The sequence below is a fragment of the Triturus cristatus genome, chromosome 8 (assembly GCF_964204655.1).
Source record: "Triturus cristatus chromosome 8, aTriCri1.1, whole genome shotgun sequence".
NCBI classification, from domain to species: domain Eukaryota; kingdom Metazoa; phylum Chordata; class Amphibia; order Caudata; family Salamandridae; genus Triturus; species Triturus cristatus.
Window position 1 is genome coordinate 146,890,048 of NC_140591.1, and position 72,089 is coordinate 146,962,136.

At 43.8% G+C, this 72,089-nt stretch overlaps 1 protein-coding gene across 1 annotated transcript; it reads right to left on the bottom strand.

Moving 5' to 3' along the window:
* Positions 1-532: 532 nt before the first annotated feature.
* On the bottom strand, positions 533-47,329 carry LOC146801705 (uncharacterized). Its single transcript, XM_085621166.1, has 4 exons — positions 47,047-47,329; positions 15,141-15,166; positions 11,639-11,676; positions 533-3,140 (listed from the first exon to the last, which is right to left on the bottom strand). Exons 1-4 carry the CDS (start codon positions 47,076-47,078, stop codon positions 2,907-2,909), a joined length of 330 nt encoding a protein of 109 aa, XP_085477292.1. The 5' UTR covers positions 47,079-47,329; the 3' UTR covers positions 533-2,906.
* Positions 47,330-72,089: the final 24,760 nt, after the last annotated feature.

A 72,089-nucleotide genomic window follows, 5' to 3' on the forward strand; every position in this document is an offset into this window, starting at 1 on the left:
GTATGCAATCTAGTATTTAAATTCTGCCTAGCAAAGATGTACTGTATTCATTCTTTTTTATTATTCTAAAATTGTAACATCTTGAACAAAGATGATAGCAAATAATTTGACCTTGACACTACAGAAGGATATGGGTCAAATGTATTTTTTTTCTACCTGTGTCGGCAGCTTACCAAGCTTAGTGGAAATTGGTTGATTTTACAAAGTAAGGAATGATTCTTCATGTATCTCTGATCTCTAATGCAAATTTAAAGCAAACTTCTACTTCATCACGATTAGATGAGTTAACGAACAATGCACTGCCTGTTTTTCATTACTATTACTTGATACCTTTTCATTACATTCCGCATTCCTTCTTTCTTCACTTCATTGCTACTCCACATGATAAAATCTTTCTCAACTAATTATTCACATTCGATTTCCATTTTTCTTTATGTCATGCTTTCATTCAAACTGAGTGTCGAATATTTTAAACCCAATAAATTCAGGGAGTTTTATAAACTCTCAATCAATTATCATGTGAGACACTATGTAGGTTCACAATATTTATGCATCATAACTGTGGTTCCCAAAAAAATGATAAAATGTGTAACATTGCTCAATGTGAAACACTTGCAGCAGTCTTGAATTATAAAGGGTATTGATGTTTAACCATAGAGACATATGTAAAGCAACCATACAACTAAACATTTAATTATATAGTTACAAATGTAACAGACTAACAGAAAGAGAGATATACACATAGGTGAAGAAAAAGTAAAACGTGAAGAAACTGGGAAAAAGGTGGCAAAACAGAAGACAATTAGCAGGATGAGAAAAGAATCACATGACTACCCTTATATGCTTTGCCTTTTTAGCCATCCCAACTGGGATCAGTTGGAACCAAGCTAGACTGCTTCTTTTAATTCATACAACATTTTTATTAAGTCAGTTTTTTTTTAAATCTCATCATTTTGATCAAGAATACATTTAAAATTCCAAAACATTCAATTCAAAGAGTACAGAATATGTACACAATTATGCATGTGTGTACATGCAGTCAAAAATATGATTAAACCATTGTCATATATAATCCATGGATTTGGGGAACTATGGTGTTGTCATGAAAATAAAAGGAGGTTTTAAGCGGATATGGTCTGAAAACTGTGTGCCTTCGGGGTAAAAGACAGGTTTGTGTGATGACAGTGAACATCATGGAGCTAAAAGCACAAATATGTGTATATATAACTGTGTTCACTTATAGAACACTAGGAAAATGAAAAAAGAAGCCCAAGAAATTGTTCAGTTCTACTAGCTACAAAAAAATCAAAGTCAAGTGCCATATTTGCCATTTTTTAATAAGGTTGGGCTTCTTGAATCACAATTTAGGAAACTTGAATTGGTTTTCAAAATGTTGAAAAAATCTACAATAGGAGTGCACGATATATAAATTTGCTGCATACATATTCAAGCTGATTTCCTGTCCTGCACACCTTTGTGGATTTCACTATTTGTTTTGGTAATGAACCATGCCCTAACTTAAATGCATAGGAGCTGAGCATACCTCGCAGGTCCGTATCGAGCCACTGCTCATGATTGTCTTCCGCTCGAAGACGCTGCCGCAAGGAAACTGAGGCAAGAGGTCCAATTTCCTTGTAGCAGCATCTTCCAATACAAGTCAGCCGTGAGCAGTGGTTCCTCCAGGCCTGTGATGCTATGCTCAGCTCCTATGCAATTTATCAAGTGGATCATTTAGGATCTGAGAAATTGAATCATATTTTATCCCGTGTGTGGGTTTCTTTCATAGAAATTAATTGTCCTAATTTTTTAGAGTGTTGCTACCAATCATTGCCCTAATGAAGACCCTGCTGGGGTCGATATGTTGACATATCTGTTGACTGACAACTTGACTGTGTCTCTTCATTGTACTTTGATTTTGAGTCTTGCTGGAAAACCGTGATTTATTGAGTCAACAGTGCAACAGTTTATTGCCTTTGTCAATAAGCAATAGCGCATCGTTCACATTCACAATCACAGCGCCGTTACTTGGAGCACCTTTTCTAAATGGTTTTCTGATTTTTTGTGTGCATATGAACAAGCAAATTATGCAAGTAAGCAGTTTTTGGTTTAATGATTTCTGAGCCAGAAAGCATAGGCCTGAAATCTTCCCCTGCGGGAACCATTGTTCTTCGATTACATTTATACCCAGGTTCCAGAAATACCATTTGATCCCATGTTTGTTTTTGTTACTCGCTTAAAACAAGACAAGGGGCTCTGCAGGCAGCCAAACATATATTTGTTACCACATCAAGTAAAGTTTTCACAATAAAGACATTCCTGCATGGTACCGGGACAACCAAGTGAGCTTCAGGGAGGTGCATCAAGAAACATTTGATGAAGGAAAATATTAGACATGAAAGTTATAGTAGGTTATTCCATAAGTAAATCACACTACCAATCTCCTTGAGAAGTAGAGTGCAACACAAACTCTTACTTAAATCACCCATATCCATTATTTTACTGATTTTTCACTTTTTACTCCTATGTCCCACCTGTCCCACAACCTCTCTACATTGCTGTTGCCCATTATGCTGCATAGGTAACATGCCAGATCTAAAATAGAAAAAATTGGTTGCAAGTGACTCCAACTCTGAGATCCTAGATCGAGCTTTGTAGTCAAAAGGTCAATGCTTCTCATAGTTGTACTTTATAAATGTGATTATATAGGCCCAAATCAAAACTTTCTTTTGCCCAAATGCCTTCTATAGTGCAGAGAACCAGGATCTGCTGGTAAAGATGTCATAAAGCAAATCACTACCATTGAATCTGAACAGTCATATGATAATATGATAATAATAGCATTTATTACGGCCATCTGGGCTTCCACAAACAGTAGAAGTTGGTTGTCCCTGGTGGCGGCCTGGTGTTCAAGAGACAATGGATGTTAACTCAGCATCTTGATCGGCTTGACATTCACAATGAGGCAGGGCATATTCATAATCACTGTTGCCCTCAATGGTGTCTGTTGGCACTTTGGTGCAGATTGTGGCATATTCAGTGTCACTGGAAGATTTGTTTATGGTGGGAGTGTCCTTAGATGTGAAGATGATGTCAGCGTAGTATATTTCATTAGATTTAGACTCTTCATCTCCTACGTACTCCTGAGGAAAGAAAGAAAACACACCATGGGAAAAGTAGTTAGATCATTTTTATAGGCCTCCAAGAAAGAGTCCAATAAGACTGCCCTAACCAATCTTTTGTGCCGAAGAGAGTTCTATTATAGTTCTAAATGCCACACAACAAATACTTTTCCGCTTATGACTAGTGAAACTGCATAATAGATTTGGAACTGGATACTTTAACAGAATTTGTAATTTAGTATTTCAAAATATTTTGTCATAAAGGTATGATATATAACTGTGGGTGATTCCAATTTGTACTTGACAGAGCGGGGAAAGAGCCATGGAAAGCAAACCAGCCACAAGGCTGTTGCCCAAGGGCTGGGCCTTATGCTGCCATCTGCATGTAACTTGTGACCTTTAAGAACTGGGATCAGCATGACAGTAGTAGTAAGCCAACTCTGGTCAGTCATCTGCTGCAGGTAGTGAACAGAGCTGTGCGGTCTGTTCCAAAGTGAAGTAGTCAGTACTAAGGAGCTGGCAGGATCTGTATGACTGGGCAGGTGGCAGGCTAATGAGCAATGCTTTGTGTCCATAGCCACTCCAGGCCTCAAAAGATACCTATAAACTGCTGAGTACACCAGGGTTTGGTACTGTTCTCTGTCATCTTCAACTTCTACAAAGAGCCCCCTGGAGATCAACTCACAGATAACAGCATCAAATGCAACCAATATGCTGATGACACACAACTCTGCTTCAAAATCTCCTTCACTCCAGATATTCAATGCCCAAACACTGCCAGCACCTTATCCAGATCCTGATGTCCAACGCCTACCTGAAGTTCAAGTCCACCAAGACAGAATTCCTGTTATTTGCCAAGAACAACAAGCAAGAAATAGTAAAAACCTGGCTCAATGCTAATAACATTGAAGGCTTTGAACCCCAACGTTCATCGAATGTCAAGGCATTTGGATTCACCCTGAACATCAACCTTACCCTCAAGGAACACACTGCCAAAAAACAAAGACCCGCTGATACCAGCTTTCAGAAAGTGACTTCAGAAATGCTATTCAGGCACTCATACTCTTGCATCTGAATGGTGGTAATGCCCTGCTCCATGGCCTCCCAGACTCCGCATTGGCGCCTTTAAGTGTAAGCCTCAACCAGGGCCTGAAAAAATATGATCACATCAACCCCATCCTAATGGAACACAATTAGCTCTCCTTGCCGGCCTGCACCATCTTCAAAACCATCTGCACCTTTTACAAAGCCATGTTGTCCAGCACTCCTGCTTATCTGTAGACAAGCTCACCATCTCTGGTGGCTCTCGGCACACCTGAAGCCAGGACATCATCAAACTAGAGATAAAGAAGTTTAACAAATTTAAAAATATGATTCTATCTATGCACCCAGAATTTGGAACAAAATTCCTGTATCCATCAGGACCACCTCAACACTGCTCCAGTTTAGGAAATAGTTGAAGGATCACCTCTTTGAAGAACAGTACATCACAATGTAGTGCCACGACATGTCTACTCCAAGAACCCAGATGCCTTTCCATTCACTCGTTTACTGTAAGCTTACCTTTGGCCCTGTTAACACTCTGACCCCTTTTGGCTACGTTTGCCCTTTACAAATATGAAATATATACATATATACGTAGAACAGCAGTCATTCAGATAATTCAGCCAGAAGAAAAGGCCCACCATTACAAGGGCACTGTGAAGGTCATTTCAGGTATTCTATAGTCAGCATTCCTCCAAGTCACAGACTCGCAAAATAGCGTTTGCGACTCGCTATTAGGAAGGGGCGTGCCAAGGGCGTCCCTTCCTTATAGCGAGCCCATATGGTATGTACCATTGTTTTGAGCCACATTTGCAGTCGCAAAACACTCGCAGTTTATCACCTACTTCAAGTGGTAAACCTTCCCTTTTGCGAATGGTTGCGAAAATATTTTTTAAGAGCAGGCAGTGGTCCCAGAGACCAATGCCTGCCCTTAAAAAATGAAACTGAAAAGTTTCATTTTTCTTTTTTAAATGCATTCCGTTTTCCTTTAAGAAAAACGGGCTGCATTTAAAACAAAACTGCTTTATTGAAAAAGCAGTCACAGACATGGTGGTCTGCTGACCCCAGCAGGACACCATCCCTGTGAGTGCTCCCCATTCTCAATGGGGTCGCAAATTGCGCTTGCCTAATGAATATTGATGAGGAATTCAATTTGCGACCCCATTTGGAATCGCAAACAGTGTCCGAGACACTGTTGTACATTGCATTTTTCGCAAAAGGTAAGCTTCGTACGTCTGGCCCCAAAGCAAGTGTCAGGTTTGGCACTGATGGGGTGGTATCTGATGTTTTTATTGGTCACCAGGGTGCGCTTCTAGGGTGTGTGTTTGCCCCTTTGTTATTCATTTTATACATAAATAACCTCAGTCCAGATTTTATAAATAGCACCACCGATGTTTCCATAGTAAACGGCGCACTCATTCTTGTATTTTTCTATATGGATGACACTGTATTAATGGCCTAGACCCCTAAAGTATTATGCATTTTAATCAATTCTTTTGTGGAATTTACGGAGAAATTGGTTCTAAGGACTAATTTTTCAAAATCGTTTACTATGTCATGCGGCTCGAAGTGTATATGATCTTCACCCACATGGTAGGGCCAAATATGTTATTGCACACCCGCACTTTTACATTTCTAGAGATTTCATTTAGTGCCTCTAGTTCATGGGGGTGCCAAATAGCGCAAAATAGAAATAAACTGTCGAAGGCAGTAGGCTTCCTCAGTAGCCTACTTAGGAGGGGGGGCTCTTGTCCCACCTCCATAAATATATTCAGTTCAATGTGTACCTACTGCTACCTATGGGGCAGGAATATGGGGTCTTAGTGACCCGCAGCCACTGCAAATGCAAGAAAATTGTTTCTGCGGGCATTTAATATTGTGTCTGCATCGACCTCACCTTTTATTTGCCATAAGGAGTGAGCATTAAATTATGTATGTGACCGAATACGTATTTCTCCCACGCTGCTGTGGCTGTCGGTTATAAGCAAGGAGGAAGCCGCACTCACTAGAAAGATACTTTTTGACTGCGTGACCTATGACATAGGGTTCTCTATTTCTTGGCTGTCCTACGTAAAAAAGTCACTGGAAGGGATTAGTGTAAGGTTTGCTGTTTCTGAGCCAGCTAGAGGTGCGTTACCCGGCCGAAAGCAAGCACAGGCCCTGTTGTAGTATTAGGTTGTATTTCGAATAAGAGAAACCTAGCACTGGGGATTACTTACTTGCTAATCCTGGTGCTGTGCCAACTGATTACCTGACGACTACACCCAGGAGGTGGGTGCTCGCGCTTCTATAGAGCAGGGACCTTGAAATACTCCCTCTGCTTCCTGGGAGGTGCTTAGCACAACTGGAGCTCACGAGTTTGCCTGAGCAACAATGTATCGAATCAAGCTATGATTCACGTTACCTTCTTCTATGGGTATTACCAATTATTTACGAGAACGTATTTAGCACCTTTTTTAAGGCTCAGAAATTATCATAAATGCCAACAATCAAGCCTTTAGGGGTTTGCAAGAATTAACTGACAATGAAACTTGTTTTTTTTGTACATTTGTACCTCAAGGAAGCCGTACGTTCAAGAAGCACTATGCAGTTTAACTAACTTCTTGTACTTTCTTTTTTAGACTGTTCATCTACGCATGCCATGATTTAACTCATGTTTTATATGGTACATGCAGGTCGCTGTTGATGTTAATTTTTTACCTTTTTTGTATTTAAAAAGCAAATGATAACAAGCATTGGCACACCTTTTGCAAAACTTTATTGTCTTGGAAGCTTCTGGGCAAATTATAACAAACATTGGCCAATACATCTGGCAAAGTCCGCCAACCGTTTGGCAATTGTTGTTTTGTTTTGTCAAGGTTTTTATAAAACGTTCTTGTTTGGGAAGCTGCTAGGCGTTTGACAATCTAAAAAAAAATTGACTAAAGGCATACATGTTTTTTGGTCTAAAAAATGTACACATTACCGAAAATAGTCTTGGGCACTAAAAAGAACTACTTTGTGTGTGGATTTGTTCCTTGTGAAAGGGAAGCAAGCCATTACTCATAGTGATGTCAGCCAATGGCTGAAGTGGGGTGAAGAGTTGTCCCATGATGCATGCTCAAGTGGGTTGGAGAAAAATGAGAATGCCACAGCCACAGACAAATGGATGCAGCTAAAAACCCATATAAGTATGTCATACAAATACTTTAATTAAAATCAAATGGTCTTGGCTTACACAAACCTAAAATAGCCAATAATTGTTCCCATGGCTGGCAGCCTCTTGTCTTTGAGAAAGAAAGAAGAAAAGAAGGAAGAAAATAGGAAGAGAAAGAAGAAGAGAAAGAAAGACAGGAAAGAAAGGGAGGAAGGAAGGAAAGAAAGAAAGAAGGAAAGGAAAAAGGTAAGGAATAAGGAAGGAAAGAAAGAAGAAAGGAAAGAAAGAAAGAAAGAAGGCAAGAAAAATGGAAAGAAAGAAACAACAAAAGATAGAAAATGTAGGAAATTGGGTCACTGGTTGAGAGGGTGAAACCCTACTCAAGAAACAACCACAGCTCTTATCAGGGTGAAACACAAGGAAATCCTAAATCAACCTGTGCTTTACCCTTTGGTGCTTGGCACACATGGAGTCAGGCCTAACTTAGAGACAATGTGTAAAGTATTTAATAAATGATTTGAGACCAAAATGACAAAAATCCAGTCAGTAGAATTGGACATATGCAATTTTTACGATTTAGGTAAAAATAGGTAGGTAAAAACGAAGTTTATTAGAACAATGGTCCATAAAACATACTAAAACAATAAAACAACTGTACATTGTAATGTCAACTGAAAACCCCCATATTTCCAAATAAATTTGACAAAACAAACAGCTTGCAGAAATGTCTTCTTCGCGATGCTCCCCATATGTGTATCCTATTTTAGATTCCTAATGAAGGTCAGCCCTAGATGTTTATAAAAATTCACCACCTCCACCTCTTGAGCTTGCAATTACCATTTAAAGTTATTCACTTTTTTCCCAAAGATCAGCACCTAAGTCTTCTCTAGATTCATATTTAGAAACGTGCACTTGCTGTATGCTACAAGGGAGTCCAATTGTTTTTGCAGACCAATGGGAGTGCAATCCAGCAGAACCAAATCGTCTGAATATAGCAGACAAGGGATATGCTGTTTCCAAACTATGGGGAAAAATGAATTCACTAGATCTTTGACTGCTGGAAGGTCTGCCAAAAATAAACTAAAAAGCAGAGGGGCTAAAGTGCATCAGTGTCGGAGACCAATGTGATTTTTTGCAATAATCTACCAGATTTGTCAAGCTCAACCTGTGCCCAATTGCCCATATGCAATGTTTGTAATTCACTAAGGAGGTAAATCGGGAGCTTCTAGGAGTGGAATTTCCCCCATGGGGGTCCCCTGTCTACTGTGTCAAAGGCTGTCCAGACATCAATAAAACAGCAACATAGCCTTTGGTTCACTTCCAGGGCTTTCTGAGTAATGGCCCAGAGTGGTCTATGGTTGAGGGACCCTCCCAAAATCCTCTTTGCACGATCAGTAAGATCTTATGCTCATGTGCCTAATCATCCAAACTTGACAGTAAGATTTTTTAAAACAACTTCTCCAAGATGCCCAGAAGGCTGATCAGTCTGTAATGCGAGGGGTCTAAACGGTTCACCTTTTTTAATATGGTTTTCAATACTGAACACCCCCATGACGGGGGATAGTAGCCTTTTGAGGCTATCCAATAGACCACAAGGAAATAGTCCTTTGCCCACCAGCCAGCATTTGACTTACCTAAAACTGCTGGAATATTATTGGTGCTATGACTCTTGATGGCTTGATCCAGTCAATTACCGGCTTTACTTCTTTTAGAGAAAACCAGGTGGGGGACAAATTCTTGGCCACAGTACATTTAAGACTAGATGAGATAGGCGGGCTAATATATGGCCATGAAAGTACGCTGCCCAGATATCCTCGGCAATCATACATGTTAGGTCCCCCCCTTCCATGAGGACTGCAGTATTCATTTACTTTAATCAGAACTCTTGTTGGTCCCCTGATCGTATTACCTTCAGCATATCATCCCACTTATTATGGTAGAAAGAGGCCTTTTTCTCTTTAATCAATTGCCTAAATTGACACTTTAGCCTATCCAACTCCTGATTGGGATAACCTTCTGGTTGCAACCTAACGTTTCATTTGCTGACAGGCGGAATAAAACTAACCCTTCTCATTAACATGGCATGTTGCCTGTGACCCACATGTTTACACATATACAGTCCACCACGTTATCCCTAATCTAATTAAACCACAAGATTCTATTCCCTTGCCCATTGAAAGAACACGTTTTACGTTAGTTGATATGCAGCTAAAGACTGAATGTGGGTTGGGTCGAGGTGAGTAGTGAGCCTCCGAGGGAAAGATACCCCCAGGGACAGTGCCTTCTCTGCTGCCATGAGCTCATGAAAATATAGGACAGCTGGCATTGCCCTTAGGGAACAGAGTCAGATCGAACCAGCCTTGAAAGATCTCCATTGGCACTGGGTGCATCATGCAGAAAATCCTTAGGAGTAACGGGCAAAACCTCTCAACATCCTCATACATTGATTGCAAGCTGAATATAAATGCTTTTGATTTGGGGCACTCATGAACAATTAACATTTCCACATGCCATTTGACTATACATGTCAATGCTACAAAATTCACACATATTTACATTATACCATTGTGACTAAGGGAAGTAAATGAAGAATTTCAGATATAGAATGTTCTCTTACTCCTGGTTGATCTCTAACTTGACAGAAAACTGTTTTGTTCTGCACCCTCAAGTAGCCAAGGTGACAAGCAAGCAATTTATAAGACTACATAGAAATAAATAAATAAACAACGAGTAAAGGACAGGCAGACGGCGTTGTCTGCCTTCGATCATTGTATTTACTCTATGCAAGGACCAGAGGAAGTAAAATCAAAGCGGTGGCAATACTACCTGATCCAAAGTTTATGCTGTACTTTTCTCTGACATCCATAAACAAAGTGTGTGTATTGCTACCAGACAGTAAAACAAAGGGGGCTTAGGTGTGGACAGAATGGGCCACCCTGGCAGGGTGACAGAGGGCTGTACCCAACCCCACTTACATTTCAAAGGGCTTGCTTCCTGCCCACTCAAAGGAATCTGACAGCAGGTCTGCCCCAACAGCTTGGAGATTTGGCAGAAAGGGAAGAACTTTCCAGAGCCAGATTTAGGTGTAGGACTTGGAGCACCCCCCCCCCCCCACACACACACACACATAGCAAAGCAGGCACCTGGGATAAATATTGGACTTCGGGAGCCACTCTTCAGAACACTCCTGGACCTGTGGACATTATAGAAGGAGGACTGCCTCACTGACTGAGAAGGTAGACTGGACGTGCTTATCTTCATCCCAGGTTAACCTGAGTGACCCCATGGATCAGTTGGCTGACCTTATGTGTGAGCTACTGGGACATAAAAAGCTCCTGAGGCATCTCTGCAACTACCCATTTGACCTGCTCTGCTTCAGTGTGTTCCTGATCCCCAAGAGATGCCTCCAAAGGCCCTGGACGCTTGGCTGGCATCAGGTTGAGCTCCTCCAAAGAAAAAAAGGTGAAATCCTGAATGTTCAGCTCTGTACTACTGTGAACGTGCCCCTTTGCGCTGAGACTGCCGTCTGCGATGACCATAACGCGAAGCTCCAGAAAGATCTGCTCTTGGCGCTACAGTGACCGCTAGCGAGTACTGGCAAAACAAGATGTGCACTCCAAGCTACAGCAACAATAGCCCACTGTGACCACAAACGAGAAGCTCCGTCAACGACCATTCCCAAAATCTGACCAGCTCTTCATGCCACAGGAGCAATTGCCTACAACGCCCAGCCTGCTTTTCGCGCTTCAACAACAGCCGTAAAGCTCTCCCTGCTCCTTGTGGCCTCCTCTATTGCGAATGGAAATCTTTGTGCCGGACTTTGAGAGAATAACTTCGTCAGCGGGACAAACCTGGTCCTTCTATCTGACCTGCGTTCTATGACGGTCAGCCTGAGCTTGTGACTTAACCCCAGTTTCGTATGACCAGATGAACGTGAGTCACGCTTTATGCTTTTAGGCACAGTTTTAACTAAATCCTTTAAAACTGCATATCTCCGGTTCTACTGATTGAATTTTTGTCATTTTGATATCATATTATTTATTAAAATTGGTTTGGGGGTTCTCTTATGTTGTGTGTTCACTTTATTACTGTTTGTGTTGCTTCGTAAGTACTTTACATATTGCCTCTAAAATAAGCCTACCTGCTTTCATGCCAAGCTACCAGAGGGTTAAGACCAGGTTAGTTTAGTGACTTTTTTGGTTCACCCTGACAAGTATTGTGGTTGTTGCCTGAGTGGGGCAAAGTATAAGACAGGCAGACAGTGTTGTATGCCTTCTAGCATTGGGTTTACTGTACGTAGGGACTACAGGAAGCAAAATAAAAGAGGTGGTAATACTACCTGACTCAGCACTTCTTCTATAGGTTTCTCTGACATCCCTAAACAATGAAAAAACACATTATTGACATATTCCTTAAAAACATGCAAGAGCTTAAACAACACTGCTGTTTTGAACCAGCAAATGATATTGAATTTATGTTGGCAAAGTATTATAATAAAGCTGTGCACATCAAAACCATAGAAAACATAGTTACTGGAAAGAATGTACACCTAGATGAGTGTGTGTGTGTATATATTTACACACACACACACACACACACACACACTCTCACTCACTCACTCACTCTTTAAATTTGGTGCCAAGAGTTCAAATACCAGCAAACTGTTTGGGCGTGAAGCAAAATGCAACTGGTCATCGTTAAACAAAACATGTTGTGCTATTACGACTGATAATAGTCAGTAACAATTATTGCTGTAAACAAGAGAAATAATATTGTACACAATCACCCATCAGAGATATGGACAACACATAATGACAATGGAGCATTTTGTTGGTACACTAATCCATGGCAGAAATTATTCTTTAAAGATAAAGAACTAGAGGAGAAGGGAAATCTAGAGTGAGAATAAGTAAAAGGGTTAACCCCCTGATTTATAATTTTAACTATTTAAAATAATTTTAAATAATTTAACATAAGCTCCTTTGTGGTCTACCACCATTATTTTTTTATGGTACGATTAGGGAGAACTAGTGACTTGCCATGTGTAGTGCAGGATTTACTACAAAATTTAAAGTTACTACAAGATGTAAGTCACTACAAAAGTGCAGTTTGGAACACTGAAAAGTTGTAAACTTACTCAAAATTGTAAATGTACTTAAAAGTGTAAGTTACATTTGTGAATAAGGCCCTCTGACTCCTGACTTTGGATTCTCTAAGGCTCACATAAAATTCTGACACATCTGATGGATACAGACACTCCACAATACCAATACACACTCTCCATGTGACACACGCGAATACCACACAAGGTTCACGAAATTCAGATGTCCCACTACTGACTCCCTAATTATGACTCCACCTACTCTTGAAAGATACACTCTTGACGCTTGATACACAGTCATAAAGCACGTACAATCCATACTCTAGGTGCACTGTGAGTGATATACACAGGCAATACACAAACTGCATGTGACACAAAGGTTTAATAAATGCATTCACTCATAGTAATATATACACCCACCCTACACACTGATTGTCCCATATTCCTAACTCTACACACGCTTGAAAGCACACAGTCCTGAGCCTTGACACACATAGACATAAATGACACACTTCTTTCTCTAGATGCACTGTAATTGATATACACAGCCAATACACACATTGTACGTGATACAACATTTGAATACAGACACACTCAATGCAATACATAAACCCACACTTTACACTTATGAAATATGAATGTAATTAAAGTGGTGGATAGGTTAGTCAGCTATTTGGATTCGGAAGGATAGCAGAAGGATAGAAGAAGAAGAAAGGTTTGTATTTATATAGCGCTTGTTATTCCTGATGAGGTGTTGAAGCGCCTTATTTTTCTTTTGTGTTTTTTTTGGTCAGTAGCACGCTACTCTGGAAACCCATTAAGGATTAGTGGTGAACTAGTATGGTGAAATATGAAAGTAATTTGAGTGGTGGATATTAGTCAGTTATTTGGAGTGAGAAGGACAGCGGTGGGATAGAAGGGGAGGAAGGTTTGCATTCATATAGAGCTTGTTACCCCTGAAGGGGTGTTGAATCGCTTTTCTGGCGAGTAGCACGCTACTCCGGAACCCATAAATGATTAGTGTTGAAAATTAGTATTATGAAATATGATGTATCAACACTAATCCTTTATGGGCCCCGAAGTAGTGTGCTACTCGCCGAAAAAGCGATTTGACGCCTCGTCAGGGGTACTAAGCGCTATATAAATGCAAATACAATACAATACATATTACTCTATTCTATTGACTGAATTATTGAACAACACACTATCCTGACACGGACACTTAAAAAAACGAATCCATCACTGTTTTAACACTTTGATGACACATAACTCTACTCACAGATCACACACATACTTCTAACTCCGTATACGTTTGAACACACACTCCTGTCTCCATTTACATGTTTTACAGGCACACACTACTGCATTACCTTTTATTTTTAAAAAAAAGGTTTTGAATATCATATACAAGATTGTAGTGCATTATTTATTGACAGGAGTTTGTGAACACATTTTTATACTTCTGAAATGTATTAAAAAATTAACACAATTAACAAGAAAGATTCTTATGAAAAGGATAGCACATGCTCTATGGTGCTCACTGCATACACTCTACAGAACAAACAACACCCACACAATCCACATGATGCAGATTCCCTACTTCTGTCTCCATACTTCTGACTCTAAGCATTCTTAAAAATACATACATTCCTGACTACTTACACTTAGACTGACACAGATACCCAAAATACATGACACTTACACACACTCCATGATATTTACACAACCAACACGCGCAGTCAATGGGATACAGATGCTCACCCATTACACTGGCAACACCCACTTGATTCCATACTCCTCACACACACACTTGTACAATACAGACATTTATGACCTGTATACACTTGGAATGATGGCACATACTTCCAACTTCATTTGTAAAACACATATAAATACTTTTAACTCCTTCCTCATTTGAACTCACACTGTCTCCAAAGACATTCTTGACAGATGGATACAGGAAAAAAAGTTTGCAAAAAGTACATGTGCATTCATAGTCCATTATTCATTATGAGAAGTTTGTGAAGTTTATATTAAGAGTACCTCACATTCCATGATGCCCAATACACACACTCCACAAACAAATGATACAGCCAATGTTATACATATGACTCACTCTTGACTCCATAGTCATTACTCTACATATGTTCAGACTGAGTTATGCACACCAAAATATATAACAGTTAACCACACTTCATGAGATATATACAAAACCAGTTCACATGACACAAACACCCACTCAGTACACTGGCAATACAGACTCCTGGCTCTATCCTCCTTATTCTAAACACATTTTGCAGAAATATTATATTTCTTTTAACGTTATAATTAAACATTTATTTAAAAAAAATATAAATAAAAACTTAGGCTGACATGGACTTAATGTTGGGTAATAAGTTAACATTGGATTTGCCATATAAACCATAAAACGGGTAGAAACTCAAATGTACCTTTTGAGATTTTAATTTGGAATGTGAAATTTTCCAAATATAGTTTGATATAACTTATTGAACATAAGGGCCAATTTAGAGATGAGTAGTTATTAAAACTCACATATGTTTGAAAGGACAATTTGCTTTTGGAATTTTATCACATGGATACTGGGATGGAGGAAATTCAGCTAGTGGAAACTACTCCGAATTCAGCTTTTCCTCCAGAAACTTGAGGACATTCCATTATCACTCAACTCTAAATCTGGGTAGTATTCTTTAATTGAGTGAACAGAAAAGGACATAATTACCTGCCTTTGTCTTGAATGATTTCTTCCTGTAAAGGAGTAGAGAATAAAAATGTGAGTCACATAATCCAAAGATGTTTACAAATAGAGAATTGAATAGAGGTTGACAAAACTAAAGTAATTTCCAGTTCACTTAAGGCTTCTGATGCAATGAGTACCATACCTCTACCATTGTATTTTATGTTTGTTAAAGTACAGGGTTATAAAGGTGAAGGGCTGAGAGCAAATTAAAGTCAAGGGTTTTATGGTCCTTAGAAGAGGTAGTTGCTGGCAGGCTTGACCTTAGAGCACAGTCAATGCACTTTAATGCTGCCTTGGGGATATGGGTTTCATACCTAAGAGAGTGAGAACACAGGCACCAATTAGCACTTACTATGTATGTGGTTTCAGACATAGTGGTCAATTCTCACCCACTACACATTTTACCAACAAACCTTCTGCAAATGGATAACACTTTTAATCTTGAAAATAAAACCTATTGGCCAGATAAACAAACCACTTTACCAGCTTCAAACCCTCCATTTCACTGAATCAGAGGATTTGCAACTGGTAAAAAGAATTTCTCAATGTAATAAACCCATTTAGTGATTTGGAAAAGAACGTCCACATCCCTAAATGGATTTAGAAATGGTTACTGATTTGCTATTTGAAAGGTCGTGTTTTGGGCAGTCCCTTCCAAATACTGAATCAGAACTCTATGTATCATTGACCTGCTGCCATAATTCCTGACATAAACTTTTGATAAGTTACAAACTCCCAGGTAGGAGTGGTAACTGATTAACAAAGGGCAAGGGGTCTGCTCTAGTCCTATGTTCGGAGATACTGTGTAACTGTTACGATGCTCGTCTTATAACAAGGAGATCTGGGTTTGAATCATGGCTTTAAACTTGAATAAAAGTATCATGCAATCGTGTGCTAATCACATTATCCCTGTCACTCAAAATATAAATATGTAATGTAAAACCTAACTACACAATGTCCTATCCCAAATAACTGGTTGAAGTCACTACTCCATTAAATCCTGTAATCCAGGCTCAATGTGCATAATGTTCTATTCACAGCACATCAATTTCACAGTATTTCGGCTACAATTACATGTACTTATTAAAATGCTCCACTCCTTCTTGGAACTATGTCTTTTTATAGGATATCTAATGCATGGGTTTTTCTACCTAAAAGTTCTTCTATCTTATCTTTGAGAACACTGAGGCTTTTAGGAGTATTAATTAACTAAAAATGGCATATGGTATTGAGCAGAAAGGTCAGCATCAGAACCTGTGTCTACTGGCTTGAATATAATGTCTTCACCAATAATTGACACAACAGTCTGGAACTGGATTTACAAGTAGCCAGGAGAATAAAAGTTTTTTTGTAAGCAACAAGGTAACCTGGATGATGAACTCCTCTGAAGAGTTCCTACTTTGACCCTTTCCCTCGCCAATGGCAGGTCTCCCCTTTCCCGCACTGTCCCTCCCAGTATGCTGTATCCCTAATCTTACACTCTGTCGTTTTTCATAGCGTCTCATTATGTAAGACACAAATCTACTTCCAAGCATACACTTAATAAAGATATTACCAAAACGTAAAATGGTTTCTTTTTTGAGGTTACATTTTTTGTGTGAAAAAAACAGCATAAACCTCTCCTAAGCTTAGGTGTTAAACTACTGGGTTCAGACTTACAAGTGAGCTTTTTCACCATAACAGACTACAAGGCAGATAAAAAGTGAAAGGCTATGAAAAAGGTAAATTAAGAACCACTAAGAGAACACACAAAAGATTGTATGCAACCCCACTAGTAGCAAAATAAAGTATATCAATATAATTTGCAGGTGATCCAATAAAACACTCAAATACTGATATCAAGTTCAGTTTTTGGTAGTATCTTACTGAATGTTATTGTTATTTGATACCCTAGTATGAGATGCATTACATCATAACCACATAAACCATAACAGAGGTGTCATATTTAAATTGAGATTACATGTTAGGTGGCACCTATGGGAACTGCAGAATGACCAGTATGAACAGGAAAAGGGTAACAAAGTCACACTGGTCTGAATATCATCTCCATTACTAGTTATTAGTATTAACAATAGGATTATCAGACAATGCCAACACCTTCCAACTTTCTACTGTTTTTCCAAAATCCCACAGGCACCTCTGCACTATACACTTCATGTCAAATCTTAAGCGGCTGACAAATAGATGTCTTTCACCTAACTGACTTTTCTAACTTAGATTTGCCCACAATAACTGCAACCAGTTAATTACATGAGCTCATGCATACAAATTGACACATTGATAGAGGTGGAAAGTGAATTAGGTTGCTAAAGCTGCATCAAGACACTATCTATGATCATTTCCATCCAGTTTCATGACACAAACGTATACTCTTTTGGATATGTATCTACAACTACAAAGACTTAATTATTGACCTTGATAAATAACTGTAGCATGATGAGTCAATCGCTGACGGTTGACCATATTTTCCTCCTCCTACAATGATCAGAGTCAGTATGACACTCGTTTTTCAAAAAAATGTAAATGGTAATTATATCAATGAGATGACCCAATTAAGATGGATGGTGCTGGCACAAAAAGGAAAACGCTTAACTGAGACAAATTCAGCTTTAATTCACTTTACGTTTTAATGAAAATGGATTTTGAGTCGACAGTCCATCATTAGGAGATTCCAGACCTTCTCAAATTCTACTACACTCCTAAAATCATTTGATAGATTACAAAACAACCTGCAGATAATGGCTCGCTGCTAATGTGACAAAATAAAAACAAACACTTATTAAGCATAAGGGTGTCCAACTGAGCTTTAGCAAGTTATCATACATGCCAGATTTTCATGATAGCACATTAAGTTGTTAAATTAGCATACAACAGATCTAAAGTGAAGCATTTTGCATAGTCAATGGTTATTATGAAAGTCTGCCTTATAATAATGTCCATGGTGTCATGATCATAATGTATGTCACACTCAAAAACTAGGAGTGTGTATAATAATATGTCCAAAACTTTGAAATTCATTGCCCTGTGGCCTGGTGTAGAAATCTTTTTTTTTTTTGTCAAAAGGGAATAAACATCATGTACAGAGAAATGACAATATAATCACAAAAAAAAGGTAAGCAATTACATCATTAAAATTAGTACAACATTTACATTAGATCTAACCCCTAACAAAAGAAAGAGATACTTGAAGACCCACAAGGCCAAAGTTAAATCCTATTAACAACCACTTTCCATAGCCCCCCATATGAGTGAAACGTTTTTAGAGAACAAATTCCTCTAGTCTTAGCTAGGGCCATCTCCCTTTCATATATTTATCTCAGTATTACCCACCACTCTGATGCCCTTGGAGGAATTAATGATATCCATGCCCGAGCAATCCACAATCGGGCAGCATCTATAATAGTGGAAAGAAAGGATCTTAGACCCTGATCTGATACTAACTTGTACCCGAGCATGATCTTCCCTTCTGTTAGTTGAAGATTCAAGTCTAGGTGGGTCTCAGATATCTGACCCACCTCTTTCCAAAACAAGCTCAGTCCTGGGCAGGTGGCAAACATATGTAAGCTTTCTGCAGTGACCAACCAACATTTAGGGCATTTGCCCTTGTCCCCTATGTCTCTTCCCTTATTCCGAGTCCAGTTGGATATTCTGTAAGGGGTGTAGTATAGCATACATATAGTTCAGAATTGTTGCAATTTTAAACTTATGGAGTATACTTCCTCATCCAAAGTTCTTAATGCATTGTTGATGGCTGAGGAGAACATTTTCTTTATCGTAGCTTACTCCATTTAGATGCCAAATTTGAGATGTCATGAATTCTATATTGACATAGTATCTGATAGACACTGCTAATTGAATGGCCTCTGGGAGTGTAAACATTCCATATGGTCAGAGCTCTCAATACCCTGCCACCCTGCCACCCCAGAAAAATAATCTCTGACCTGTAGATATTTGAAAAACATCCGCTGGGGAAGGCAGAATAAAGTTTGAAAATCTTTAAATGCTCTAAATCCATTAGAATCATACAATGTCCTACCTGGTTAACCCCGTTATCTGCCCATATCCTACCTACACCATCATGGAAGATTTCCGGGAGTGATGGGTTTCCTCACAGAGGGAAACTAGCATGAGTAAGAGGGAGGGAGCACTTAGATTACATTTCCAGCTACATATAGACAATATCCCTGGCTGTCTTAAAACGTACTCTTTTGAAGTAATTAGGGTCATTACTTCTATACAAAAACATTTGGCTATCAGGTCCTAATGCAAAATAAGAACAATAATCTTGACTGTCCATAGTAAACAGACTACTCAGGCGTCCCACGAAGGAGGCTCAGTAATATAATTAAAAATCAGAGAGCTAAATCCCCCCCCCTGTTTTTAAGGGAGTTTGATATATTTTATTGCCAGGTGTGGGTGCTTATAACCCCAGATAAAGCTGCTAATTGCCCCTTTTAGTTTAAAAAAAATAATTTGGGACCCATATGGTATTGCTTGAAATAAATAAAGGAATTTGGGTAGTATATTCATTTTAATGATTTTGCATCTCCCTATAATACCAATAGGTAATTTATGCCAATTCTTCATGCTTTTAATAACAGTCTGCAACAAAGGGTCAAAGTTTAATCCTACTACAAGTTCTGTCTTCGAGGAGATCTGAACACTAAGGTGCCAATTCCGATCCGGTAAAAAAATTCCCCGTCCGACTCGTATCCGGATTTTTTTCCGTCCGAATCGTCAAAGTAGCGTACAAACTGCCAAGTACGATTCGAACGGAAAAAAGTCCATACGAATCGCATTGGGAAGATTTCCCCACACGTCCTCGGGTCGGGAAAAGTCACCGACACGTCCCCGGGCGAGAAACCCACCGTGCGGAAAAATAAAGTCCGACTGCGCAAGTACGATCCCTCCCGTCCTCCCCATTTCACAACCGTACGCAAAAAACACCGTCCGAACCGAACTCCCATAGCAACCATGGAGACATGTGCCCGCATACGCGCCGAACACCCCACCACCCCCCGCCCGCGTATGTACGCCCCGAACCCCCACCCGTGTATGTACGCACCGAACCACCAGCCGTGTATGTACGCACCAAACCCCCCCCCCAGCCCTGTATGTACGCACCGAACCACCAGCCGTGTATGTACGCCCCCGAACCCCCCCCAGCCGTGTATGTACGGACCGAACCACCAGCCGTGTATGTACGCACCAAACACCCACCCCAGCCGTGTATGTACGCACCGAACCACCAGCCGTGTATGTACGCACCAAACACCCACCCGTGTATGTACGCCCCCGAACCCCCCCCCAGCCGTGTATGTACGCACCGAACCACCAGCCGTGTATGTACGCACCAAACACCCACCCGTGTATGTACGCCCCCGAACCCCCCCCCAGCCGTGTATGTACGCACCAGGTGCGTACATACACGGCTGGGGTGGGGGTTTGGTGCGTACATACACGGCTGGTGGTTCGGTGCGTACATACACGGCTGGGGTGGGGGTTTGGTGCGTACATACACGGCTGGTGGTTCGGTGCGTACATACACGGCTGGGGGGGGGTTCGGGGGCGTACATACACGGGTGGTGGTTTGGTGCGTACATACACGGCTGGGGTGGGGGTTCGGTCCGTACATACACGGGTGGGGGTTCGGGGCGTACATACTCTGCTGGGGTGGGGGTTCGGGGGCGTACATACACGGGTGGTGGTTCGGTGCGTACATACACGGGTGGTGGTTCGGTGCGTACATACACGGCTGGGGTGGGGGTTTGGTGCGTACATACACGGCTGGTGTGGTGGTTTGGTGCGTACATACACGGGTGGGGGTTTGGTGCGTACATACACGGCTGGGGGTTCGGGGCGTACATACCAGGGTGGGGTGGGGGTTCGGGGCGTACATGCACGGGTGGCGCTTGGGTGCGTACATACACGGGTGGGGGTTCGGGGCGTACATACCAGGGTGGGGTGGGGGTTCGGGGCGTACATGCACGGGTGGCGCTTGGGTGCGTACATACACGGGTGGGGGTTCGGGGCGTACATACCAGGGTGGGGTGGGGGTTCGGGGCGTACATGCACGGGTGGGGGTACGGGGCGTACATACACGAGTGGGGGTTCGGGGCGTACATGCACGGGTGGGGGTACGGGCCGTACTTCCACGGGTGGGGGTACGGTCCGTACATACCCCTGCCCACGCTCTGCGTGCCTGGGTACGGGCCGTACCCATGCCTTTGGTGTGTGGGTACGGTGCGTCCCACCATTGTTGCGGGCCGTGGGGTCCGCACCGTACACAGGCCTTGGGGGCGTGGCTACGGGTCGTACCACGCGTACCCCTACATGACCCCAGCAATGCTGGTACGAGCTGTACCAAGGCCTTTCTGACGTGGGTACGGGCCGTACCGCTATTGTTGGAGTGACGTAGGGGGACGCGTGGTACGTTCCGTACCCACGCTCTTGCGGCCTGGGTAGGGTACGTACCGGTTCGCGTGACCATCCACTTCCGTTGTGGCGGACGCTTGCGTTGCTGGCCTTGCCCCCACCCCCTGGAAGTGACCAGGCCCTGATGGTCAGGTATGTCCAGGCCATGTGTGATTTGGTACCATGTGTTGGTGTTGTGTGTCCTGCCCCTGCCCCCCCCTTTGCCCCTGGTTGTTGTGCTGACCTTCTGCGGCGTCTGCGTCGGTTCCTGTACGCCAGGTGGACTGCTAGGAGGGCAGGGATGGCACGTAGGTTCGGGTCCATGTCTGTTCGTCGCGTCCAGCTGCTCCTTGCGTGTGTCGTCCTGATTTCCCGGCAGTTTTTGGCAGCCGGTAAATATTTTCCGTGCGGGATGACGTCGGTTCGAATCGTACTTCCTGGTTCGTGAAACGTAGGCTGGATGCGTACCGACGTCACGTCGGCTCCTTTCAGGATCGGAATTGTGTTTAGTTTCTGTTCGGTCGGTGTTTTGTTCGAATCGTACGGAAATGGTGTTTCCGTATGAATCGTACTTGCATTTTCGGATGGATTTCGCACCGGGTACGAGTCGGACGGAGAAAAGGCTCCGTCCGACGGTTCGTACCCGGTTTTTACCGGATCGGAATTGGCACCTAAGTAGGTAGCTACCGAGCCAATCCCAGGAATTTGCCTTATTAGATTGATAATTAAGGAGGACTTATGTCTTACCTATATTCAACTTATAACCCGAAGAGGTGCCGAACTTATTAGCCTCAGTTTTAATAATGTTTAAAGCAGTTGCTGGGTCTACAGAAAAACAGCTATGTCATCAGCATAGGCAGTTACTTTTAGCTCACCAAACCTTATTGAACCAGGAGTATATGGGTATTTAAAAGTAATGATCGTATGAATGGTTCAATATATAATGCAAAGTGTAGTGGAGAGAGGGGACATCCCTGACGGGTGCCCCGATGTATCCGGAAAGAAGTAGACTGCGATTGTGAATAGACCAGTTTTGCCCTTGGTTTATTATATAGGGCATGTACCCATTTACACTACCGACCACTCAGGCCAAACTCCGCAAGTGTAGCCCAGAGACAATTCCAGGCTACTCGGTCCAATGCTTTTTCGGCGTCCAACAGCACCATTCCCATTTCTAACCCTAACTACTTCACTACATAAAAGGCTACTATGGCTGTGTTCACATGAGCTGTAGTATTCCTGCCTAATATGAACCCATGCTGCTGGCTTGACACAAGTTCTGGCATCAGAGGTGCTAATCAAGTTGCCAAGAGTTTAGCAAAGATTTTGGCATCTGCGTTTATAAGAGATATGGGGCGATAGGATCTACACTCTACTGGGGGTTTATTCTTTAAACAATATTTGTCATGTCCCATGAGTCAGGAAGTTCCCCACTATCGACTATGTATTGCATGACTTTACGCATTGGGGAAACAAGGCAGTCTTTAAAGACTTTATAAAATGTGACTGTTATTGTGTTGTCACCTGCTGCCTTACCAGAAGGCAAGGCTGTTAGTGCCTCCTGAATCTCCCCATGAGAGACCTCCTGACGAAGAACATTCATCTGCTCATCATTAAGCCTTGGAATTGCACCTATTTATATACTCAGCATATTTTTCAACTTCAAAAATATCGGAATGATCATATAGTTTTTGATAGAATTGAGCAAACTGTTCAACTATTAACTGAGGTTGTGTGTATAGTGATCCATTCTCCCCTTTAATATACTTTATCTGAATTTTAGATTTTTTATCGGTAAGTTGATGTTCTAAAATTCCCCCCACCTATTCTCCATACTCGTATTGAAGAGAATGTCTGTTGTGTCAAGCCGCATTATTTTCTTTTAGTACTCTACCCAGGGTGGAACGTTTCTCAATCAGAGTGAGGTAAGTTTGTGTTTGTGTTTACTCGTGGCCCCTCTGCCTAGCTTCTTCAGCGTGAAGAATTTCTAACTGTAACTAACAAGCTGTTCTAAAAACACTCTCTTTACTTCTATTTTGTTGAAAAATGTATTGTTGAGTAATGCCTCTTATACAAGCCTTCATTGTGTCCCAGACTATAAGAGGGGAAGCAGAACCAACATTCTCCTGAAAAAAGGGTGTAGTATTTTTCTTAATTAATGAGATGTATTCCTCATCCGCAAGCAGATATCATGGGAACGAGAATAACCGTCTTTGCTTACTAGCCACCTTTAGCTGAAATGAAAATAAGATAGGGTTGTGATCTTAAGTTGTCTTTGGGCATACCTCCATATCTGCTGATTTCAATATCTTATTATTTGCAAAGACCTTATCAATCCTGGAGTAGTGCTTATGTTGGGCGTTATAGTATGTATAGCCAGGCTCACTTGCGAATAGTGCCCGCCATGTATCCCTGAGACAATGCAGGCGAGCCACTTTAGTACCAAAGCCCTCCCTTTAACCATCCTTAGTGAAGCATGCTAATTAGTGGAATCTATGGCATAGTCCATAATACAATTAAAATTGCCGATAACTAATAGCTCCTCTTGCCACTCTAGTAGTTCTAATGTTAATGTGTCAAAAAGTTCAGACTCATCTGAATTAGGCCCATATAAGAGACATATTTTGTGTCATTAATTAAGACCTGTAGAATCACCCACTTCCCCGCTGATCATGAGAGGCCTTAAGAAAAGTATACTAAAGTGCCTTATCAATCAAGATTGCAACCCCTCTGATAGACATGGTCTGGGATGTACAAACGATTACTTTATAGCCAGGCTTTATATGCCAAATGAGTCTCGTGAGAGTGATTATTTGAGGTTTGTACATTCTCTACTCTTTCTGGACCAGCTGACGCTTTATAGCTGTGTTTAGGACAGAAACATTCCAGCACATACATTTAATTATTCCCATTGTAAAGTCGGTGGTATACCTCTATTAATAATCTGCCTATGTCCTTTTAAATATAGAAGGTCAAATAAGATTAATCTTCCAAACACGCTTGACTTCATGATTCCAATTCCCTAACTCATTGCGTTTCTCATCCCATTTATTCCCTTTGACATTTCCTCCCTCTTCCCCTTGACACCTCTTCCTCCATAAACGAAACACTGTACAAATAAATGAAATAAATTGGAAGACTTGCTTCCTGTGTAACAAAAAGCACTCCCAACACCCAGCCCTCCCCCCTGTGTCCTGAGAAAAGAATCATCCCCCCTAAGCTGTCGGTAGAATGACAGCAAATGGAAAGCACCAGAACCCGGGCTCCCCCGCTGCAGCATCCGCCCCACCCCAGTCAAATAAAAAGAACTTTTATAAAGAGAACAATTGAAGGTAATATTAGAGATAAACAGGCAAAAATACATTAGCGCATATATTGTCCAAATCAAGTCTCTTTTCATTCAGTACATAACCTGTCTTTCTACATAAGAAAAAGAGAGAAGAAAAAATTTCAGTAATGGGACATTAAGAGCAGAAACAAAGATGGTATAAAAAATAATTTAGATAGCCACTGTTATCAGCAATTAGCTCCTTGGTGCCCCCACAGACTAAGAACTTGCTAAACCTCAGTGTCTGTATGAAAAATGAGCGACCCTCTCTAATAACTTTTAAACGTGCTGGTTCCTGGAGGAACAGCTGTGTGCCTGCCGCCTTCAGTGAGTCGATCAGCTGGCACATTTTCCAGCGTCTGTCCATCGTGTCCTTACAAAAGTCTGATCTCACAAAAAAGGTTAGAGATTTGGTTGTGATGGGGGCTGTAGGGCGAGCTCTGAGGAAGATGGCCTGTCTCAGCAAGAAATTACAAATGTAAATTAGTATTAGACGAGGATGCTGCCGCTTCGCTCTGGATTCATGATTTAGAAAGATTGGAAGTCTATGAGCCTGCTGGATATGAGTGTCCCAGTCCCAGTCTGCCGGATCAGGAAATGCCTTTTGGAATAGCTGCACTGTGAATGCTTGTGGTTCAGATCCCTCTCTCACTTCAGGTATCCCAAAAAGTCCTAAATTATTCCTGCGTTGCCAGTTCACTAGGTCCTCGACTTTTTCCTTAAGGAAGATAAGCTGCTCGTCTTGTATCTTGATTGTTTTGGCCATTGTTGCAGTAAGATCCTCCATATCCACCAACTTCTGCTGTAGCTGCACTACACCACATGCCAGTTTAGCCACTTTACCAGTCACTTCAGTGAGAGCTTGCTTTATTAGAAGATTATCTGCTCTTGCTTGCGCGTAATGCTCCTGCGCCTCTGCCCTTTGATCGTGAAGGGCCTGGAGGATTGTAGACTATGAGGGTTCATTTGTGCAACAAGAGTCACTTGTTTTAGGGGGGAGAGAAATATTAATTACAGGAAGATCAGAGAGGGAGAGATTAGAAGATTGTAAATTTCCCAGGTTGGGCCTTAGGCTTTCAGACATCTCCCGTGACTTAGCGTTGTTAATGCCTTTCATTGCCGAGGATGGTAGAAGTGCCCCATCATGAGTAAGCGAGCCTGACAGTCTAGATATCATAGCCTTTACTTCTCACTTAGAAGTGACCCATTTGTGCAATGGACTGCTGTTAACCTCTGCCTTAGTTCAAGCTTGTGAGGTAAGGCCTATGCGTGGAGTCTCCAAATGTTCAATAGGCTTTTTCATGCCCTTTAAGAGTTTAGTCTTATTTTGTTTCTTCTTCCCAGGAGAGTAGGATTCAGTTTTTATATCCTCTGAACTTTTTAAAGCATCTGTGAGGGTTCCAGCTACACCAATGGGCGGAGGTGGTGTTGTAGACTCATCTAAAACATTTTTATGAGTTAAGTGAGTGCCTTGTTCTGTGAACAATTTCCTTGGATGTTCCTCAATGCAGGCTCCATGAAAAGCAACCTCCCTCCTGGGTTTTCAGACTCAAAGATACTGAATGAGGGGTTAAATAAGTCAGGCATATCCACACCAATTGCGTCTCCAGAGGTATTATTTCTTAATTGATTTTGACAGGCCTCTACCTCCTGGGCCACTTGAAAGCCCCCCTCCGTCACATTTACACTGTTTAATTCATTATGAAGTGAGAGCGTTGAAAGCATTTGTGGCGTAGGCACCATTTCTCAACTAGCAACATTGCTACTAGTGTTTTCAGTCATTTCACATGTCAAGCTCTGAGTTACTCTGTTACCTTGTAACAATTCAGCTGTTCACGCCTCCTGTTGTGTCCTGTTCTCAGCATCTACTGATCCATGGTTCCCATTCTCATCAGTGGCAGCTGCATCTTCATGTTCGTGGCAGACTGTCTTTAACAGAGTAACAGACATCGAAGTTTCTAACAAATAATCTAATGTACCACAGGTCTGCATAATCTTGGCTGCTTTCCAAGATTGTAATAGTTTCAGCATCGGCTTCCAAACCCGGGAGTCATTTCATTTTACCGCTTCCACATGGCACCCACATGCTTCCACCTGGGCTGTCAGGTTTTCCTTCATGACAGTCTCTAAGGGTGCTGGAGCAAGGATACGGGTGCTTCAACCTCCTCTTGGTGTGCTGCCTCTTTGCAGGGCTATACCGCTGGCTGGAGTCTGACCGAGTTAGCCTTGACTAGTGGAGAGCAAAGCGACTCGGCCCAGTGAGCCACCTCACAGTCCTGGTCAGTTGGAAAATATATTGTGGAGTCCGTGCCTGCAGCTCAAACATGGAGACGAGAAGGTCTCAGCTACTCCCAGCATCTTTCTTTGTTCCCGATGGATAATCCGTACCAGGAGACGTTTCTAGCAGTGATGCAGCACGTTGTAGCGGGAGCAGGCCCAGGTACGTACTCTTCCTTTTCCCCCCGCCCGTTCCCAGCCTGGTGTAGAATTCAACAAGAACAATTAATGGACAGACTGCAGAACAATGTCATACATTCACCCCAGTACAGAGATCTGAGCCTAAATCCATTGTTTTTTTGCTCACCATGCCATTCCAGTTTGGACCCAGCCATATGCAAATCAGTCTTGAACCTACACCCAATGGAAACAGTCCAGCCTGAACTACCAGGCCAGGTCCTCCCTGGACTGGAAACAAGCATCCTAGGACCGGTTTCGGGCTTTCAGCCCTCATCAGCCAGGATAGCGTTACTCCAGTGGCATGGAGAGCACGGGACCCACGTCTGGGCATACCCGTCCCACTCGGGGTGACAATTGAAAAAAGAACAATTAATGGACAGAATGCAGAACAATGTCATACATTCACCCCAGTACAGCGATCTGGGCCTAAATCCATCGTTTTTTTGCTCACCATGCCATTCCAGTTTGGACCCAGCTATATGCAAATAAGTCTTGACCCTGCGCCCAATGGGAACAGTCCAGCCCGAACTGCCAGGCCAGGTCCTCCCTGGACTGGGAACAAGCATCCTAGGACCGGTTTCGGGCTTTCAGCCCTCATGAGTTATGTGCCGATACGAATTTATTGGTATAAAAATTGCATCTAGCTCTTTTAATCAGCGAGTGACATTTTTTTAGTTCCTCTCTATAGGTGTTTTTGCTATTAGGGCTATAGTCTTTCCTCCTCGCACATTTTTTTGGCAACACCAAGTTCTTCTGTGAACCAGGGTGCAGACTTCTGAGCTCTGATGTTTTTTTTCCTGATGTTCATGGTACGGCTTCATCTAGTGCAGCCATTATCTATTTTTCAATCTGGTCACTTGCTATATTAGCATTATCCCCCAATTGTGGCAGGGTACATAAGAGGGCATCATTGAAGGTTTTGGAATTCAATTGAATACATTTCCTTCTCCTTGGTATATGTTCCGCTGTGTTATTGGAGAGTGTCCTCAGACATGGCATAGTGAAAAGTAGCGCAAAGTGATCTGACCAGGGGACTGCTAGTGGTCCCTAGACTTTAATTTTAGGAAAGTTAGTGTAGATTGGGTCTAAGATGTTACTCAGTTGGTGCGTCAGAGTAGAAACGCTGTGATAAATTCACCGTATCCAACTTATTGCAGAGCGCTAAGGCGTCTGGTGTGAGGGTCACATCCGAAGTGTATATCCAGGCCGCATAGGACTAATAGTTGTATGGCATAAGGCCGGTTGAACAATCTTTTCTGCCAAACTCAACGTAAATTGAGACGTGGGGCCATGCGGGCAGTAGATATAGAAGCCTGTGAGAGCTGCGTTTCCGGCTAATGTTAGCACAAATGAGATGGCTTTGAAATTGTCAATGCTGGCTTCCTTGATGGTACATTTAATAGTCAGCTTGTGAACAATGTCTATCCCCCCACCTCTTTTTAAGAGGTGATCTTGTCTAAAAATCCCATGGCCTTCTAGGTTGGCAAATATTAGGTGCTGAGGTATCACTAAGCACGTTTCGGTTAGAAAGAGGGCATTGGGTAGGTTCTCACTAATGCGTTCAGATATTTTGCAGTGTGGACATTTAGGTTGGAGGTGTTCTCACATTAGACTGCGCATGCAGCCTACAGCTAAAGTTGGAGCTAGATTTTTAAGTGATTTGGAAGAGCAGGGAAGTCTAGTTTGGGGATTAAAAGTGGCAGGGGTTCTGGCCCCTGGGCCCAGCCGGACGAGGATGGGCGAAGACGGGCTTGCCTTTGGCGCGCCTTCGGCCTGCCAGTAGCGCACCCGCTGCATGCGTCCATTGAAAGTAGTCGCCTCCAGGGACGAGACCCAATCTCCACCAGTCCAGCAAAAGCAGGGAGGGCGGTGAAAGCACACACCACGCCCTCCTGTCGTGAGCTGGATCAGGTATGGACGGGGTAGAAGAACCAAAACAGAGCCAGGCAACTCCGGCACTTAGGTGGTACAAGGAAAGTAAAGGTTTAAAAGGGAGTCAGGCACCTCCCAGCATTAAGTGCTACAAGAAAAGTAAAAATACTAGTGCACACACAAGCACAACAAAACACTCAACTGCAAGAGGTGCAAACACTTGTGGGGGGGATGGATTAAACTTTAAAACACTGCTCTTACTGGAGGTCGTGAATCTGGCACATCTGTGCCACGTCCATGTAAAGCAGCCACCTCCAGGAGTGTGGCCCAATCTCCATCAGTCCAGCGAGAGAAGGCGGGTGGTGAAAGCACACACCACGCCCTACCAGGTTCAGCACTCCAAGCCCCAGCTGGAGCAAAATCACAGAAGCAGACAGGCTCAGTGCCCTGAGCACTGATCAGCCTAGTCCCACAGACAGCCTCGACAAGAACATCAACAACTTAAACAAATGGATCAAGAAATGCACGGACTCCCTCGTACCCATCAGATCCAACAGGCAAAGTAGATGAGACAAGCAGTCCAGCTGGTACACAGAAGACCTTGGGGACACTGTCAAAAAGCTATAAAGGAAATGGAGAGCCAACCATGACACCATCGACCGAACTACCTACAATGCTGCACTCAGACATTATCACCAGCAAATTACAGACACCAAGAAGAAAGCACTAGTATACCACATTAAAGGAAGCTTGAACAGCTCCAAGGAGATCTTCTCGATCATCAAGTATTTCACCTTGCCTTAAGCCACTGTGAACAACATTGCTGTTTACCAACAACTCTGTGACAACCTAACCTATTTCTTCCACAGCAAAACTGCAAACATCTACAGCAACTTCACACACCTTCCCAACCCTAGAGAACTTATCGCTAACCTACCCACCACTAACCAAGACAGCCATCCTACCGATGACAACCCTCACCAGAAACAACACAGCAGTAATCATGCAAACCATCCACTCAGGGGCCCCAATGGACCCAAGCCCCCACCACATCTACAACCTAGGAACATCACCAATTAGCATCACCTTGACCCACATCATCAACATCTCCATCACATCTGCCACTTTCCTGGATGAAAGGAAACTTGCAGAAATCAATTCCATCCTCAGGAAGCCCAAAGCTAATGCGCATCAAATGAACAACTTCTGACCAATCTCCCTGCACCCCAATCCAGACAAAGGGATTGAGAAGACCATTAACAAGCAACTCACAACCCACCTCGAACTTCACCATCTTCTAGACAACACACAATCAAAAACCACAGCCCTGAAACAACACTCATCATAGCTACCGATGTCATTTGAAACATCCTGGACGAAGGAGAAACAGTGACCCTCATCCTGATCGACCTCACCACAGCCTTAGACACTGTCTCCTACAACACCCTCATCAGAAGACACCACAAGATTAGGATACAAGGATCCCCTCTCAAAAGCATCTCTTCCGGATCTCACTGGAAGAACCCAAAGGTTCAGGCTGCCACCCTTCACATCAGAGACCAAGAAACTGATATGTGGTGTCCCACAGGGATCATCTCTCAGCTCCACTCTTTTCAACATATACATGACACTGCTCACCAACATCATCCGGCCACAAGACATCACCGTCACCTCTTATGCCGATGACACACAACTCATCCTCTTCCTGACGGACAAGATAGACACCACCAGAACTAACTTTACCAACTGCATGAACGTGATAGCAAACTGGATGCGAAGCAATTGCCTGAAGCTCAATTCTGACAAGATGGAAGTACTGGTTTTCAACAACAAGACATCCCCATGGGATTCCGCCTTGTGGCCATCAGAACTAGGCCCAGCACCAACAGACCATGGAAGAAATCTAGAGTTGATCCTAGATAACAAGCTCAACATGGCAGCTCAAGTCAACGCAGTGTGCATCTCCTGCTTCCACATACTACCAGCAGCGGCAGGCATAGATAAGCGCGGTTGGGCAGGGTGCAGCCGGCAGATGACGGAACAGGTAATTTTTCTTTATTTAACTATACCTATTAAATCATCGACTCCCCCACACCCCACCGTGCTTACCTGGGCCCGTCGCCACTGCATACTACACATGCTGCAAAAGATCTTCAAATGGTTGCCTGAGAGCACCAGATGGACCTTCACACATGCATTCATCACCAGCGGCTGGACTAAGGCATCACTCTCTACGCCAAATCTCGAAACAACTCCTACACAGACTCCAGACCATCCACAAGACTCATACTCAACTTCCCACACTGCACCTTCAACACACCACACCTCAGGAAGCTTCAATGGCTCCCAATTCACAATCGCAGCCAATTCAAACTTCTCACACACACACATACAAAGCCCTACACAACACAGCGCCAGAATACCTGAACAGCTGCATACACTTTCAACAACCTACCAGACACCTATGCTCTGCCTCACTCGCACACACATCCACAAAAGCAAAGTTTGAGGTTGCTCATTCTCCTACATCTCACCCAAGACAAGGAGCAACCTCTTTTGACACATCAGAGCCTTCTCCTCACTTATTGAGTTCTGCAAGAAGCTGAAGACCTGGCTCTTCATATAAGCACGTTGGAACCACACACCTACACACCTTGCCCAAACCCCTGTATACCCTTTAGGGTGATTAGTGTGCTATACAAATGAACATAAAATGTGTGAGAGAGGAAGTGTGTTGGATTTGGCCCTTTTTGCAGGGTCATCCCAGAATTTTTTGCCTTCCTCCGGTCTTTTTTCTGACCTGTTTTGGTGGTTTAAGGACTCTGGGCACTTTATCACTGCTGTTCAGTGCTAAAGTGCATATGATCTCTATGGTAAACTTGGTAAGATTGGTATACACCTGTTTGGCGTAATTAATTTACCTGTCAGTCCCTTGTACAGTAGTATCCCATATACACAGGGCCAGTAAATTAAATGCTACTGGTGGACTTGCAGCGCTGCTTGCACCACCCACCAAAGTAGCCTTTCAAACCTATCTCAGGCCTCTGCCACTGCAGGGCCAACGCGCGCAGTGACGTGCCACAGAAAGTGGTTGCCACGTCTGTGACTCCCTTTTACTACATATCAGTCACCCCTAAGGCAGGCCCTAGCTAGCCCTGTAGGCAGGGTGCGGTGTAGGTAAAAGGAAGAACATGTGCCTTGACTATTTGGCATGTGCTGGTAGTGACAAACAGCCTATTTGGTTTCTCACTGCTGTGAGGCTGTCCTCTCATAGGAATGAATTGGGGATTCTCTGATATGTGCTTCAGTGGTAATTCCTGACATGAGAGGAGTAGCGTGATCAAGGTTGGTATGTTTGGAATAGTGGTGGTAAATGATGCGTACTGGTGTTCACGGATTTATTATCACTATTTTAGAAATGCCACTTTTAGAAGTAGGCAATTCTGTGTGCTATGTGTCTTTGTGCCTGCCTGTTGTGTATTGACTGTCTGGCCTTGGAGTGACAGGGGCTGAGAGGTGCAGTCGCCCCAGAGAGTCTGGATGAGTCAGCGCTCGGCTGAATAGGCCTGATCTGCATTTGGAGTAGTGGGAGGAGTAGCACTTGAACCTGAATTGGGCTGAGCCTGCCTTCCACAATGCTGGCTCCGCCCCCCTGTGGTGTGTCTGAGGCCAGGGTCTACACTACCAATAGAGTGTTGTGCACTTGACAAGTGCCCCCCAGAACTGGTTTGAACTGGTCACATAGCCCTGTGCCAGGGGGAAGAACAAAGACACTTGGTGTTGCTTGGAACAGAAGACTGTGAAGGACGAGGAGGAACCGCCATGGAACTGGGCTGCAAGAAGTACTGACCTGCTGCCTTTTTGGGGCTGGGGGGGGACTACCACACTGCCTACAGGAATCCTTGTGCTGGTCTCCCTGGGGAAACATTGCTGGTGTGCCCCTGTGGTCTCCCATGACTTTGTGGCTTGACCCGTGGGGTTCTGATACAGCGCGTGGGGAGCGCTGTATTGTTATCCCCTATTGTTGCGGGGCACATGAAGGAGCGCTGAGCAGGCCCCGATCAGGGAGAGCAGCATCAGAGTGTTTGCTGGCGTGAGGAACCCTGCGGGCAGCAGCACTACATAATTTGGAGTGCTGGATGCCAGGCAGAGGAAGCCTGGTTGTGGGTGGGGCTCCTGCGATGATGAGGAGAGCCCCACGTGTTGCCTGACCCTGTTGGGGGCAGTGGTAAAGTTGAACCGGAACCTTGCGGGCTTCCCGGGCAACAAGAAGAAGGACTAGAGCCTCACGGACTCCATTCTGCAGCCTCCCGCCTCTCTCACCTGTTGAGGGAGAGGCAAGCCACGAGCCATGGCAAGTCTCATGGACGCCCCCCCCCCCCCTGTTTCCAGAGTCGGCCCGAGTGAGGGGGCCGGTGCGGGTGGGCCAAGGCCCTGTTGGTGCAGGCACCGTAGCTGTTGTCCCCCCCCATCCCCCCCGGGTTGTTTTGTGGCACTGTGCTTAGGGAGTGTGGTGGCAGCTGTGCCGCCAGATAACGGGCAGCTGCTGGAGAGCTACACACCTTGGCTTGAGCCCTGGCTTTGGAAACGGGCATTGTGGGGAGAGCTCAGGATGGGCCGCTGAGGATAAGACTAGACTGCCTGATGGTCGCCCCTATGTTTTGGTTTGACATAATGCAATTAGGTGATGTGTGCACCTTATAAGTGATTATCGTGCACTGTTGATGGGGTTTACACCTGATGTTTCTTCCTAGGGTGTACACTGCTAGTAGTTACTAGGGTGCACGTAATGATGTTTAGGCATAATGTGGTGTGCTAAGGGCAGTCCTAGCCAGTAGTTACTGGTTATGCTTTCTGTAAGGTGTTTATAACAGTGGCCCGATTGGCCTGGTGATTTATGCAAGTACCTGTAAATACATGACAAGTGCCTGGTGGCACAGTGTATTTATGTGATGTGCTCTAATGTGTTTCATGGATAATACAAAGGCTATTTTTATAGAACCTTGTGTGAAATTCCTTTTGTGGTGTGCCTAGTGTGTCGCTGCTGTGCGAGTGTGTTGCGCAAATGCTTTACACATTGCCGCTGGGATAAGCTTGACTGCTTGTGCCAAGCTACCAAGACGATGAACAGGGATTATCTTCAGCGTGTAACTCCCTCGCCCTGAGTAGAGTGGTGGTTTCTGCCTAGCTTAGGCGCATGCCCTAGCCAACCAGAAATCCCATTTCTAACCATTTGTTTCTTGATTCAAAGACTCTTTGTGGTTGTCTGATCTGTACCTGCTCTCAGCACAGAGCTGTAGCGCTCTGCTGTGCAGCACAATTTAAAAGGTAAGATCATGTTTTCATTGGTGGAAAAGATAGTGGATAGAAATGACAGGCAGTGTTATGTTTACCTGATGGCTTGATTCACAAAATCCATTAATTAGTTGCACAATAGTCAAAACTTTTGCCAAACTTCCCTTGAATGCAAACTCTCAAACTCCCTCTAAAGTGATACTGAATTCCTACCAACTTCTCGTCAATATTACTTGGTTCATTTATTTATAATTACACTAATATCCCCAAACATTTTTGGAGGAGAAGCATCAAACCCTCCAGTAAAGAGGACTCCAAATCCTACACAGATTTACCCAGCTTTACTGAGCTCTTGCAATTAACAATTGCCCCTTTGGCACTACATTTACCAAATATTTTTGAAGAGTGAACCTGGAAAATACTGTCTATCGAAAATTAGACAGAAACAGTTTGCGAATTACCGTGTCTAATTGTGATATCAAGTTTATTTAAATAATATTTTTGTTGCTATCTTTCTAACAGACCTGAATATTAATATGTCCTACCAAAGTTTAAATATTGCTCCCCATTGCATCTGATAGGCAACATTTCCTTTATCACCCTCACAACCTTGAGGGTCTCAGCTCGTGTGTCCAAGAGGAGCATTTTCAGTCCTTTACAAATCTGTCCCATGTGATATTCTATTTCTATCATTTGTTTCATATGAATATACCTTAATGGTTCGTTGTCCCAGTAATGCAAGTGGATAATAGTGAATTACCTTTTCAGATACGTGGGTGCTTGTTGAAGAGTAGTTTTGCAGATCTAAGGATTTATGCCACAATCATGTCCATCTCTGCTTAGTAATTATTTAGGTATCATAGGCTTGATGTTAAGACTGCTTTATTTTTGTAGAACCCACCCCTATATTTTCTACACTTATTCTTTAAATACTGTCCTTTAAATCGTGCTGCTGCATTAAAACCATGTTGATTTGATGGGATTAGGACATTTTTATTGTCTATCAGAAAGGGAAACTTATAGATTGCTGTAAAATAATGTATAATACTGTCAGGTGTCTTTGTCAGTTGCAGTTAGACTTGGCATCTTTTGGCGTGTTTCCCCCGAGTTTTTGCTTTCTGACCTCCCTGTTTTGACACTGTTTTTGCCGGCATAGCGTTTCTGCTCACTTTTCGCACTGCTGATCAGGGGTAAAGTGCAAGTGTTCCTGTGGTAAAGCGTGTTATGGATTGGTGTTTCCATAATTGGATATTTGATTTACACTGAGTGTGCCAGGGCCTGTGAATCAAATGCTACTCGTGGGCCTGCAGCACTGATTGTGCCACCCCTGTGAGTAGCCCTGAAAAGGTACCTCAGACCTGCCATTGCAGAGTCTGCGCGCAGTTTGTAACTGCCATGTCGACTTGGCCAGTGCACGCACTTAAACACACAAGATGATGGACGGAATGTTGCCCATTGGCAAAACATTCACCCCCAGTCACAGATCTGGGCTTAATCCATCGTTATTTTGCTCACCACGCCACCCCAGTTAAGACATAGCCATATGCAAATCAGTCTTGACCCTGTGCCTCATGGGAACAGTCCAGCCCGAACTGCCAAGCCATGTCTTCGCTGGAACAGAATCAAGCATCCTAGGACCGGTTTCAGGGTTTCACCCCTCTTCAGCCAGGATAGCTTGACTCCAGTGGCGTAGTGAGCACGGGACCCACGTCTGGGCATACCCTTCCCACATAGGGCGAACAGCAAAACACACAAGATGATGGACGGAATGTTGCACATTGGCAAAACATTCACCCCCAGTCACAGATCTGGGTTTAATCCATTTTTATTTTGCTCACCACGCCACCCCAGTTAAGACATGACCATATGCAAATCAGTCTTGAACTTGTGCCTCATGGGAACAGTCCAACCCGAACAGCAACATTCCGTCCATCATCTTGTGTGTTTTGCTGTTCGCCCTATGTGGGAAAGGTATGCCCAGACGTGGGTCCCGTGCTCACTACGCCACTGGAGTCAAGCTATCCTGGCTGAAGAGGGGTGAAACCCCGAAACCGATCCTACGATGCTTGATTCCGATCCAGAGAAGACATGGCTTGGCAGTTCGGCTGGACTGTTCCCATGAGGCACAGGGTCAAGACTGATTTGCATATGGCCATGTCTGAACTGGGGTGGCGTGGTGAGCAAAATAACGATGGTTTAAACCCAGATCTGTGACTGGGGGTGAATGTTTTGCCAATGTGCAACATTCCGTCCATCATCTTGTGTGTTTTGCTGTTCGCCCTATGTGGGAAGTGAATGCCCAGACGTGGGTCCCGTGCTCACTACACCACTGGAGTCAAGCTATCCTGGCTGAAGAGGGGTGAAACCCCGAAACCGGTCCTACGATGCTTGATTCCGGTCCAGAGAAGACATGGCTTGGCAGTTCGGGCTGGACAGTTCCCATGAGGCACAGGGTCAAGACTGATTTGCATATGGCCATGTCTGAACTGGGGTGGCGTGGTGAGCAAAATAACAATGGTTTAAACCTAGATCTGTGACTGGGGGTGAATATTTTGCCAATGTGCAACATTCCGTCCATCATTTTGTGTGTTTTGCTGTTCACCCTATGTGGGAAGGGTATGCCCAGACGTGGGTCCCGTGCTCACTACGCCACTGGAGTCAAGCTATCCTGGCTGAAGAGGGGTGAAACCCCGAAACCGGTCCTAGGATGCTTGATTCCGGTCCAGGGAAGACATGGCTTGGCAGTTCGGGCTGGACTGTTCCCATGAGGCACATGGTCAAGACTGATTTGCATATGGCCATGTCTGAACTGGGGTGGCGTGGTGAGCAAAATAACGATGGATTAAACCCAGATCTGTGACGGGGGGTGAATGTTTTGCCAATGTGCAACATTCCGTCCATCATCTTGTGTGTTTTGCAGTGCACACACTTGCCAGTCCCTAACCTTCCTTTTTCTTACATGTCAGGCACCCCTAAGGTAGTGTTGTGTGTAGATTTAGATTCCGTAGATAGGTTTCCCGATTTATGCCCTTATATAGGTACAATTCATATTGCCCTTATTTGGACATAGAAATCCGGCCCTTATTTAGACATTGTCCGTACAAACCAAATACAGGCATGGCCACCTACATCCGTCCATCCACGTCACAACGATTTCTTGAAAAACCAGACCCTTAAGCCTTAAGGAACTTCCCCCAGCTTGAACATTGATTTCTCCAAGAACTCATTACGTATGCATGAACATCTATTCCTTAGGGGTTCATTCATGACGTTCCTCTGCCCGACTTTTATGTCAATGCTAGAATTCCTAAACAACTTCAAGGTATAAATATACCTGCACTTGCCCTAGCAAACCACGGTTCCCGGAAGATTCGATCCGACCCAGACCACGCAGTTCGCCATGGCAAGTTCGGAAGGAGATCGAGTTCCAGCCTGATGCACTGACCAGATGCTGTCATCCTCTTCGCAGAGGATCCAGCTCCAGTGCTTTCTGACTTCCCTTGCGGGGGGTTAGACTATCGAGTCCAGAAAAGAGATTCCAACCTCTCTCATTCTCAGGTATGGAGCTGACTAGAACTTAGAGAAACTTTTGGCAACTCTTGGCTAATCTAAAATATAGCTAGCTATACTTTAGAAACAGCACCTACTTCAAACCTCGTACTACACTTAGGTTAGGTACACTGGGGTAGAACAATTTAGAAGCATCAGATGAGTATCACATTTTAGGCTGTGTTATTTATGTATGTATTTTAATTAATATATGTCATAGCTACAAACCATGCTATTGCAGTATTATTTTATCTTACTGCTAACTCTGTACATGTTGTACTTCGGAGTCTGTCTTACGATTGTAGCAATTCATATCTCTTGCACGAGACATAAGACTGTTCAATTAAACCCCTTTTTATTGAAACGCCCGTCTCTCTATTTCTGTGTAACTCTGTAGAAACGAAGCATGCACGATTGACTGAGTGAAACTGTTATCTATTGTTTCCACGGTTCTGAGATTGTTCCGACTTTATGGGAAACAAAGTTTTCATGTTTATGCGGTTGTCACACACGCACAATTAAGTTTAATATACTCGATAGAGACATACTGACCTCAGTCCTATGTAAAATCTATAGTGTATGCTATTCCAATGCGCAGAGCCTATCAGGGATATAGGAACTACACTATAGTAGGCCCAAGGTACCCCTGTTGGCAGGGTGCAGTGTATGTGAAAGGTAGGACATGCCCTGGTGTGTGTGGCACGTCCTGATAGTAAACTACAGCCAATTTCGTTTTTCACTATTGCAAGGCTACCTGTTCCCCATAGGACAGAATGGGAGGTTTGTTTATAATATCTTATAAACATAACTGGCCCGGTGAATTAGGTAGAAAAATAAAGTTTGGTATGCCTGAACACAGAATCTAAAGATGCATCTTTAAGTGAAGGTGATTTTTACATTCTGTGTTTGAAAATACCACTTTTAGAAAGTAGGTATTTTCTTGGGTTTTGGAAGACGGAAGGATGGAGGGGCAGGAGTGGGTCCAGATAGTCTAGGTGGGTCAGGAAAGGGCTGAATAGACCTGGGCTGCAATGGGGGAAGTGGGAGGAGATTTCCTTGCACCTCACAGGGCCTGGTCTGCTTCTGACAATGCCATCTTCACCTCCTGCCAGGAAATCACACCAGAGAAGGCAGAACTGATTCTGGCAGGACACAGACACTCTCTGCCTAAGAGATCAAAGGATTTTTGGATATAAATATTGGGGCCCAGACCCCTGAACTTTCGAACTCTTTGGACCAAGAAGACTATCAAGAAGAAGAGCCGGAGAAGCTGTGAGGAGGAACTACTACTGTGCTGTGTTGGCCTTCAGTGGCTGCTTCTGTCTTGGGCAGTGAAAGAAATGGACTGAACTTTCTGCAATCTACTTTGTGAGTTTCTCCAAGGGCTTGAGGTAGAGCTTGCCCCCTGTTAAAGAAGTTTCAGGAACAGCAAAGACTTTAAGCTCTTCTGCCCTCACCACTGGGGACTGTGTGTGTTGTGCTGCAACAGAATAAAAGCAACCCGACGAAGTCTACGACGCCGCTGCCAACTCCTTGTCCTGAAGGCACCGCAGAGGGCACCGCCGCAATGCCACACCGTGACCCTGGTCTAACTGACGCTGCCTGCTGACGCCACCACAGAGCCGCTACTCACACCGCGACCTGTGGGCACCGCACTCCGCACCGCCTCGCTTCATGCCGAAATCGACGCTGCTGCTTGCACCGTGGTTCAAGGGCACTGCTCGTAAAGTTACACAATGCACCGCCTTCATTCCAGAGTGCAGGCAGTGCATTGCGTCTTACCCCAGCCTAGAACCTTTTCAGAGTAGCAAACAACAATGGATGCCAAAGACGGGAGGATGGCGTGCTAATGTAAATGCCACGCGTGTTAAATGTTCAATGTAATCAGAGGGCATTGCCTATACTGTATCTTAAAGACACCAAAGGATACACATTATGCCCTTAATCTCCTAACCCCATACTCAGTGTTTTGCCTTGTTCCATTCAATTTGGTCATTCAACCCAATTTGGTCGCTTCTCTCTTGAAAAATCCAACGTGCCTCTTTAGAAGCCAAAAGGCCCTCAATGTTCTGTGGGTCTCCTACTATTTTCTCAAGTATTACCCAGGTGAATGTGTGTTTCTTCTCATGACAATGTTGTACCATTTTTGTTGTAAACTTCCCTGTTCTAATCGTGCTGAGATGTTCCTGCACTCTAACTTTAATCTTTCTCGTGGTAAGACCTATATACTGTAGATCACATTGACAAGTCAGCCTATACACCACATTCGTGGTATTACAGTTACTGAAGCGTCTCAAATACCATATCTTTCCTGAATTTAAAACTACACTCAATGTCTTCCTAGTCAGAGTACACAATGAACATGACCCACATGGATAGTGCCCTGGGGGAACCGTTGTCTCTTTTGATTTCTGAAAAGTTTCTACCCGAGTATGCACAAGTTTGTCTTTTAAATTGCTAGAACTTTTAAACGCAAATCTCGGTGGTGGCATTGTGAATTCCTTCGTAGACAATAATGACCAATGTTTTCGTATTGATTGTCGAATACGTGTTGCTAATGGATCAAAAGTCATTACCACGGGCACACATTCTTCTTTTGCCCTTTCATTCTTTTCAAGCAGCACACTCCGTGGAGTGTTTATCACTCTTTTTCTTGCTTGTCTGATACAGTATAGGCAATGCCCTCTGATTACATTGAACATTTAACACGCGTGGCATTTACATTAGCACGCCATCCTCCCCTCTTTGGCATCCATTGTTGTTTGCTACTCTGAAAAGGTTCTAGGCTGGGGTATGACGCAATGCACTGCCCGCGATCTGGAACTGTTGGATATTAAGAGAAGATGCCATGCATTAATGACAAGCTGGATGGCATGTGTTTGTACGAATGCATACAGTATGAAACAGTAATCTGTATCATATTTTTAAACTTGATGAGTTTCGAAGAACAGTTTGGCGTATAAGATAGTGTTTGAGATAACAGAGATGAGTTTTTTGATCGATAAATATAGACAAACTGGATAAAGTTCTATAATTTAAATAGAAAATTTAAATAAAAATAAAAATAAAAATAAAAATGAGAGTGCGTAATGATCTGTGAATTTGGTATAGATGCAGAGAACAATGAAAAATGCTGGCCTGTATGTACTAAAAAAACGAGTTGGATAGGTTCCGTTTTGTGGAAAAAGGGAGTGCATAAGTATCAAATGAATAGAAACAATCTCGATGTAAGATGGCGACTATCGCCACAGCAGGGCGAAGTCACTGGTTGCTTCACGCGAGAGTATAGAAATGTAGGTGCCTGCCCGCGGAAACCAAACGGTGGAGACAAGAAGCTCCGTGAGGCCCCGGGTGGTAAGAATGGATGTTTGTTGTGAATAGAGTCGTTTCAATGTCCAGCGTCTCGTTGTATGTGGCAGAGACGAGCGGATGAAATGATCTTGTTACAAACATGGGTACTTTATGAGAAATGTTAAATAAGGGTATTTGTGAAGAGAGTTTTCTTCCATGTTCAGCATCTCGTTTTTACGAAGCAGAGAGGTGTAGATGAAATGATCTCGTTACGAACATCGAAATTCTATGAGAGATGTTAAATAATGGTAGTTGTGCCCCTGTAATGTTTTTAAGCGTGGCTGTTTTGAATAAGGAAACAATCCGATAGGAAGGTACTAAATACCGAATTTGGAGAGTATTTGGTGAACTATGACAAACATTTAAGGGATGTGTTGAGACCCCGTTTGCCCTTGAAGTAGGTTTTTATGGTGGTCTGATATATGAAGGAATATAAGCGGTTTGTGATTAATTACATGCTTTGTTATTCCTAGATTTGCATTACAGCTGAATGCGAATCCAATTGTGAGGACCCATATATGGAGTTTAATGTGTGACCTATAAAACCGAGCCGGTACGAGGAAGTGTGGCTCAGTAAGGGTAAATTACACATCCTTGTCAGAGAGTTCTTCTCCTTCAATTTTGAAAAGTCTACCATTTGTAGAGAATTGGATGTTTTTAATGAAGTTGTGTGTCTGTTTTTACTTTTGCCAGTCCCCGTAAAAAGTTTTTGAAGTGTCCTTAACTGGTGCCAGGCGACCGTATTTGCCCTGAAGAAATTGCCTAAAATCGTTGTGGCGATGAAACATGTTGGCACAGTATAATGGTATGCATGACAAGCAACCTTTTTAATTTGAATAAGGTGCACAGAGAAAGAATAATAAAGTTGGTCTTGTGAAAAGTGCATCCTTCTTCAATTTTATATTCACTTTGGTCGCATCATGGGATGTGATTGATTCACTATCTAACACCACATTTTGTTTGTTTTTTGGACACTTTATATATAATTTTTTTATAAGCGAGATGACATCCAATGATGATTTTGGTCAGGGGAGATAAAAAGTGGGGACTGTCATTTGTAACAGAAAATTGTAGTTTTCTTTTTTTTTTAAATTGAAGGTGAAAATCTAATGGTGACTACCTCATATTAAAAAAGAGAGGCGTATATGGTACAAAAGAAGTATGTATCCACACCGCAGCTTATCGTGATACTTTGTTTTGATACCTTCAGAGACCCAGTCTATTTTTGTATTGACATTGTTTGAGTGGAGGGCGACTTGGTGTCTTTTTTTCCCTCTATAGCTCCTAGATGTTTGCAAGAAAACTAGCCAGACATAAGCAACGGATTTACCCAAACCTCACTTTAAGCATTAGTATACCATAGGTCATCCACAGATATAGCTAAAAGCTGTCAGCAGGTAAGACCTAAAAAGCCTGTTTGTGACCCTGGAAGAAATACAGACTGCAGGGGATGTTTTTTAACATGAAGACCTTTCACCATTCTAGATATGGCATCCAGAGAATGTCATTTTTTTGTAAACTATAGAGGAAACAGCTTCATGGAGAAAGTTTCCTCAGAACAGGTTTCCATAAATGTGCTTTTCTCCATAATCACATTCAACCATTTGAAAGCCTCAGAAGGGACTTTCTAGTTTTGGTGCAATTTTTGAGATCGGGCCACTGGATGGCTCCTTAGTGAACTAAACTGTAATAGTAAAAATAACAATTTTTATTCACAATGCGATTTTATCCAAAATGCTTCATATAGTAAATGTATATATATAATTAGCTCTAACCAATAGAAACTGATATTCACCTCATCCATCTCAGAATGATAAAAGGCTGATTTGACCCTGTTGGGAATAACACGAGCAAGCACTGATTTGATAAAAGTATGAGGTAGATGCCTTCAAAGGCGGCACTTTACTGGCTACACTGAGTGCCTCATTACAAGTAGTCTGGGTTAAGGCGTAGTGATAGTGGGGCTGGAATTTACAATTCTGACTGGTACCTTCCATATTAATCCCAGCTATTGCTAGTTATTCACACCAAATGGAGAATAACATGCCAACCCAGTATTTTCAGGTTCAAAACCACACATGGATCCCCATTTCAGGCTAAATAACGAGCCCTTTATCTTTCCGCAGGTGGTAACCAGGAGTGGGGGGTCGGTGTGGTGAAGCGGAAGTAAAGGATGGTGTCCAGGGCCAACAGAAATTGCAGCTAGGCTAGGAGAATCATTCCATGGTCATCCCTATGGAATGGCAGTGGTCGGGTGGGGATCAGACTATGAAACTGGGCACTGTAAAGATGCACCCGGTAATCCAATGTGCAGGAAAGTATTTTTAAAATTGCCTGAGGCATTATCCGTGGGCACACGCCTACGAACAACTTACAACAAGGACCTTAGTGGTATTTAAAATAGATAACCGGGACTGATCTGATAAAGTAATGGCGGTGTTGGTCCATGATAGGATGCTCAGTCTTACATATGCGCCAGTAAACGAAAAACATGTAAAAAATAAATTCAGGAACTCATTAACAATGAAATTCCAACATCTGCACAAGATGATCTTCGTGACTTAAAGCATGGGGTACAGGCTTCAAGGTTGAAATCTGGGGATCAGGAAGTTGATGAAAGCATGTGTCCAGTTTAAATAGGACCTTGCCTCGCACAACACAGACATCTCACCTCTGAAAATTTAATGAATGATCAACCCAACTTTCACCTGAGCTTTCCAAATAATAGAGAAATATAGTATCAAAGTTTGACTATCTTTGTTTTTCCTGTACAGTTATGATTTTAAATTAAATAGGTTACTATTCTTATCTTCTTGTGTGCAAATTAAGCACGCCACTGAGGAAAACAGACTACTTAAGGTGAACTTCTGAGTAACCACGATCACACAAGGGGCCGAATTCAGAAAGGTAACGCTCACTTTTGAGTGAGTTTACACATTTGAGTATGTTTACTAATAGTCGGTATTCACAAACAGTGACTGTAACTTACTAAGAGTAAAACAGTAGTAAGTCACACACTACACATGGCCAACCACTCGTACTGGAACTTCTTCTCATAGAAAATTATGGAGGTAGGGACGTAAAATAAAACCACATAGGAAAAAAAAAAATATATATATATATATATATATATATATATATATATTCTTTTTTATTTTTATTTAATTTTTTTTTTAATAACAGTTTAAATTTAAGATAATGGAAAAATACATTTTATTCAAGAAATATTTTAATTAGTTTTAATTCACTCTAATATTTCATTATGCACATTAAAATATTTGTTTCAGAGGGTATTTATTTTTTTATTTAAACTTTAGAAAAATAATTTTAATTTAATATATTTGCATTAATTAATGTTTTGCTTCAAAATAAATTTGATAGTGATGTAGCTATTTTTTCACATTTAAAGCACATATATAAAATCAATTTACATGATTATTTAACCTAAAACTATCTAGAATATTTATTTTTTAGTCAAATACATTTCTTATTGTTCTCTGTACTTTACCATAGGACGACCCCACAGTTTTAAGTTGTGTTGCAGTTGCCATTGTGTCTTTTAGTTGTATATTACACTTTGTGAATACTGAAAAGTAATAAACTTACTCAAATTGTAAACTTAGTCAAAAGTGGAGGTTACCTTTGAAAATCATGCCCAAGATGTGCAATGACATAAAGAAAATAACAGCACAGGTTAATGTGGAATCACAGGACTGCAGAGAGTCAGGCTCTGACATAGGTGTGTTAACCACAACTTGAACACAGGTTATAATCCCTGTTTTACAAACACTTAAATAAGAAATAAAAGAGCTAAATATAACAGAAAAAACATAAAATGTAACCAAGGAGCTACTAGTTAAAAGAGGGCTACAAAAGAAAACAATTGTGGCTAAATTAAGACAGCGCAGTCTGTATTTCTTTGCCATTAAATCTGTGGCCTAGTGGTATATTGATGTGTATATATATATATATATATATATATATATATATATATATATATATATATATATATCCTCCAAAACCTGCTCCAAATAAAGAACAGGACAGACACGGCTAAGGATCCCTTTAGAACATCTTAATTCAGACACGGTTTGGCATACTGAACGCATTGCAACCGCGATTCCGTCCTTTTCCAACAAAAATATATATGTGTGTGTGTGTGTGTGTGTGTGCGTGCGCGTGCGTGTGTGTGTGTGTGTGTGTGTGTTTTTTTGCAGTTTTTTATAGCACAAACTTCGCCCAAAGGAACTGGAGCGCTTTACATGAGCAACAGTTACATTACACAAAGTCTTCCTTTTTTTTTTATGCACAGGGAAATTAAGTGATTTGCCCACAATCACAGGATGCTCAGCCGAGACACAAATCTTGTCCCCATTTCTAAAATAGGCAGCTCTGGCCATGAAACCACAACCTCTCCCCAATGACCACAGGTTTAAAGAGAACCAGAAGCCAGTGAAGATGAGTGTCAGACGTCCTAGAAAGAACACCAGTGAAAAGAGAAAGCAGCCCTTCCACCGCTCCTGTGCAGAAAAAAGGTCCAGGGATGGCTCTTTAATTTTCGGAGAGGATTATGGTGGCATTACAGAGGAGTTCAAAACAAGTTTGAGGAAGACATCGTTTGGTTGAGTCAAGAATTCAGATTGGAGTGTGGGGAATGACAAATTTGGGAGAGTACAGAATAGAAAGTATGCCCGGGCACACAAATAAACGTGGTCCTCCTTAGCAACTCACATAGCTAAAAAGTGGCCCCCATTAGTGAATCTGATAGCTAAAAAAGGAGCCCATGTTTGCAATTTGGGGCAGTTTTAAACTTATAAAGACACGCTGTAAAAGGATTTTGCAATGCCTGGAAGACTGCCTGTATTTCAGCTTGCTGCAGGCAATGTTTATTTTAATATCCGGGAAATCAACAGTAAAAACCGGACAAGCAGACCATAAAACAGGCCCACAAACAGCCAAAAAATCATCCCACCCACTGACCTGTGAGACCAGCCCACCAGGCACTGCCTGATTGCCCCATAGGCCAGTCCGACCCTGGTCAAGGACATTCTGTGCCAGGAATGGTCTGTGAAATCAAGTATATATGTAGTTTATACAGTTTCATGTCTTTGGCAGGTGGTAGCTATCCTCCATGGTGTCGGTTGATGGCTGAAAGTTGGGACACGTTGTGTACAAATGTTCCAAAGTGGATCATTTGACCAGCATTGAACTCTTGCTGTTGGCACAGAAGCAAAGGGCTGGACGACCTTCTTGTTGACCCGCGAGTCATTCATTCGGTTACTCACTGTCACACGCTGCAGTCCCGGCCGGACTCAGAGCTTACTCACCAGAAAAACAGCAGCGGAACGCTCAACTATCTGAAATCGTCTTTTTATGAGAGACGAAAGAAGAGAGCTCTTTCTACCATTACATTATTTAAGAATCAATTTAAAATGTGAATGTAAAAGATGCAAATGAAAAAAAAATAGTCAGAATGAAAAAATTGTTCAGACGATACATTTTGGAGTCAAACAGACATCTTCTCTAAGAAGCAGTAGTACGGAAAGGCTGGTGGGTGTCTTGTCACCCGGGGAATGCAGGAGGCGTACATTCTAGTTTACTCCTCAGGGGTGTGGCACGTACCTTTGCTTTGGTATGCAGCTGAAGTTTCCCATTCTCTCGGACACTTGTCTGCAGCTCTGGGTTTTGCGTCTTTTAATGTGTTTCTCTTCTCTCTCACATCCTGAGCGTCCGCGCTGTTTGTTGCACCCAGAAGCCCCTGCGCCCCTCCCCGCTTCCCCTCTATGCTCGTACTATCAGGCGGAGATGCGAAAGGTGGTGCGGTTGTGGACAGCGCGCAGACCGCACATACATGCAGAGCGCCCCAGATGAACCGAGTGCACAGCCGGGCTCCCCGGCGAGGAGGAAGTGAACAGGAAGTGAAGGGAGATGTACAGAGTGTATCATTTCCTGAGATGCAGGCACGATAGACGGTGCACGGCCAATAGGACCTTGTCTCGCACAACAAAGACATCATATCTCTGACTAACTAGAAATGAATGACCAACCCTACTTTCTCCTGAGCTTCCCAAACCGAAGCAGCAGAGTATGAAAGTACAGCTTTCGATTGGTATTTGACCCGAGTCTGCCCCCAAAATATTCCTCATTGGCCAAATCTTAAGTCCCTAGCCAAAGCCGAATGGATGCTGTGATTTGTCCAATGCAAGTCATAACAAGCATTGACAATGCCAGTAGGCCTGGTTAAAAAAGGAATGTTGAATGGTAATGTAAAGCATTACAAGTCGATAAAACGGGTCTGGGTATGTATTTGTGTGGAAGTAAAGAACTGTAGAATAATATTGGAGGAGGTTATAAGGTCAATGAAAGTCACACTGTCAAGCCAGACCTACAAATCTATGTAGGTTAGCGACTGCCCTACTTCCATATGTGCTGTTGCCAGAGAAAAACAGCACAAGCTAGTTATCTAAGACACTTTAATAGTATTGCTATGTTATGTTTGTGCTCCTGAAAGCTCACGCTCAGTCAACTGAATAAATGAACAAAATTATCACAGCTGTGGGAAGGACAAGCACTTTTTTGTGGAAGCACACAACTTATGCCCAATCAAAACATGTTCTCCTGATCTCAACATGTGGGCGGAGCAAAAGCCTTTCTCCAGTTGATACTCACATAAATGCCTAGCGACAAGTACTCTGTCAAGCCAGAACATATCTACTCCTGGCTCCCAACATGTGGGCGGAGTCGAAGTCCTTCTCCTGGCGATACTCACGTAACTGAATGGCGACAGGTGTGCTGTCAAGTCAAACCATTTAAAATCAGTCAGTTATAAAAATTGCCCTTTTGTAAAATGAGATTCAACTACTCCTTGAGGACATTATTTTGATATTAAATACATCAACTAGATATACTGAGCTGATAAAAAGAGAAATGTAAACACATGTGTAGTGTTGTGTGAGTTAGCAATAATAGAACCCCTTTGGCTCCTGATGGAATCCGCAGAACTGTGATGTAGGTGTTAGAGTGTAGTGAAGTGAATGCAGGTTTAGAATGTTGAGTTCACAGACACGCTGTCAAACAAAGACGTTTAATACTAAGCTCTGTATGTGGCGTAGTCATTGGCCGGTACCCAGGCTGGGAAGGATGCTACAACTGACGATGAGGGTGGGATAAGTAACCCGAAGATCGACAGTGCTCTGCCAGAGAGTTTGCAGTGATCCAGCAAACAGCTCATATATGTCACCTCTGCCTCAGTCTAAGTACAGAATTGACGTTGCATATGTGGAATCAAAGTGCAACTCCAGCCAGCATGAAGCATTTGAAGATAACGAAAGCTTCTCTGAGAAGTCTTAACATCTTTGGCCAAGAGCCTTCTGCGAAGGCCGTAAAAAGAGCTAGCGCGCTACTATGCATCCTAAAGCTATACATCATAGGGATTGATAACGTTAAAGGCGGATGCCACCAGGTTTTGAAAGAGAAGCAAATAGCGGCAGCAAATTGCAAGATAATGCTGCGATCAGAAGCGCTGCAAGGCAGAGATCCACAAGGTTTCAAATGTCACAAAGAGATGTCTGAAAGCAAAGCAATTCAGGTACAAGATACGTTCATCTGCTTACCAGAACTGAGTACAGAGAGTCATCATACCACAGAGCTGGATGGAGTGGCCCCAGAACAACTGCCCAGGGTTGTGTTTGCGGATCTGTCCATAAACAAAGCAGTGCGTCAGCCAAGGATGCCGAGTGGGGCACATAACAACTGCATAGGTCTTCGAAGATTGAATGACGAGAGTGGCGAATGGAATAGTGAAAGGCTGTTTTTCCAAAGGAGATCAAGAAAGAGGCCACGTTTCCTGTAATGATCAAAGATGAACCACATCACAAGGCCTCAGAGTGTAAAACCTTAAAATCTGAATCTCTCATTTTCTTAATTTAGCTGTGCTTCATTCATGCCCACCTTTGACCTGTTTTCAGCCTGACTCTATCCTTGACATCACACTTGCATAAACATTAGGTCACGAAGCTAAAGTTGAGACATTGTAGGCTGCGTAAACATGCAGAGTCAGCTTGCTCGAAGGTTTTCAGGCAATAGTTAATCCTTAAGTAAAGTCTACTCAGAATAGCAGATTTTGTTGTTCAGCCTTAAAACGTAGAAATTTCACAAGACACCAAGGCTGTCAGATCCTTGCCTAAGCTCATTTGTGTGTTCTTTCCAAAGTTCTATTTACCTCTGGGCGTTCCTTGTTTGTGATCTTCCCTATAAAAATCCATGTAGCCATTGTTCAAGTGTGCGCCTTTCCTTGAGTAACTCCTTGGTGCTCGTTGGATGGAGACCCATTCTGAATGCTTAATAAATTACCTATGGTTTGTACTTCGCTCCACTGTTGATTCCTCCTTACTTGATAAGAACCCGTGGCGAAGTGGTGATCCCTGCACCAGCAGGTTATTAATTAATCTGCTCCTCAAATTGGCGCCCAACAGTGGGCCCCATCAAGCGCTTGCAGTCGGACCAGGGCAGGAGATCAGGTCGGTAAGACGAACTTCGCTGAGGAAGCGCCCCACCTGATGAAATTAGTGTTGCTCGTGGTCCAAGGTGATTTTTCTGCTCTCCAACTCTGATCTTCCTGGTGGCTGCTAGCCTTGACTGGGGCCTTCGGTTGGTGATTTTCTTTGGATCAGGGAGGATCGACAGGTGGGAGGCGAAGACTACGCATGAGGTAAATCTGTATTGAACCGGTTCATTTGTTCATTTGGTTAGGATTTGTTTGGTATTTGGTTGACTTGATATTCGTCTTGACTTGGTATTTGTTTGGTAGTCAGTTCGGAATTGGTACTCCATTTGGAATCTGTTTGGAATTTTGAAACCTAGGATCTGTTTGGTATTTTGAAACTTAGACTCTGTTTTAGAACTTGCTATTTGTTTTTGCTAACATTTTTTCTAACAGGTAATGTGAGAATATTTTTTATTTCTCTCTGTTTATAAGTCTTTTTTAATCACATATAACATGCCTGTGATTAGCACCCTTTGGAAGTTTTGTTGTTGCTGATGCGATAAGCAGAGCATTTTGGAAGCAAGTTAGCCGGCGCCACCAGAAGGTATGCCAAATTTTGAGATGTACATCAAATATGGTATTTGTTCCATCATGTATAAATGCATTTTGGAACAAATATACAAAAGGGGATCCCCAGTTATAATGGCCATTAGAGGGAACCTGTCAACAGGGTACCTGAACTTGCGCCTCCACAGGAGCTGAATGGCTGAAGAACTATTCTTGCTGAAAATTTCCCAACTCCCCTGCACTCCTAGAACCAGAAGACTCTCCAATTCCAGAACCACGGGGGAAAGGGGAATGGGAATTATAGAGAGACTGCCACACTGGTGATATCACTGGAAGGCCTGCACCTGTAACATTAAGCAAAGGGTTATAACAGTTCTGAACTTTCTAGACTACTTAAACTCCCCCCAAACCACCCTTATTACCTTCATGTGTGTGTGGAATTTGCTTCTCTCTAGCTGACCTGGTAGGTTGATTATTCTGGGTAATTATATCTTATATTCCTTTCTTTAAGGTGGATGGAACTCAACTGAGGAGAAGAGCTCAGACTTGGCACTGACACCCCCAGCTGAATTGAAGGCGAGGCTGGTAAAGATGGTAAGTAAAAATATATATATATATTTGTATTTACTTGATGGATGTATGGGAGCTTGAAACTGGCCAGGTAAATGAGCTGGAGCTCCTCGAGAGGACTTGTAATGTTGATACGATGGAACACGCTGAATAGAATAGAAGCGTTTAAATTAAAGTTCCAAATCTTGTGCTTCTAAAGTCAAAGTTCAAAGTCTGTGCGCTGCAGGTAGGAATTTGGTCAAGCGCTTCTAAAACTGGAGTTCACAGAAATATTCACTTCAAGAAAATATATATATGCCTCAAAATTCAGCTGCAATATCATAAGGAGTAAGTCTTTTACCCAAAACGGCAATGAGAGAAAAGATACTGTCTCTCGGCAGCAGGAACAAACTGGAACTGAATATAAGCAACGAAAATACCTGAATGTCAGCAAAGGCGAGTATACTTCTCACGCTAAGTAAACCTGGAGATTGCGAGCGCGGAAATACTCACAAACAGAATTTCTGGAATTGCTTGAAGCGCTGAGGAGAAAACTTGACTGTTCCTTCAAAAAACGGCAGTTGAAGTGCGCGGAGCACAGAGTGCGCGCGCGCGAACTCCAGAACACAACACTACAGAACACAGAGTGAAACACTAGAACGCTGACCTGAATCAGCGACCGCCATGTTGAAAGTGTCTTTCTAGGTAGGGGAAGACGAGCTCAAGCCTGAACATTAGCCGCAATCCCGCTCGCCACCCTGTGACTCCAACAAAGGGGGGCGTACCAAAAGGTGTAACCCTGCCTAATCTTGAAGGTAGGGGCTGTGTGTCTAATACCTGAATCAGTGTGGCCAATCCTGACAGAACCATGGACCCTCACAAACTCGAGTATTTAGAGAATCAATTGTTTTTAAAGAAAATTAGGCCAGCTATGGAAAAGGGAATGAGGATAATGATGACCTAATGCTAGAGCCCATTTTTTATACAATTGGATATATACGCCCTGGAAAAGGATGGATGTACTTACTTTAAAAGCCTCCTTACCAGACATAAGGAAAAATCCTAGGGGATTTTATGATCATGTATAGGCAGCCATTGATTCCTGTATCATGACTGTAGCGGATATCGATATTTTTTTTTTGGTATGATCCTGCCACCAGATATGTGGCGATTTACCTGAAAACAGGATCATGCTGTTGATTTGGGAGGAGATTGGACTGCCATTATAGCAGCTGATAGAGATAGGAAACGTGGTCAGAAACCTAGTCAGCTCATTCTGGATTTACCATGGTAACATACTTACTTATATAAAAACGATGGTTCCAGCTAGGAAAATAGATTGGGCACTCCTTACTGCTTGTAAACAAAAACAGGGAGAGGCCGTCCCTGATTTCTTTACTCGCTTTGAGGAAGTTTCCTCTAATGTATGTAATAGCCCTATTCTTCTTGTCCTTAAAAGGGGGGATGAAATACAGGATAAACGTTTATCAAATTGTGATTGATTTGAGAGAAAAGTAACAAGATAGTAGTCCCTCAATATCCTGTTGTTTGTTGTATGGGATTTTCTGACATCCCAGTTCAAAGCCCTATTTCACAACAACCGAATGTTAGTAAAAGGGTCTCCAACATTTTCTGTGACAAAAGTTACTAGTAATGTAAAATGAGCACCCATCCAAGAGTATAGGCAGTGATCACATTGGTGCATTAGGCAGGGTTTTCAGCAGTAATGAAAAAAAAAGCAAGACTTTGACAATTTAAACTGAAGAGCTGCATGTGTAGTGCATGCAAACCATAGCTAGAATACCCCTTGCACCAAGGTATAAAAATGAGTAATAAACATCTCCAACTGAAATCATAGTTTTAAACACATTTTTAAAATGTTACCTATTTTCTCTGTAGGCATCAGTTTGTGAGTTGTGAAAATATAAAAGCGATGTTGTTTTGAATGCCAGAGTTTTTTTTTTTTTTAAATACAGGTTGGACTGTACACTGGTAAGCTACTCGTTGGAGACATAGCAATACAGCAGAAGGTTTGAAACAAGGCACCATTTTTATCGGGAGACCTGGGGGAACGCTGGGTGGTAGGAAATTTTTGTCAGTCCGGTGATGCCACAACTTTCCCCCACAAAAATGTGTGAAAAAAGTGTTTTTTTTTGCTAAAATTTAGGTTTGCAGGGGATTCTGGGTAAGGAAACGTTGGGGAATCCACGCAAGTCATACCTCCCTGGAATCCACCGGGTGTCTAGTTTTCAGAAATGTGTGGGTTTGGTAGGTTTCCCTAGATGGTCGCAGAGCACAGGGCCAAAAACCCAGGTGACCCCTCTTGCAAAACCAGGTTGTTTGGTGATAGGCAATTTTGATGTCGCCTCAATACGTTTTGGGCTCCTGCCTGTCACGGGTACTTGGGCCTCCCACACGAGTGAGGCACCGTTTTTATCGGAAGGGTTTGGGGAATGTGGGGTGGGTGGAATTTTGTGGATCCACGCAGATTCCAGAACTTTCCACGACAGAAATGTGAGGAAAATGTGGGTTTTTTTTACAAATATTTAGGTTTGCAAGGGATTCAGGGTAACATAACCTGGTGAGAGCCAGTAAAGTCAACCCATCCTGGGTTCCACTGGGTGTCTAGTTTTTAAAAATGTACAGATTTGCAAGGTTTCCCAATGTGCCGGCTGCGCTAGGGCCCAAAATCGACAAGTAGGCATATTGCTAAAAACAAATCCGTGCCTAGTCTGCTTTCTGCCGCCCTGGGGGGAATATCGGGGGGTGGGGTTGCCCTGATATGCCCCCAAGGGGGGCAGAAACACTGTGGCTATTTTTTTAGGGGGTTGGGGCACGGGCATGCACTTGTTGGGCAGCCCCACTCTAATTCAAATTTGCCCCCCAAAAAACCCTGGCGTCTAGTGGGCTTTTTGCCCCCCCAGGTGGGGCACATTGGGGGCTAATGCCAGGGAGTTTTTTGGGCACATTTTAATTAGGGTGGGGGCTTCCCAAAAAAGGCATGCCAATGCCCCCACTAATTAAACTTTGCCCAAAAAATCCCTGGCATCTACTGGGCTTTTTGCCCCCCCCCGGTGGCAGATTGGCAGCTAATGCCCCCATCTGCCCCTGGGGGGACAGGAAGGCTGTAATTTTTGCAGGGGAGGAGGTGGGGACATGGGCATGCCTGTTTTGGGCAGCCCCCACCCTAATTCAAAATTGCCCCAAAAGAATCCCTGGCGACTAGAGGGCTTTTTGCCCCCCACCCCCCGGCGGAGCAGATATGGGGCTAATGACCCCATCTGCCCCCTGGGGGGGCAGAAAGCCTACTAGACACCAGGGATTTTTTGGAGCTAATTTTATTTAGGGTGGGGGTTGCCAAAAACGGGCATGCCAATGCCCCCACCCTAATAAAAATGTGCCCAAAAAAATCCCTGGCGTCTAGTGTGCTTTTTGCCCCCCAGGGGGTCAGATTGGGGACTACTGCCCCATCTGTGGGCAGCATGAAGGCTGTAATTTTTTCGGGGGAGGGGGTGGGGGCATGGGCATGCCCTTTTTGGGCTGCCCCACTCTAATTCAAATTTGCCCCCCAAAAAACCCTGGCATCTAGAGGGCTTTTTGCCCCCCTGGCAAAACAGATTGGGGGCTAATGCCCCCATCTGCTCCCCAGGGGGGGCTAAAAGTCCACTAGACGCCAGTGAGTTTTTTGGGCAAATTTTAATTAGGCTCGGGGCTGCCAAAAACGGGCATGCCAATGCCCCCACCCTAATTAAAATTTGCCTAAAAACTCCCTGGCATCTACTGGGCTTTTTGCCCCCCGGAGGAGCATATTGGGGGCTAATGCCCCCATCTGCCCTCCAGGGGGGGCAGGAAGGCTGTCATTTTTGCGGGGGAGGGGGTGGGGGCATGGGCATGCCTGTTTTTGGCAGCCCCAGCCTAATACAAATTTGCCCTGACTAATGGGCATTTTCCCCTACCAGGGGTGCAGATTGGGGGCTAATGCCCCCATCTGCCCCCCAGGGGAAGCAGAAAACCTACTAGATGCCAGGGATTTTTTTGGGCAAATTTTTATTAGGGTGGGGGATACCAAAAACGGACATGCCAATGCCCCCACCCTAATAAAAATTTGCCCAAAAAAATCCCTGGCGTCTAGTGGGCTTTTTGCCCCCCGGTGGGCAGATTGGGGGCTACTGCCCCACCTGCCCCCCGGGGGGGGCAGGAAGGCTGTAATTTTGGCGGAGGCGGACGTGGGGGCATGGGCATGCCCATTTTGGGCTGCCCCATTCTAATTCAAATTTGCAGCAAAAAAACCTGCCATCTAGAGGGCTTTATGCCCCCCACCGGCGGGGCAGATTGGGGGCTAATGCCCCCATCTGCCCCCCAGGGGTGGCTAAAAGTCCACTAGACGCCAAGGAGTTTTTTGGGACATTTTAATTAGGATGGGGGTTGCCAAAAACGGGCATGCCAATGCTCCCACCCTAATAAAAATTTGCCCAAAAAAATCCCTGGCGTCTAGTGGGCTTTCTGCCCCCCCGGGGAGGCAGATTGGGGGCTAATGCAGAAAGACTAATTGTGAGCCTGAGGGGGGTGGGGGCATCGGCATGCCCGGTTTGAGCAGACCCCACCCTAATGAATAAATTATCATAAAATCCCTGGCGTTTAGTGGGCTTTCTGCCCCCCGGGGGCAGATTGGGGGCTACTGCCCCATCTGCCCCCCAGGGGGGGCAGGAAGACGGATTGTGTGCCTTCGGGGGTGGGGGCTTCGGCATGCCCATTTTGGGCAGCCCCCACCCCTAATGAATAAATTAACACAAAATCCCTGGTGTCTAGTGGGCTTTCTACCCCCCAGGTGGGCAGATAGACTACTTGTGTGCCTTAGGGGGGTGGGGGCATCGGCATGCCCATTTTGGGCAACCCCCACCCCTAATGAATAAAATAACATAAAATCCCTGGGGTCTAGAGGGCTTTCTACCCCCCCCCCGGGGGGCAGATTGGGGACTACTGACCCCATCTACCCACAAGGGGGGGCAGAAAGACTGATTGTGTGCCTTGGGGGGAGGGGGCATCGGCATGCCCGTTTTGGGCAGCCCCCACCCCTAATGAAACAATTTACATCAATTCCCTGGTGCCTAGTGGGCATTCTACCCCCCCGGGGGGCACATTGGGGGCTACTGCTCCCATCTACCCCCCAGGGGGGGCAGAAAGACTGATTGTGCCCAAAATATTTATGGGGGAGCAAAAGCCCTTGCCCAAGGGGCCGTTCCCCCCTCCCTGGTGCCTAGTGGGTGGATCCCTGCTTGGGGATCGCCTTCCTATGGTGGTCCCCAAGCAGGGATCCACTGGGGAGTGGTACCATTGGAAAGGGGAGATTCTCCCCTTTCCAACGATACCTCTCCCGTCTTTCTACGTGCTCAGGGGGCTGAGATAGCCCCCTGAGCACGTAGAACGTGAAACTGAAATGAACCTAAAGGTTCATTTTAGTTTCGGTTTCTGTGAAATGACGACAGCGCGAGGTGCGCGCTGATCGTCCTTTCACAGAAACCAGGGAGGGGGCCTCGGGAGCTGGTGAAGCTCTTCCCCAGCTCCTGAGGCTCTGGGGGAGAAAAGGAAATCCCTCTGCTGTCTGCAGCAGAGGGATTTCGTGCCTCTGTCCTCATGACGGAATGGTTCCGTCATGAGCACAGGAGCACCGATGCTCATGACGGAACCATTCCGTCATAAGCATCGAAAGGGGTTAAATAGAGAAATGATTATGCACACCGAAATTCATGAACTAATGAATATTAATGTACACGATTAATATATGTACTTTTTAGAATGTATTCAGCACAGCTGAAATGGAAGGACTGTGAAACCTTAAAATCTGAATCTCTCATTTTCTTAATTTAGCTGTGCTTCATTCATGCCCACCTTTGACCTGTTTTCAGCCTGACTCTATCCTTGACACCACACTTACATAAACATTAGGTCACAAAGCTAAAGTTGAGACATTGTAGACTGCGTAAACATGCAGAGTCAGCTTGCTCGAAGGTTTTCAGGCAATAGTTAATCCTTAAGTAAAGTCTACTCTGAATAGCACATTTTGTTGTTCAGCCTTAAAACGTAGAAATTGCACAAGACACCGAGGCTGTCAGATTCTTGCCTTAGCTCATTTGTGTGTTCTTTCCAAAGTTCTATTTACCTCTGGGCGTTCCTTGTTTGTGATCTTCCCTATAAAAACCCATGTAGCCATTGTTCAAGTGTGCTCCTTTCCTTGAGTAACTCCATGGTGCTCGTTGGATGGAAACCCATTCTGAATGCTTAATAAATTACCTATGGTTTGTACTTCGCTCCACTGTTGATTCCTCCTTACTTGATAAGAACCCGTGGCGAAGTGGTGATCCCTGCACCAGCAGGTTATTAATTAATCTGCTCCACAAGAGATGGTTTGCATAAACAAGATCACCAAGCAGCGCCGGAAAGAACACTGCATTCCTGAAACCACCACCAGCATTTGATACCGCCAAAAAGCTAAATATTGGCGACAGATGTACTGCTTGGTTAGAGACATTTGATGATTTCATGGATGCGATAGAAGAAGCAGATAACAAGAAGCTTATCGAATACCTAAAGAATCTGGCTGGTGAAGTTGTAAAAGAAGTCATAAAGAAAATTCTGCAAGCTGCCGAAATCACATACTGTCAAATCAAAACAGCCTTGAATCTCAAATTCAATCCAATGGCAAATGTAGATTACGGTAAAGAACATTTTCAGTCAAGAATAAGAATAAGCTGGTGAAACCATTGATGAATTTGTTGAGAGACTAGTTATGCTCATCAAACCCTGAAAGTTCAACAAATTTTATGATAAGGAAGCTATAAATCTCAGAGTTATTGACGGATTCCTGTCAGATTCCTTCAGATGAAGAATGCTATGAGAATCTCTTAGCCTGGAGCGAGGTCTCGTTTCTGCCAGAGCTGAAGAGTGTGCTGATCGACAAGCGTCTGAAATGGAGGCCGGAGGTGCCCAGACTGAGTCAGTCATGAACATGAACAATTAACAAAAGCACAAGGACACAGAGTGATGTCTAGATGGAAAAAGAAGTTGTGCTTAAGATGTGGATTTTCGTTTTCACACATAGGTAAATGTCCCGCCATTGGACAGATTTGCAAAAGCTGTAGGAAGAAGAACAGTTTTGTAATGGTTTGCAAGGCAAAGGAAAACGTAAGTGCCTCATGGCGCACAGACAAAATGGCCACCGAATGTTCCAGAAGAGACGTTCGACGCACGCCCAGAAGGCCAAGCAACAACACCAGCTGAGGCAAATCGACACAAAACAAAGTCGATCATCATCTACATCATCGTCACAAAATTCTTCAGTATCAACATAAAGTGAAAGTAAAGAAGGGTGTGTAATGTGATTTTTACCTCAGAAGAGCATCTGAAGGAAATACAGGTCAAAGAAAAGTTGACATGAAAAAGCACCAAAGTCATTCAAACATTGTCCAAAGATTACACTAAAATTAAACGGTTTCCCAATACCTTTTATTATAGACAGTGCTGCGTCGAAAAACATTATGCCTAAGGAAAAATACAATGAACTATCTCCATTGTCCCGACTTACACCATCAAAAACTAAAGTGTATATATGGGCTGCATCAATGCCATTAAAAAGTCAAGGTTTATTTGTAGCAACGATGAAACACAAGAAAAAAGTACAAGCATCCATTCATGTACTTCAAAGTACGGCGTCAAGTGCCTGTTTACTCAGCTGATATCAGTCCACTATAACCTGAATGCTCATCACAAAGTAGTAAGTCAGTTCCCTTTGTTGTTTCATGGGTTAGGAAAACACAAAATTATGAAAGTACAATAACACATTAATGAGGACGTCTGTCCTATTGCTCAAAGACAGTCAAATTGCATTTCATTTACAGGAAGCAGTTGAAAAAGAACTTGAATCATTATTCAAATGCGATACCATTGAACGTTCCACTGGTCCAACGCCATGGGTTTCTCCCATGTGTTGACATACGTCAAGCGAACAAGGCCATTGAAAGAAAATGACATCCAGGTCCACACATTGACGGCATAACACATTTGAATGGTGCAAAGGTCTTCTCTCGCCTTGATTTGAATAAAGGCTATCATCATTAGGAACTCATGGAGAACTGCAGGTACATTACAACCTTTTATACACATATTGGTCGGTTCTGATGTAAAAGACAACGTTTCAGGGTGTCATCGGCAGCAGAGTTTTTTCAAGATGTCATTCGACGTATCATTCCGCCTGTCAGGAATGCTTTCAATTATAGTGATAACATTGGTTTTCGGTGTTACACAGAAGGAGCACGATACAGCTCTCACACAAGTGTGTCGTTTGATCACTGATGCAGGTTTAACTTTGAATGCTAAGACATGAGAGTTCCATAAGACAAAGTCAAAGAAATTTGGCCATATCTTTTCTGAAGGGGGTATGACACCAGATCCAGCTAAAGTGCGAGTGTTGTCAACTGCTAGCCTCCCACTAGATGTTTCCATGTTACGTTGACTTCTTGGCATGGCCAGCTACTATTCTAGATACGTACAAGACTTTGCCACAGTAAGTGCTCCATTGAGAGACTTGACGAAAAAGAATGTTTCTTTTCATTGGTCACATGAATGCGAGCATAGCTTCAAGAAAATCAAACAAGCTATTGAGAGCCCCACTGAAATGACTTACTTTGATCCAAAGCTTCGTACTAAAGTTGTTATTGACGCTAGCCCAGTCCGATTAGGCGCAATCCTTACATAGCACAGCGGAGACCCAAATGCTCGAAGACATATTGTGACATATGCAAGCAGAAGTTTGTCCCAAAGTGAGTGTTCTTATTCACACCCTAAGAAAGAAAGTTTAGCAGTGGTGTGGGCTTGTGAATATGTCCATGCATTCTTATATGAAAGCCTTTCGTGCTTGTGATAGATCATCAGGCATTGACCATCTTTGGCCATCCAAAGGCAAAGATGCCTCCTCACATTCAATCAATCAATCAATCAGTGACACTTATAAAGCGCGCTACATACCCGTAGGGTCTCAAGGCGCTGGGGGGGGGGGGGGTGCAGCTACTGCTCGAACAGCCAGGTCTTCAGCTTCTTCCTGAAGGAGAGGTGGTCTTGGGTCAGGCGCAGGTCGGTCGGGAGGGAGTTCCAGGTCTTGGCGGCCAGGTAGGAGAAGGACCTTCCTCCTGTAGTCGCTCTTCGGATGCGGGGGACGGCGGCGAGGGCGTGGTTGGCTGATCGGAGGTGGCGTTTGGGAGCGTAGAAGTTGACTCGGCTGTTGAGGTAGCTCGGGCCTTGGTCGTGTAGGGCTTTGTGTGCGTGGGTGAGGAGGCGGAAGGTGATTCTTTTGTTGACGGGGAGCCAGTGAAGGTCTCTCAGATGTCCGGAGATGTGGCTGGTTCGTGGGATGTCGAGGATGAGTCTGGCTGAGGCGTTCTGGATCCGCTGGAGTCTCTTCTGGAGCTTGGCGGTGGTACCGGCGTAGAGGGCGTTGCCGTAGTCCAGTCGGCTGGTGACGAGGGCCTGGGTGACGGTCTTCCTGGTCTCGGTGGGGATCCACCAGAAGATCTTCCGTAGCATGCGTAGGATGTTGAAGCACGCCGAGGAGACGTTGTTGACTTGCCTGGTCATGGAGAGGGAGGGGTCCAGGATGAAGCCCAGGTTGCGTGCATGGTCTGTCGGTTTGGGTGCGGTGCCCAGGGCGGGAGGCCACCAGGAGTCGTCCCAGGCGGAGGGTGAGGAGCCCAGGATGAGGACCTCCGTCTTGTCCGAGTTCAGTTTCAGGCGGCTGGTCGTCATCCACTCGGCTACCTCTTTCATCCCTTCGTGCAGGTTGGCTCTGGCGGCGGCGGGGTCGTTGGTCAGGGAGAGGATCAGCTGGGTGTCGTCGGCGTAGGAGATTATGCTGAGGTTGTGTTTGCGTACGATGGCCGCGAGGGGGCTCATGTAGACGTTGAAGAGGGTGGGGCTCAGAGATGATCCTTGGGGGACGCCGCAGATGACTTCGGAGGCCTCTGACTTGTACGGTGGTAGGCGGACTCTCTGTGTTCTTCCGTCGAGGAAGGAGATGATCCATTCCAGCGCCTTGTCCTGGATTCCGATGTTGCTGAGGCGCCGTACTAGGGTGCGGTGGCAGACCGTGTCGAATGCCGCGGAGAGGTCTAGGAGGATGAGGGCCGCTGTTTCTCCATTGTCCATCAGGGCTCGGATGTCATCGGTGGCGGCGATGAGGGCGGTCTCGGTGCTGTGGTTGGCTCGGAAGCCGGACTGTGAGGGGTCGAGGGATCCGTTCGTCTCGAGGAAGGCGGCCATCTGCTTGTTGACGGTCTTCTCGATGACTTTGGCTGGAAACGGGAGGAGCGAGATGGGGCGGTAATTCTTGAGGTCGGTGGGGTCCGCTGTTGGTTTCTTGAGTAGAGCGCTGAGTTCGGCGTGTTTCCAGCTCTCAGGGAAGATGGTGGTGTCGAAGGATGTGTTGATGATGTCTCGCAGGTGGGGTGCGATGACAGCGTCGGCCTTGTTGAAGACGTGGTGAGGGCAGGGGTCGGTCGGTGATCCGGAGTGGATGGAGTTCATCGTGCGGATGGTGTCTTCGGTGCTGATCGGGGTCCAGGCGTGGAGGGTGGTGGTGGGGGGTGGTTGCTCGGTCATGGTGTGCGTTGGTTGGTTGTTGAAGCTGTTGTGTATGTCCGCGATCTTGTTGTGGAAGTATGAAGCGAGGGAGTTGCAGAGGTCTTGCGATGGGGTGATGTCGTTGTTTCCTGCGCTGGGGTTGGAAAGCTCTTTCACGATGTTGAAGAGTTCCTTGCAGTTGTGTGCGTTGTTGTCCAACCGGTCCTTGAATGCTGTTTTCTTGGCGGCGCGGATCAGCTGGTGGTGTTTCCGGGTGGCAAGTTTGAAGGAGGTCCTGTTGTCTGGTGTCGGTTCCCTTCTCCAGACTTTCTCGAGGGCTCGGCAGTTCTTCTTGGAGCTCTTGAGTTCGTCGGTGAACCATGGGGCCTTCTTGCTGCCGGGTCTGCTAGGCGGGGTCCTCAGTGGGGCGAGTTCGTCCGCGCAGCTGCTGATCCACTTCGTGAGGTTGTCGGCGGCCTGGCTGGGGTTCGCTGAGCTGGCAGGTGGGTGCTGGCTCAGGGAGGTGGTGAGCTGGTCTGCTGTGATCTTGTTCCAGCTTCTGCGGGCGGCCTGTTGCTGGTGTTGGTGGGTCGTCGTTCTCTTGAAGGTGAAGTGGACGCAGCTGTGGTCCGTCCATTGAAGCTCTGTGGCGTGGCTGAAGTCGATGTCTGTGCTGGAAGAGAAGACTGCGTCGAGTGTGTGTCCGGCGAGGTGGGTGGGGGTGGACACCAGTTGCTTGAGTCCCAGGTTGGCGAGGTTGTCGAGCAGGGTGCTGGTGTTGCGGTCGTTGTTGTTCTCCAGATGGAAGTTGAGGTCTCCCAGGAGGATGTAGTCAGCGGAGGGGAGGGCATGCGGGCTGACGAAGTCGGCGATGTCCTCGCTGAATTGCGTGCGTGGTCCAGGGGGTCGGTAGATCAGGGTGCCTCTGAGGGTGGTGTTCGGGTTGGTGTGGATCTGGAAATGCAGGTGTTCGGCGCTGGTCAGGGTGTTGTCGGTGCTGGTCGTGAGACGGATGGTGCTCCTGTGGATGATGGCGATGCCTCCTCCCATCTGGTTGGCGTTTCGGTCCCTCCGGACGATCTTGTAGCCCTCTGGGATGGCGATGGCGATGTCGGGAGCTGAAGAGGCGTTCATCCAGGTCTCCGTGAGGAAGGCAACGTCAGGGGCTGTGGCGTCTAGGAGGTTCCAGAGTTCGATGGCGTGTCTGTGGACGGAGCGGGTGTTGAGCAGGATGCACTTGAGGTGGGTGCTGCTGGTGTTCGACTTGGCGGGTGCTGGTGCGAGGCTGGTCCGGATGCAGGTGAACTTGCAGGCGTGGCAGCTGAAAGGTCCGTGGGTACGTCGTGGAGTGGCTTGATGGCAATCTGGGAGTCGGCCGGTGTTGAGTGCGATGAGGGTGGCGGCGGAGTACGTCAGGCGGGTCGGTCGGGGTCCTCGTGGGCCAGGGGTCCTAGCACTGGGCGCGCTCCAGGCGCGGACGGGCGCAGACGGGCTTGCCTTTGGCGCGCCTTCGGCGCACAATCGGCGCACCCGCTGCGCGTGACCGCTGCGCATTCGCACGGTCGCCATTTAAGGCGAAGTGCGCGGGTGGGCGGAGCAGCTGGGAGGCGGGAGCGGGGAGGGTACAGAATCGAAAAAGGGGCGGGGAAAAGCGGCGGTGGCGGGAAGGGAGGGCGGAGGGCGGCGAGGTAGGCGGACAACAAGGAAGGAAAACCAAAACACGGGGAAAATGAAATTAAACAAAACAGGCACAAATTATCGACAAAACACGGGGAAAATGAAATTAAAACAAAACAGGCACAAATTATCGACAAAACAAGAGCAAAAACAACCGCAGCGGAGGCAGCCGGCAACCGGCAAACGAGGCAGCAGCGAGGCAGAGGGCAGGCAAGGGGCACACGCAGCAGCTGGTGGCCATGTGGCGCGGGGGTGTCCCATTGAATGTTGAGGTCTAAAATTACAAGAATGCAACTACACAATCGTGCACCTTCCAGGGAATGATCAAAACACTGCTGACTACATCTGAAGAGTGTCTTTGCAGTTCCCTAATACCCCTTACAAGATGGCTGAAGCCTGCATAAATTTAATTATGAAATCAAGCACAACAGCCACCATTTCGATGGAAACTCACTGGCATGAGTCAAAATAGTGATAAAACTAAAAGACATTATACATATTGGACTTGGAACCGGCGCCCTCGATCTCTTACCAGTGACAGTGAATACCAGAAGTTAAAAAATGTTAAATGTTACTCAAGAAGGCGTTATCCTGAGAGGTTTGAGAATTTTTATTCCGTAGAGTCTGACACAACAGGTAATTTAAGTGGCCTATGAAGTACATCATGGTATAATTGCCACAAAACAAGCTCTCTGAGACTGAGTCTGGTTTCCTCATCTTGATGAGAGAGTTGAAAGAGAATTGAAGGCCTTTCATATATACAACTGCCTTTCACCAACCACTCAACACACCTTAAACATCTCAGAGTTGCCAAAGCATGTACAGTCCTCTTGACAATGGACATCACCTGATGGTGATTGTTGATGAATACTCCTGTTTTCCATTGATGGAAGATCTTTTATCTATCACTCAAGAAAGAGTCATTGAGATATTAAAGGGAATCTGTGCAACATGGGGTGTTACTGCGATTTACAAATTTGACAACGGCCCACCTTTCAACAGTCAAGAATTTAGAAACTTTCTCAGTTACCTTAATGTGGAGCATCAAAAGAGCACACCTCTTTGGCCACAGGCCAATGGCCTTGTTGACCGTTTCACGAGTACCTTTAAGAAAGCTGTTCAGTGTGATGTATATGTAAATCTCTACCTTAAAACTGTCTTGAATTCTACACTTTGAGCTTACCGTTCTACACCTCTCTCGACCGCAGTTGAACGCCCTACAACCTTGTTGTACAGGAGAGCCATGACGACCAAGTTTACCTCAATAGACCAACATTATATCACATACTGAGGAAAACACCCGTATAAAAGTCTTGGATTGTAAAAGAAAATGAAGGCCTATGCAGACAAGCACTGACATGCAAAAGATGTTACTTCCACCATAGGAGATCGAGTGCTTGTCCGTCAGTCAGTCTGGAAAATGAAAATGTGATGCTCCCTGCGATGCTGAGTCCTTTCATGTTGTGACCAGCAAAGGACACATAGTGACTGCCCAGCGTCCTGGGAAATGCGTTACATAAAATTCATCGCATTTCCCACATGTGGATCATTGCTCGTCGGGCATTGATGTAATCGTAGAGACTGGGTCTGAAAGGACAATTGAAAACCCTTTGACTGCTGTTGTTCCTACATCACCAACGTTGATCACAAATACTTCTACTGCTTGTCCCCAGTTTCCGATGGCACGATCAGCACATATGATAAGAGCGCCATGAAGACTCATTAAAGAGGTATGATTGTAGAGGGAGATGTAAAGAGGGGGAGATGTAGTGTTGCATAAGTGAGCAATGACGGATACATTTGGCTCCTGATGGATTGCATAGAACTGTGGTGTGGGTGTTACAGCATAGTGAAGTAAATGCAGGTTTAGAATGCTGAGTTCACGGTTACACGCAGATGGATAAGGACGTGTAATACTAAGCTCTGTCTGTGGCCTGGTCATTGGGGGGTACCCAAACCGAGGAGGATGCTACGGCATGGACTCGTTAATTCAACTGTTTGAATTTGAACATATTTATAAATTGCAATCAAGTTCAAAACTGGTGAAAACATCCAACTCTTTGAAGTAATATACTGTTAACTGGTTGTAATTTGAACAAGACCTAAAGTAGTTTACGCCCTTGAAAAAAGAAAAATGTGATTTATTGAAGGTTAATTATAATCAATACCATTAAAACATCACGAGTTGATCAAAGACTATAGTAAGGGTCTGATTTAGAGTTTGGTGGATGTGGATCGGCTGTCAAAAACTATTTTCCCATCCGCCTCCATGGAGTTTCATTCGTCAGATTTAGAGTATAGCGGTTTGAAAGACAAAAGTCCATCAACTACCCAACACTTTCATCGCATTTTCCTTCTTTCGACGATGACAATATACCCTATACATGATGGATGGAGAGAAGGAAACCACTACGATATATGTCATATTTAGGGTATAAATTCCATCAATGGAAGTATGGTGGTTCATCCTCCACACGTTTGTGGAAGGAAAAGGAGCATAAATAGCCAAGCTCTGCCCACAACAACCACACAATCTACTCTATCAACATGTCGCTACTCCTCTAAGGACTGGAACACTATCTGATAGTGCTGGGTGAACAACAACACAGGCTGCAACAAAACAGAAGGTACAACTGTTGAAACCTTTTTTAAATGTACTATGTTAACTATCAATGGCACTAAACCTAACATTATGTACACCAAACGGTGTCAAGGATCACTTTACCTGTATCTGTGGTCACATGCTTCACACTACATACCCATAATAAATAGTCACCTAATACAATTTTACTATCATGCTATACCTGAAGTTAGTAAATCAATGCACATCTTTAACAAATCTACATGTTCAAATAAACATAATTCTAAAATTCTATAACGAAACTGTTTAAAATGTCTTAAAATAAATGTATACTAATTATATCGTCAAATTGGATTGTTTACCATCAATCTCAAAATTATTCTGAACCTAACCATCATTTTACTTTACCCATTTATCAGACTTGCCACAATCATATGATTCAATCAGGTACCCCAAGTACATATTTCCACTACCTGCTCACTGATATGTTACGTCTTTTAACCCAGTATATAATATCAAGGGCTGGATACACACCTGCATGCCAGAAATTGCACTCATATCTTAATTAAGGTGTAGGCATATAGCACTTATATGCGTGTCCTATATGTGAACCACATAATCTGGAGGTATTACTACATTTAATCAAAAAAAATAAAAAGTTAAATGTAGTCACACAAAATGTCCCTTTGAATACCATTTGTGCTTTATTGCAAGCATTCCTCTCATCGCCTTTTATGTGTTTGATGTAATGCTTTAACCTCTTCAGTGCCCATGACGAGATAGTCTCGTCATGGAGCACGGTTGCGCTGTGCCCATGACGAGACTATCTCGTCATGAACCCCACCCACTGATGTAACGCCCGGCACAGGAGGGGGAAAGGGCGTGGCACAGAAGGGGTTAAGTGGTCATGGTTATGCCCAAACATGGGTAACTTTGGTGTGTTTAATGAACAACATTTCTCACAATGCAACACTTAGGAAATCACTAGACCTGGAAATGGCAAGTGAATGGTTAATGTACGCAACATATGTATCATGTATGACATATGGCAAAATCATACTATTTAGAAAAATCTAATCATATCTCCAACTACACAATAGACAGAAAGAGTTAAATTAGAACTTTTTTAAAATAATAAATCATTAAGGGCAACACAAATCTTCATCCTTTGGGTATCAAAATGCTGTAACTAAAACAAAAAATCAAAAATATGTCTGTGTCGGAGTAATAACAAAGTCTTTGTGTGGCTCCACATCACTATAGACTAATCCTCATGGGCTCTACATCCTCCTGAAGCAGACGGATGTCCAGGCACCAATTGTTTGGGATGAAGTAAAGCTTTTAGGATTTTGTAGGTGGGTCAGGGCCAGGCGGTTCTCGGGACGGTTGGTGATAAGAACAGTAATGGTTTGAGGTATGTGAGTGTTTGGGGATATGGAAATGCTAAGGGGGTTTCGATGGTTTCAGGACAAGTGGAATGGTGGAAGGAGGTAGAGGGACTGACTCTAAAGGAAAAATTGGGGCAGACTGTGGAATGGGCTCAAGGCTTTTAATGGGGGTATATGGTGTAATAAGGTAAGGAGTTGGATGAATAGGGGCAGGTGTACTTGAAGCACTGGTGTCAGCTGAGGGACTAGGAGAGAGAATATCTCCGTAAGGCAGACAGGGCAGAGCTCATCCAGGGTGTCAATCATTTATGTGAGTTACTGACTGACACCCTGGATGGCATTCAGCAATGCTGTCTGCCACACAGAGAGGTTCTTTGGAACTTCTAGTGCCTCCTCTGAAACAAATGCTGGGGGAATGGTGCCCAGGGTGAAGAAGGCTCCCAGTCTGTTTGCGGATTGGGTGCTAACATGATACTGTAGGAACAGGAGTGAGGGTGCTGCAGGTGATGGCTACAGGAACAGATTTTATGGCTGATGTTGGTTTGGCTGCCACTACAAGAGGCTGGTCAGACTCGGAAGCCACAGATTGTAATATTGTGTGGCTTTCTGGCCAGACCCAGCACCCACTATGCCACTGAGTCAGTCGGTGTCAGTGGCCAAACCTTCTGACTTTCAGTGGCTCTCCTGCGTTTCCCCCAAAGTCTAGCCAGCTTCTGATTTGCTTGCTCTGGAGAAAGCTGAAAGCAGACATATGCACACATCAGTTGCATACTACAGAGGTCAATAGCAAAATGTACACACATATAAGAGGGTCAAACATGAACATGTTACCATGCTAATGTAGACAGTACACAATGGGACTTCATAAAGGGCCTGATTGTGCTTTTTTCAGACCAGTTGCTCCATCATAAATTGTATGTATATTGTGTCTGCATTTATACAAGTACATTATACCATATAGCATTTGTAAAAGAGCAGATGGAATATCCAGCCCTTTTTTGACAACCTACCCAGCTGCAGGCATAGCATTCAGATGCATTTCCAGGTTTCGATTTCTCATAAATCTGGAAATGTGTCATTTTCCATGAGTGTTGCATGGAAGCACCCACAGTAAAACCCATAGAATGCCCCTTTCACGCAAAGTGCTGTGTGTAAAGGGGCTGTATTTACAAGGACAGGAAAAGCCACACAGGTTTGCTTTTCATATGCATGTAAATATGGGGCAGTAAAATGCGCCGCCGGTGTGTCACAAAAAGTGACGTACAGGTGGCGCATGGGGCTTGTAAATAAGCCCCGAGGTGTCTAATTGGCAGTGGTTTGCACCACGTCCAAGTAGGGACCCTCACTCGAGTCAGGGTAAGGGAGTCACACAGCTAAGATAAGCCCTGCTCACCCCTTTGGTAGCTTGGCACGAGCATGCAGGCTTATCTCAGAGGCAATGTGTAAAGCATTTGTACATACAAACACAGTAACAGAGTGAATACACAACAAAAGGAGTCCACACCAGTTTACAAACATAGCCAATATTTGTCTGAAGAAAACAAGACCAAAACAACAAAAATCCAACATATACAAGTAAAGATATCACTTTTCGAAGTATAATCAGTTCAGGCCATAGAAATCTATGGATGTGTCACTCTTAGCACAAAGTACCTTGGATGCATCAAAATTCGGTATAATATATCCTATGATGATTGTAATATAAACTTCTTTTAAACGTTTGCAATTATAACATTACATTGCAACCTGGAAACTTGAAAGAATGGTTAAGAACAATGTACATATTTTTTTTAAGATGAGTTTACGTACCCCTTCATTGCTGCTTCACTGCCTTCAGCTCCCCATCGAAGTTGGGGTAGGCCACTGCCAGAATGATCCACATCACGGAGGTCAGTGACTGCTGCAATCACTTACTGTGTTGCAGGGGATGCTGTGGTGCTTAAAGACCTCTGTTGAAACCCTTGCTTGGCAATAGCTGTCCAGATCTTTTTCTTATTGTAGAGGCTGGCCTACAGAGCGGAAGATGAGAAAACAAAAATACAATAATAAACATATTTACTTAAACAAAAAGTTATTAAACACATTTAGGTCCAAATATTGATTGACTTGTTACTGTGTCACACCTGTTATAGAAATACTGTCCATCTTAGTACAAATGCCCTATATAGTGTTGGACTTTTAATTATGTGTTTGGCCTATACGTCACATTGTGATGTTGTAGCCATTCTGGCAACAAGGAACTCAGTAAGATTGTGTGTTTGCAGAGGGTACTCTCAAAATGTTAGGGAATATCCAGCACACAGCAAAGTAAATGCCAATGTTGTTGTAAACATTAGGCCTGAAAGAAACTGTAATTATGCTGGAGTAATTGGAATAATTTCAGTAATTCCGCATTCCTCTTGTGAATTTCACTATTGGCATAACAGTTGGAAAGTTAACTTCCACAGCCACACTTGCCAGTAAAGGCTATTGGCTATGCAATATATTTAAGTGTTTGTTTAGCAACCAATGATGTTGGTTAAGGTCATAGGATAATAAATCCTCACATACTTGAGTAAGTAAAAAATTACCAAGGGCCATATTATTGTTCCAGCGATATCTGTTTCTAAAACATATATATAGGTGTGCATTTTTGTTCAGGCATTGCCTTTTAATTTTAAATAATTGGCAGGTGGCCACGGTGCCTGACTTTCTTGTTTATTGCCTATAAATATGGTCAATTTACTTATTATATTACACATGGTGTAAATAATATGTGGTTTTACTGTAGCTTTAGTGTCAATCACAAATTGCCATATGATAGGACTATGAATGTTTTATATAACTGATTGAATCTTTTTCATATTGTGGATCTCATTTTTAAATCAACAAGGTCAGAGTGTGAAGTCAGCAACAATTTTATTAAAAACTAACTGAATGTAAATGTAATTTAAATCCATGTATTGAGCTTACCTACCTCTCAGCTGGAGCACAGAACTGGCCAGGACTTCCTCTGCAAGGATATCCAACACCTCATCAGTGAAGTTGGAGGCACTGTCACCTGCTCCACCAGTCAATGTGGCTGATGGATCCTAGCTTATGAAAATGAGCAGCAACAGGAGTTCTGCAACAATTGATAGTGAGGAGACTAGTGACCTAATGGCCTTAAAAAACTGGTACACCAACATTACAGAATGTCTGTCAATAGCCACTTACATGACAGATGAAGGATTCCAACAATCATAGACCAATATACTCAATGGGGGATCATGGCCGTCGGAAAAGGTACGTACATACTACATTTAGTAGTCGTATCCATGAATAATACTTCAAAATGACCATTGCCAGCATACACTAGGCCTCATGATCTAACCGACCAGTAGTGCATTATTGGCAAAAGCATCATCCCTGACATTGTCTCTGCCAAATACAAATAGAACGTCCATATCACAAACAATAATACAATACATCATCTGCTGTATAACCTATGTATAACCTGTGTCAACTTTGATAGATTCTTCTACAAATACTTTTAAAAATTAAAACAAAATAATTTTTGCATTTTGACTATATTTATATTATCTCAAAAAAATGCAAAAAACATTCAGAGATATTCCTATCAATTATTTTTTAACAAACATTTTATTTTTGCATTTGAAAAAAATGTGACATTCACAATACCTGTTTATATCTAATGTGACGAGAGGCATAACAAAGGTGGATGGGGCCATACATTGAACCCATCTTGCACTGGTGCCACCTCATGAACAGGAGCAAGTGTATTGCAATTGAACTTCTATTTTCATTCCATCAATGTGCAGGTGGTTTGCAAAGTAGTTCTCTGCTTCACTAGTGCGTGTGCAAGATTTCCAGGATCCACCCATGGCTCGCTAGTGCTACGTAACAGTACCATACCACAACAGATGGCTGACTTTGCATCAAGGAGGCCTGGCTTGTTGGTAAGTTTGAAAGATTATGTTGATGTGAATTTTTTTAGGAAAGTTGTACCCTTCCAAACATCATTCCACTTAACGTTTGTTTTGTGTTTATATTTTTCAAGGGACTAAGGCCCTGCTTATGAGTCGTGGTGGTCTGACCACTGCCTCTTCTGCAATCTGACTGCCCGATTATGAGAAGGCTGGTCAGACTGCCACAAGATCGCCGCAACCGCCAGTATCTTGGATCCCGAGTTGGCTTTGGTCGGGAAAGCAGCAAGCTCTGGAGGGGGTGGCGATTACGACATGCTTTACGATGACCTTTTCTTGGCGGTGATCGCGCCATGAACAAATTTGCAAAATAGCAGGGAAGGGCAATTTTGCCCATTGTTGATTCTGCATGGACGCACCCTCTGTTCACACTGCCATGCATGCACTGCGTGCCATACACAACATTGTGCATTGTACACAGTGCATCCGATGTGCAAGTGGCGCTGCACTCCAGCGGAATGTGCTTCAGGCTATCTTCATGAGCTGAAGCAAGCCTTCACCGTTCCACCACCAGCCTGGCGGTTATGCCATAATTCGGCGGTCAGGGTTCTCCCAACTGCCGACACTGCGACCTGGCGGTCCGACCACCACAGTTGTAATCGGGCCCAAAGCTTATCCTAGTCATATGAACTTCCAAATATAATAAACTTTACACATTTTCCCTAAAGTTTACCATGTGGAGCTATACGTCCTCCCCACCGTAGATTTTTTCCATATGATAAGATATAGGGAAACTTTTAAAGGTTAATTTGACTTGAAAATTATTTGTAAAAATATTTTTACATTTAATATTAATGTAAATTAATTGTATATATTAATTTAAAATATAGATATATAGCTAAAAT

What these genes read in the sequence shown, in the direction of transcription:
- LOC146801705 (XM_085621166.1), bottom strand. Translation starts at nt 47,078, where the DNA reads ATGGGAAACTTCAGCTGCATACCAAAGCAAAG. An exon ending in AGCTGCATACCAAAGCAAAG is followed by an intron (nt 15,167 to 47,046) that starts GTACGTGCCACA and finishes ACTCCTTTACAG; the next exon opens with GAAGAAATCATTCAAGACAA. An exon ending in TAGAAGAAGTGCTGAGTCAG is followed by an intron (nt 3,141 to 11,638) that starts GTAGTATTACCA and finishes TTCTTTCCTCAG; the next exon opens with GAGTACGTAGGAGATGAAGA.